This window comes from Talpa occidentalis, unplaced genomic scaffold (genome assembly GCF_014898055.3).
Source record: "Talpa occidentalis isolate TD23 unplaced genomic scaffold, MPIMG_talOcc4v2.1 talOcc4.7, whole genome shotgun sequence".
Taxonomy (NCBI): Eukaryota; Metazoa; Chordata; class Mammalia; order Eulipotyphla; family Talpidae; genus Talpa; species Talpa occidentalis.
In genome coordinates, this window is record NW_023605083.1 from 79,689,351 (window position 1) to 79,761,439 (window position 72,089).

Sequence of the window (72,089 nt, forward strand, 5' to 3'; positions counted from 1 at the left end):
ACACAGTCTGCTCCTCCTCAGTCCCTCCTGAGGTCTTCTGAGGACTCCATACCCGTCTGCATCAGAACATCCTGCCGGCTACGCCAATTGTAGGGGCAGGCTGGGCACTGAGTAGATTTTCTGTGATCTGACAGATGGGTAAAGGAGAGTCTTGGAGCCCTCGGTGGCTTTCTCAGGCTTTTATTGAGCTTTACATGTAGTGTGGCAAACAGGTACATGGCAGGAAGGGGTGCTACGGGGGAGGGGGCAGGAGGCTGGCAGGCCTCCAATCCCCCAGCAAGTCTTCTCTGGCTTCTTTCCGCCCTTCTCTCTCCTGCTTCTTCTGCTTCTTCTCTTGGTGACTATCTCAATACTCCTCCCATGGCCCACAGAAGTAAACAAGCCAGTTTGCAACAATGTAGCAACTGCAGGTACCCCATCAGTCAGGGCAATCCTAATGTTAAGAGGGCAGAAAAGCCTGAAAAAAACATTTACCCTACACCATGGTACAGTTATGAATACAATTTATATAAATGTAATAATGATAAAAATATAACTATAGATTTAGCCAAAAGTTATCATTGTTTTGGAGGTTAACAGCATGAAGAAGAGAAGTACATGCACATGAATGCATGACTTTGTATATGAATGTGTTTAGGAGTTATAACAGTTTTAAACAATCACAAAGTCACAGACAATATATGAAAAAAATATATGTATCCTGGCTAGAAATATGCAGAAATTTTCTGGAAGTAACGGTTATAAGATTTAAAATATTTTCCAGTGGGGAGCAAAACTTAGAGTTTGGAGCAGTGAAGTGGAAGATTAACATTTTCCATTTTAAGCCTTGAATATTACTTTAATTTTTTGTGATTGTTCTAGAAAATTCTGGGGGGCTTAAAATAATAGAAATTTATTCTCCCTCAGTTCATTCTGGAGGTCAGAATCTGAAATGGTTTTCTGGGCAAAATCAAAGTGTCAGTAAGGCCGTTGCTCTTTCCAGAGGCTTTAGGGGAAAACTGGTTCCTTCTCTTTTCCAGCTTCTGGGAGCTGCTGGCATTCCTCCACTTGTAGCCACATCACTCCAGTCTCCAAAGTTAGCATCTTATCTCTGCTGTGCCTTCACATAACCTTCTCTCTGTTTGTAACATCTCCCTCTTAAAAGGCACTGCATGTAGGTACTGTATGCATAGGGCAGCTATGTGTAAAGCTTACCTGGATAATCTAAGTTAATCATGCCTACTTTTATTTTAGGCCATTATTTAACCTATTACTAATGCTAAAAATAGTTCTGTATATTTATGTATGATGAATAAATAAATAAATACATAAACAAAGTAAATGCATACATCAAATAATATGTACCAACTTTTTGTGGTTATCAATGGAATGTTATGGCAGACTTTGAATTTACAACATGTATCTCTAAAGTGTTCTTGAATAAAGAATATATTTTATTCATATAAAGTATCAATATGTGAGAAATATAAGAGGCAGGGAGAAAGAGTTCATGCTTTAGCTGATGTATATTTGAGATCAACTTGTTCCAAGTCCTTCATTTCAGATTCAAATACAGGCAAGTCTCCAATTAAGTTACACCCATATTCTTGTTGCTCCTGGAAGACATATGTGTGTTGCAAACATGTAACCCACCAGAAGCCAAGAGCTCAGAGAGTTTTTGTGGGGTTTCAAAGCAACAAAGAATGGTTTTGCCCTAAACTAGAGAACCATTTTCTCTCAAATACACAGCATATCTGCTCCTTCCCTTCTGTCTTTTGCCATTTTTCTCAGACTCAAAAAAAGGCCATATGAGGGCCTCCCTGGTGGTGCAAGGAGTTAAGCACAGTACTATGAAGCTATCCACAGCTTCTGCAGCACGAGTTCCATCCCCGGCCAGCCAGGGAGATACCCATATGATGCGGCAGAGCTCTCCTGTCTTGCTCGCTGCTCCTCTCAGTAGTGTTTTCTGTCAATCTGCTTGTTCTGCTCCCCACTCTGTCTCTGGTGAATCCTCTCACCCTCCCACAACTCTGGCCTGCAGCCCAGTTCTTGTATGTGATGGAGGACAAGAATAAAAAGACTGAAAATGAGGTGCCCCAAGGCCAGAACCTGACTTACAAGGAGGTGGAGGTTGAGGGGGATAACATCACCATTAACCCAGCTGTAGAGGTCAGGACCCTCAGGCACCAGTGCCTTATCACAGGTGTAAGACCCAAGTAGGATCAGACTGCTATAGAGAGTGAAGCACAGACCTGAGGGTAAAGATATGGAGATTGGGCCCACCCTGAAATCTCTGGCCCCTTCCTGGTTTTGCCTAGTTATCCAAAATCAACAACAAACAAGCCACTCCACTGAGGAGTGAGCCCCTCCCAAACAGAAGAGGACTATATCAGTACAGTCTCTACACAGGCTCAGGGCAGCAATCCTTCTGCCCACCTGTGACTCTGCAGGTGCCTCTTTTTACCAACTCTCTCCCTCTGCAGGGCAGCAGTTTTCTGGCTGCCAATGACCTGTATCATGCCGAGACTTCTCTTTACTGACCTCCCTCAGCAGGGCAGTTCTCCTCAAGGCTGCCCGCCTGCAACCATGCAGGCCTCTCTCAGCAAACCTGTCCCTTTCGGGGTAGCTCTTCCTGCCAGCTTATGTCTATGCAAGTATCTTTTGCTTTTCTGTCCCTTTCCTTAATAAACCTGCTCTTTAAATATAGGTAACATCTCTGCCTCATGGAGAAACGTGCCTGGGAAACTTGCTGTGTGTCACTGAAAGGGGAGCTCTGGTGAAACCGTTCCCAGAGTAAACCCAGAACCCCACACTAACTCCAAAAACCTCATCATATGCATAAATAAATAATGCTTTTTTGAAAAAAGAATAGGCCATACATATGAGGCCATTTTACTGAAAGCAATTTACAGATTCAGTACAATCCTGATAAAAAATCTCAGTGACATTCTTCAAAGAAATATAACAAATATGGATGAAATTCATATGGAGCCACAAAAAAAACCTCAATATCCAAAGCTCTTCTGACTAAACAAAAGGAGAATGGAGATACCACACTCCTAGACTTCAAACTATACTACAAAGCCATTACAATTAAAACAGCATGTTACTGGAACAAAAACAGACAGACCAATGAAGTTAAATGGAAAATTAAATGGAAAAGAAATAAACTCACACATATAAGGCCAACTAATCTTTGACAAAGGAGCAAAGAATATGCAGTGTTTTCAATAAATGGTGCTGGGAAAACTGGACCACCACATGCAAAAGAATGAAACTAGACTACTACCTCACACCATGCACAAAAATCAACTCAAGGGGATTAAAGAATTGAACATAAGACCTGAAACCATGATATACATAGAAGAAAATATAGGTAAAACACTATATGCCACATATCACAGTAATATCTTTAAAGACTCATCCCCCAAAGCAAGGACTGAAGGGAAAGATAAACAGCTGGGATTACATCAAACTAAAAAGATTCTGTACAGCAAAAGAGATATTAACCTAAACAAAGAGACCCCCTACTGATGGGGAGAAAATTTTTGCACTCCATACAACTGCTAAGGGACTGAACACAAAGATCTACAAAGAACTCACACAAGGGCCTCCCCTGGTGGCGCAGTAGTTGAGCACTGGGCTGTGAAGCTGCCCGCAGTCTCTGCAGCATGGATTCGATCCCTGTCCCCCAGCAAGGGTCCCACATGGCTCACAGACTTCTCCTGCCACGCTCCTCTCAGCAGTGTATTTCGTTGATCTGCCTGCTCTCTTCCCCACTGTGGCTTTGGTGAACTCTCTCACCCTCTCACTCTTCTGACTGTACCCAGCGCTTGTGTAAATAAATAAATCTTTAAAAAAAAAAAAAAAAACTCACTTGACTCAACAAAAACAAAGTAAACTGTCCAATACGGACAGAAGAGCTAAAAAGACATTCTTCAAAGAAGAAATGTAAATGAACAACAGTATATGAAAAAATATTCAACATCCCTTAGAATCGGGAAATGCAAATCAAAATCACAATGAGATACCACCTTGCCAGAGAGAATGGCACATATTGAAAAAACAGGAAGCAAAAATGTTGGTGAGGATGTGAAAAAAAGGAACTCTCCTGCACTTCTGGTGGGAATGCAAACTGGTCCAACTACTAAGGAAAGCAGTGTGGAAGTTCCTCAAACTACTAAAAATGGAGCTACCATATGACCCAGCAATCCCACTCCTAGGGATCTACCTAAAGGACACAGCAACCTTAATTCAAAAGGATACCTGCATCCCATGTTTATTGCAGCACTATTTACAAATGCCCCAAAATAGATGACTGGATCAAGAAGATGTGGTATATATATACACAATGGAATATGATTCAACAATCAAAAATGATAAACTTATGCCATTCACCAAAACATGTATGGAGCTAGAAGGGATCATGCTCAGTGAAATGTCAGAAGGAAAAAGAAAAATAGATGGTTTCACTTATAGGAAGAATATAGATGAACCAAATAAGGGATCAGGGAAAAAATAATAACAATAATAAAAAAATTAACAGGCAGCTATAAATCAGAGTTGTTCTGCAGGGGAGGGGGAGGGAGAGGGATCAAAATAGGGGAGGGAAGAGCACAAGGAACTGTACAATTGCGCATGGGTGAATTGTACAAAAATGAACCATGATGTAAGTTACACATAAATAAATAAATAAATAATGTATATAGATATACATATATAATGAATAGGCCATATGGCTATACCCCAATAAGATCATCACTGTTGAAAGGGACCTTAAAGACCATTGAGTCCAACCCCAACATGGTAGAGCATGGGGAACCCAGGGAGGACCTGAGAGAAATCATGATTCCCAGCAGCCATGGTAGGACTTGACTTTGTGACCCCTGATGTTTAGAGCACTCCACGTTATTGTTTAGTCCACCAACCTCTCCCTCACTGCTTTGTGATTGTGGAATTTCTGTCACTATCAACATTCAGAAAGCTGGGAGAGTAGAATGACTTAGGCTCAGGGGGAAAAAAATAAAATGAATCAAAGAGTTGGTAGTAGTAAAACTTAGGTCTGAATGAGACTTCCGCTTTCTTATCAAAGCAGAAGTCTAAGGTCAGATGTACAGACAGAGTTATGTATTAAAGGTTATGGCATAGGAGTATTGATCTGGCCCTCCTAACTGAAGAGAGGACAAGAAGAGGACAGTCTCACTAGCAGCTATACCCAAGGGCATGCAGAACGTGGGAATTCACAGCAGTGTCAACAGGCCCAGGGTCAACATCCTAATTTCTCTCCCCCAATTGTGCTTTATGAAAGTCTCCCAAAGAGCTCCATGAAAATCTAGCATTTAGTACTCAAATGAGTTCTAACCGCAACTCTTTTTTTTTTTTTTTTTTGCCTGCTTGTTTTTTTGATCTTTTTTTATTTTTTTTATTTTTTTTTTTTAATAAATTTTATTGTTATATTCCCCATACAATTGCAGCCCCCCCATTCTGACCCCAATCCCTCCCCTCCCACCCCCGCCCCCCTAAAAGTGTCTCTGGTTCATAGTTTTTTGTTGATTTTGATTTTCACTTTCTTATAGTTATTCATTTTCCTGGTCCCTTATTTAAGTTTTCTAGATTCCTGCTATGAGTGAGACCATCCGGTATTTTTCTTTTTCTTTTTGGCTTATTTCGCTGAGCATGATCCCTTCCAGCGCCATCCATGTTGCTGCAAATTGCATGTGTTTATCTTTTTTGAATGCTGAGTAATATTCCATGGTATATATGTACCACATCTTCTTGATCCAGTCATCTACTTTTGGGCATTTGGGTTGTTTCCAAAGCTTAGCTATTGTAAACAGTGCTGCTATAAACATAGGGGTGCAGGTGTTCTTTGGAATTGATGTTTCTGTGTCCTTTGGGTAAATACCTAGGAGTGGAATTGCTGGATCATATGGAAGCTCTATGTTTAGTAGGTCCAGAAATCTCCATACAGCTTTCCACAGTGGTTGGACCAGTTTGCACTCCCACCAACAGTGCAGAAGAGTTCCTTTTTCTCCACACCCTCGCCAACATTTGTTGTTACTAGTTTTTTTAATATGTGCCATTCTCACTGGTGTAAGATGGTATCTCATGGTAGTTTTGATTTGCATTTCCCTGATGACAAGTGATGTTGAACATTTTTTCATATGCCTGTTGGCCATTTGCATTTCCTCTTCAGAGAAGTTTCTTTTAAGCTCTTCTGCCCATTTTTTGACTGGATTATTTTCTTTGTTGTTGTTGAGTCTCATCAGCTCTTACCGCAACTCTTAATAGTTACCCTTTTGTTCACTCTGTTCTAGACATACAACTGATATGTTGTATGTCTGATATGTCTTGCCCTGGCATTCTTTCCATCCCTCAAATGTGCTAAGATCATTCCTGCCTCAGGGACTTTGCATTTATAAATCCTTCTCCCTGGAATATTCTTTTTTTTTTTTTCAGATCTTTTTTCATTCCTGGATCCTTTATATCTCTCTGAGTAATTAACTCAGAGAGGTGGTCTAAAGATAACTGGGTCAGGGGAAAAAATAAAATGAATTATCCTGAACATAATCTATCACATTGCTAATTTTGTTCATGGCACATACTGCTACCTGTTACTATTTGTTTAGTCTCTCTATCTTACTAGAATGTAAAAAACAAGAGAGTAGGGACCTAGAATCCTCCAATTTCCTAGAACACTGCCTGGCTTGTAGAATGTGCTCAGTAAGTATTTGTTAAGTAAATGAATCACTGAGTCGACTAGACTAATTTCCAGGGCAGGAATCATATGACACTTTTTCAGCAAGCCTGAGTCACTAGGCTGCTGAATTGACATGGTTGTGGTGATGCTGCTCTAACAAGCAGATCATAGTCACCAAGAAATTATGTGTGTATTTCCCAGCTACCCAATTCCAGCTACCCCTCCCCCACTACTTCCACAATCTTTGGTATTCCTGTCATATAGGTCACATGTTACAAGATCTCCCTAACTCCCTCCTCGGGATGAGGACCTTTCCTTTTGGACACATGTTACAGAGGATTGGTGTAGTTTCTTACCGAAACTCAAGTGTCCCCTCTGACTGCACTCCCTTGATGGGATCTGAATCCAGATTTCAAGTACCAGTGGACTAGCCAGGTTGGGAATTAAGAAATGCAGATTTTTATGCTTTCTTCTTTCACAAGAAGTCTTCTCCAGCCTCGGAGCCCTAGATCTCTCATTTTCAGGGTTCAATCAGTGCCCTTCCCTCCCTTTACTTCCCGAAGGTGAAAGGAGACAGCTTTGACATAGTGCGTTATATCCCAGTGCTTTACCAAAACTAAATTACTTAATTATCACTATGTAAGAGGGATGTCACCATTTTACAGACAAGGACATTGAGGTGGCTGTCCAAGGTACTGAATCTAGTCTCTTTCAGAGCCAAGACATAAACTCAATTTCCTGAGCCTGAAACCAGCATAAGTGCCATGATGCCAGGTTGGAGTGGAGTGAAAGGGGAGAGCTCCTGTTTTCAGAATGGCCCTATTATCCACCCACCAATGGGAGGGAAACACCCTGCCCAGCTGGCCCTGCTGAGCTCAACCCCTCTTAGCTTCCAGTGTCTGCTGATCTCCAGCTGTCACTTAGACCAACTGGGCACTGAGTCAGGAGTATTGGCAGTGATATGCATGCATCTTATGATGATCCTTAGACTAACGCAGATTGATGTGGGGTGGCAGCCTTGGCTATTCCTGGTGAGGGAACATTGATGGTAGATAGCTGATTGCATTTTTAATCCAAAGGCTTTCTTGCCAATTAAGTGACTTGCAAATACCTCACTCTGTCCATCCTGATAATCAAGTTGGTTAAAATGTATTAACCAGGGTAGCACTGCAAAGAGTATATCAATATAGAAGGAGAGCTGATCCTGACCAGCAGGGAGTCTATCCTTTGTCAAGGTGCTTGAATTCCATATTGAAATCATTTCTAACCAGGACAGAACCTGGAACAAACACCCTGCAGAGTTCAAGTTCAGCCTATTGCTTAGGAGATGGACCCAGACCTATTTCTCATGCAGAAATGAATTGGACTCAGTACTGTGACAAAAAAATGATTTTCTTTTTCATCTTCTCCTCCTGTGGAAGATGATTATTTTCTTCCTTATTTAGTTAGCTATTTAGTTGTTTATTTATTGACTGCAGTCAGGTGAAACTGCAAATAGTGTGATACAAGTCTTGACCAATCAGATACTTTGTGCAAAATTTAAATATTGAACAGAGGTACAAGAGACAGTGTGGAGTTCCACTCCACTCCAGGTTGGGGAGTCCTTACACTCCATTTCTCAGGGCACCTCTGACTGTCCATCTGCCTCAAGTGTCTCCTCTAAAGACCCCCAGGTCCTTGACTGTCTATGATGTCATCATATCAAAAAGAATGTGTTCTGAAATCAGAGCAGATTGACCTCTTGGGGAACTAGACATCTAAATAATGTCCACACTCTCTCATTCTGGCAACTCTTTTTTTTTAATTACTACTGTGGAGTTATTCATTTTAAAGCAAATCTTAGAATGTTTCCCCAAACACTTCTTTACCTTGAATCTGTTCTGGAGGGGACTGATGTCCACATGGTCACTTGAGAGTATGAAGGGAAGCCAGGATGTGACTAGAGAGACTTGATCACTACCTCCCTCAGATCTCCTGTCTCTCCAGATCTGGTCCTGGGCTTACAGTCTGCAAAGGGCTGTGTCTGGAGGAGACCACTGATCCACAGAGGGGTTGTATTGAGAATTTATTTTCCCTTCCTCTTTGAATCTAAAAATGAAACCCTAATGCTATTGTAACAACTGACATTAATGAATTGCTTATTCCAAACCAATTGCTGAGCTAGCACTCTATACTGACATCCTTTTCTTGTAGGTTTTTAACATATCTTATTTCTTCATCTCATAACTTATTACCTGAAGCACCAGGGATTCTTATCTTGCTGGTGGTGCTATCTGCTGACTCCCACTCATGGTGTTTTGCCTCCTTATATATGGGGCTTATTCATGTTTGGCAGGACTTTTTAGGAGACTCATACAGACTGGGTTGAGTCAGCCTAGCTGTTTCATTGACAGGTGGCTGACAAACTCCTATTTGCTTTCCTAGAGGATCCATCCAATCCCCTCCTCAAAGATCCCCAAACTCACCTTGTCCCTGATTGTCACTTAGACTCTGGTGCCTTTCATACAAATCCAAACTGGCAGCCTGTGATGGGCAGTGATGGGGAAGGAAGGTGTGAGGGGCTCTGCCTATAGGTCTATGGCTGTGTCTATGGTTAGGTGCATACTGTGCATACTGTGCAGACTGTGTCTATGGTTAGGTGCAGCCAGAGGACCAGGGCTGAAGGTGAGATGCCTGATCCTGGGCATATCACTAACCTCCTGGTTTCCACTGTTGATCTGCTGGACAGAATTGTCCCCTGCATATCTGTGGAGGTCCAATGATGTGAGGAGAGAAACAGTGTTACAGGCTCCGAGCTTGTCCTTGGAGGTGGTTTCAGGGCCTCTCAGCCTACTCCCTCCCTGTCAAGAATAGATTTATGAGTTTGGCTACTGAACAAATCCCTTTGGAAAGCTCTGTTCTCCTACCAGTGGCACAGGGAGCCAATGTAGACTCCAAGTGAGAAGAAAGCATTTTGTGTAAAAATATGGACAATGGTAAATAATGTGAGATACTCAAAGAACAGAAGGTGGAGGGTGGAGGGGGTGCTGCAGTTTCCGCACCACCTGCCGGGGCTCCACACTGAATCAACACTGTTGTCTTCCCATGTGACCAGGAAAGGAGGTTCTGGATGCCACTTACCCCCATTCTGCCCATGCTATGACTCTAGAACATCCACACTTCCCATACATTGCCCTTCCCAGAAGAACAACTTGGCCATCCCATTGTTCATCAGTTTCCAAGGACTTTGCATATCAGTTTATTGGAAGCCCATGGACACCTCATGAGGTAGGCTGGCAATGATTTATTAATCTCATTTTAGTTGCCAGTAATTTTGCTATAGAAACCCAAACCTAAGTACCACACCTTCTGTCCTGTGTCCTTACTGATATATTTTTTAAATTCCAGTGTGGGTCCTTACTGCCAGTGATGGAGGGTGAAACTGACTCTTAAGCCTTAGTTTCCATATTGGTAAAAATTGAGGCAAGGTTAACTTGACTACATTTATAACTTACCTACTCTTAAGTCTTAGTTTTCCACTTTGGCAAAAATTGAGGCGAGGTTAATATGCCTACATTTATATAGACAGTAAGAAGTAGAACTGGGATTGAAAGTGGCAAGATTTGCAACTGGGTCCACACCCAGCTCTAACACTATTGGGATTGTCAGTCACAATCTTAACTGCATGTATAATATAACTATTTCTAGTGTTCCCATGTTATAGCTCCCTCTGAAAAATATGTCAAACAATGTATATGAAAGTCCTGTGAAAACATAATTATATGAATGTAATGTAGTTGTAATTCTGTCATTAGGAAAATACACTTTCTTGTTTAACTGCATTAAATAGGCATGAATTAAACATTTAATAAGCTGGATAGGCTCTGAGCTTGGCCTTGTAGTATTAGTTGAACACCTACTCTATGCCAATTCCTGCAAAGCACAGCACACCCCAAAGAATCAAGTCTCCTCAAGGCACATGCTGCAAAAATTCTATTCAATAATATACCCTGATACTCAGACTCTCGGCTCCAATAGGCAAGGGTTCTTTCCACAGTGTCTCCATATCATATGAAGAGAACACTTTCTTTCTTGTTGCAGCAGTCTGTGGTCATCTTTCAGTAATCTGGGCAGCAAGGATGAAGATGGTGAGTATCATGTCTTCTCCTGACAGTCACAATGCTGGGCTGGAAAATCTCACCTGGGCTATGGGTTATCATGAATGACTAGTGCCTGCCATGGGCATTTGATAGGAAAGTAGAATTTTCATTATCAGCCAAACAGGGGTTAATTTATGAGACTCTCTGGAAGCAGGTCTGCAGCTTTAGAAATCTGAATGGGGAAAGAACATTCATTTGGTGACTCAGTACTGCTGCAACTGGTAATTCTGGCTCTGGGGTGTACTTGACTGCACTTGTTTCATCTACTATCACATGAACTGAGCATCTACTCTTAGTCTTTGATAAACTATCAAGAAGAACTTGTTAGAAAGTTCTGGTGTTAAATTAGGATGTCCAGCTTTACTCCACCATCTTGAAGCAGTTGCCCATCTAGCTGAGTTGCTATGAATATTCATTTAAATAATTAATTTATCAGTTCTGCATGATAGTAAATAATCAAAACAATTCAACTCACTTTCCTGTTCCGTTCTTCTTCACAGTATGTGGTGGCAGTGGCAGCAATAATAAGCTCTTCCACAAACACAGTAACTAAGACTTCATTTACTTTATTCCTTAGATCAGAGTTGTCCAATAGAACTTTCTGTGATGGTGGGAATATCTTATACTTGTGCTGTCCTATCCAAACTGTCTTGAGTCCCTGTGAATGTGATTAGTGTGACTGTGCAATGCATTTTTAATTGTATTTAAAGTTATTTAAACTTGACTAGTGAGTGCTCAGCAGTGCTGGACTCTTCACCTCTATTCTGGGACAGAAGTAGTGGAAGTGCATTTAATTCTTCTCTCTCACATCATGAAGTTCACGCCAAACTCTGAAATTCCAGAAAGAGCTATAAAAGCATAAAATTGAAAAGTATGGCCATCAATCCAGAAAAAGCAGCTGGAAGATTTGAAAGAGGTGGCTGTAGGGGAGAGAGAAAATGTAGAGGGGGCTCGTGTGTTTATTATAAGCCTTTAAGTCACTCTTTAATTTGTTTAAATTTGTGCATGTATTACTTTGAAAAGATTACTTTTTTAAAAAAGTCATGAAATCATGTAAGGAATGGACATATTTTTAGGAAGCTTTAGTTCTTAATGAGCTGAGTTCTCCAAAGTCTGGCATGCTGAACAATTCAGAAGGACCCGTGCCTGAGGCTTACTGGAGATAATATTTTCACTGGGCAATTAAGCAGATAAAAAGTTTTTTCTTGTTTTTGCTTTAGATATATTTTACACAAGTGCAATCCCATCCAAACACACTCACACGCACATACAAAATATATGCTTACAGATAATATTAAAGACTTATATCCCCCCATTTCAATCCTATAAACTTCATCCTCAAAAGCAATTGGGATCATATGTCATTCCTTTCAGTGTATGTTTTTTCCATATTTTTACTATGTATCCATGCATATCTGCAAAAGCATATTCATTTACTTTTCATATTTTGAAAATTCCCCTTAAATGATATCATAATGCATGCATTAGCCAGCCTCATGCTTTATTCAATCAGCATGTTGAGATCCGTCGTGTTGATCTATGGAGCAGTTCACCCATTTTATTCTAGTATATAAATACACCAGAATTTATTTCCTTCCACCTTTTTCACTCTTAGAAACAATTTGTCAGTGAACATCCTTACACAGGCTTCCTGCTACACCTGAACAAGAGTGTCTTCAGGGCATGTGCCCAGAAACAGAATTGCTGGAGTGCATTTTCCAGGCTGCTAGGTCACTGGATCAATTTCGTTTTAAAGCACAATTCAATAGTGCTTATAGGGTGACTCTGTGGTGACTGGTGTGTAGAGACTGGACCCAGCTGTGGGACTTGGAGGGGGGCACATCTTCACTACCATCTGTGATTGTCCCAGCAGTGCTGGATTCTCTCCTTAGAGGCACACTTTAGGGCCAGGGCAACAGACATTTATTTGTATTCTTTCTAACAAGCTGTCAGGCTGACATGTAAAGGGTTGTTGGGGGATTTCTCTTGTATACATACAGGGGAAAAGTACTTATCAGTGTACTGCTAAGAAGATGGAGGGAAGCTGAACAAGACAAGGAAGAGTCCCATGGGTAGGACAGAAGAGGATGCATTCTCCCATTCATTCAGTAGGTCCATGTTTATTTACAATGTACAGATGCAGAACTAGAGACTGGAGTGGAAAATATCATATAAAAAGTATAGCTCCCTCTTGACCGGGCATGTAAATATGATTTGATAAGCCTGCTCCCTGTATATTCCTTTCCAAAGAAGCTCCCCCTGACCTTGAGCAGCCAGCCTTGTTCCGAAACATTTCCTTCCCTCACCTCTCATCCTTGATAACTGTCTCAGCAGGCTGGACTTGGGAGAGTCTCTTTACCTGAACTGCTAATGGCAAGCCACCCAATAACCTGTATGATTCCCACTCATCAAGAGAGAGAAGCAGCATAGAGGAAAAACAGAGATGGCCAGAGATAAAGGAATCCTACTGATCTGAGAGGTGGAGAGAGCAGCATTGACCCCTGCACCCCCAGGTCCCAGTTGGCATCTTCCCTTGCCCAGGCATACCTCATTACCTGTGCTCTCTTTGCTTGTACTCAGTCCTGTATGTACAGCTTGAGCACATCTCTGCTCCTTGAAATCCTAAAATCTCAAATAGAACAGGGGGTAGATGTCAAAGAGGAAGTAAAATCTAAGTTTACATTTAAGTATGGGTTGGACTTGATAAAGGGATGAGGAAGAATAATCCAGGTGATGAGAAAACTGTGGGTAAACAGAGAAAGGCAAGAGGAAACTGGCATACATAGCAAAGCACAGGGGGTTCAGCTTGTCTAGAACACAGAATACCTGATGGGGAGGATGGGCATACAGTTGAAAGGGATGATGGTGCTAGATCAGGATGACGCTTTAAATCCAGACCAAGATATTGCTGCTTTCTTCCATTGATAGTGATCAGACATTGATGGAAACATGTTTTTGTATGAGTGGGTCTGGACTTTATTAAAGATGCAAATACCAGGCCAAAGTTCTATCTCAAGTTTCCAATCACTGTAGTAACAGAAAAGAAATTCTTTTTCAGGCACCTGCACTCACAGCTCTTTGACTCAGGGAGAGCTCTCCTTTTCCTATGTCAGCTCTACAAGGGCTCCTCATGGCACCTGAAAGCAGGCATCAGATTCTGACAGTTTCATCTTCTCTCATTCTCATGTCTATCCATATTCTGTTGTCTTCCATAGACTTTGATTACAAATTGTCTAACTAAAAATTTCTGGCACCCTTGAAAATATCGTGGTTTGGCCCCTGACTACACACCAACTATTTAACCGCTGGCTTCCACTGAGTTCCTAAGACACTAAGAAGACAAGGCCAGCTTGCACACAGAAACCTCCCATAGGAGGAAAGATACAAAGAGGCTTCCAATTTTATGAGTTAATTTCGGTAATCAAGATCAGGCCCAGGAAAGGACAGGAAGAAAATTCAAATATCATGGGCATGCCCCCTAAACTAATCTAGAAATTTAATGTGATCCCAAATACAATTAACAACAGATTTTTTCAGAAAAAACTTGAGCTGAACATTAGACTATGGTATCAATACAGTACGAATGGACAGAGCAATGGGACAGAACGGCAAGTCCAGAAATCAAGCCAAATACATAAGAGAATTTAGTATATGAAAAAAGATGACATTTAAAATTAATAGGTAAAAAGTAGACAATGTAGTAAATGGCATTGAGACAATTGAGCAATTGTCTAGAAAAAAATAAAGTTGGCTCTCTACCGCACAACATACACACAAATGAATTCAAGATAAAACAAAGCATTTAATGTAAAAAAAATCCAAAGTTACTACATATGGATATATGTATGCATACATACATATCTACACACACACACAGTCCTTTAATGTAGAAAACTTAGTATGGTGATATTTAGAAGTCTTGGGAGAAGAGAGAAATTAGATCATATAGAATCCTGCATGGGATTTCTGAATGGAAAAAAAGAAAAAAAGAAACCAGCATCATAAACAAAGTCACATTTGCAAATCAGAAGAAAAATCTCAAATTTACATTATGCACAAAGGCTAAATTAGCTTAGTAGATAAGTAGTTCCTAAAAGTCAACAAGAAAAGGACCAGCATTCCTAAAAAATAAACAAAGGGACTAATCACAGTTAATAGAAAATATAGCTGGCTCTTTGAAATGTGCAAACATAATTGATCTCACTCAGATTTTTTCAGTTAAAAATATAACTGAATCCAATTTTCCACCTATCAGATTGGCAAAGATAAAAGTGTTTAATGTCCAGGATGCCTAGGATCTAGGTAAGTAGTTTGGTACAACCTCTATGGGGGTCAATTAGACAATCAGTGTCCATCAAAGTGGCACACGCTCATGCAGTTTTGCCCAGCAGTTCTACTGCTAGGTAGTCAGCCTATGGATACTCTTACAGTATTGTGAAATGATGTGTGCATAAAATACACTCTTGTAGCATGCAAACAAAAGTTTAAAATTAGTATGAATATTCACAGGTGTATGATTTATTAAATGAATGGGGGGAGAACTTTGTCTAAAGTGAATTTTAACTATATGTCCATAGTGAGTCTTAGAGAAAAAGGTGTAATCTGTATACACTTGTGCTAGACTTTTACTATGACAGCCCCCAATGAATATGTCTCCCAATTTTCACACCCATGTGTAGTTCCCTCTCACAATGTTTCTGACCTCAAGCATGTGACTTGTTCTAGGCATCGAAAACATGATACAAATAGAAGCTTGATAAGAGTTTGTGTGTTGAGATTTACACTCTTTTTTAAAAGGTTTATTTATTTATTTATGTATACAAGAACTGGGATACAGGCCAGAGGTGTGGGGGTGAGAGGATTCACCAGAGACAGAGTGTGGAACAGAACAGGTGGATTGACTGAAATACACTGCTGAGGGGAGCAGTGGGCGAGTAAGGAGAGGTCTGCTGTGCCATGTGGGTTGCTCTCTGGCCGGCCGGGGGTCGAACTCTTGCTGCAGAGGCTGTGGACACTTTCACAGGTTGAGTCCTAACCCCTTGCGCCACCAGGGAGGCCCAAGACTTGCACTCTTGAAACACTTCTTGCAACCTATAAGACCTTAGACCTTTAATGCTATGAAGAAGCTCAAGCTGCCAAATGGGGAAGCCACATGGAGAGCAAGAGAGGCCAGTGGTTCTCAGCTATCCCAGTTATCCCAGCTGAGACACAAGACATGTCCGTGAATAGTCAGTCATGGGTAGTCCAGCTTCAACAGATGCCATAGAAACAGATGAGCCAGACCTGCTGAGCCCTGCCTGATATGTAGAACCTTGAACTAATAAATGATTATTGTTGTTTTAAATCACTAACTTTTGGGATGACTGGTTATACAGACTTAGAAGTAGTATTAGAAAGGAAAGATTTCTAGAATAACATGTTAAAAGAGTAAGGTGCAGAGGAAGGCATATTATCATTATATGTTTGTGGGGAAAAGATATGTTCATATATTCAGAGTGTGTTAGTTTCCTAGGGTCACTGTTACAAATTACCATAAAATTAGTGACTTTAAAATACTTTATTCTCTCACGGTTCCAGAGTTCAGAAATATGAACTCAAGGTGTCACTGAGTTCTACTCTCTCTGAAGCCTCTAGGGGAGAATTCTTCCTTGCCATTTCTTGCTACAGGTGGCTGTCACATTACTTCGCCTTCTTAGCTTGTGGGCACATTGTTCCAAACCTTCCCTCTATTCTATATGCCCTTATCCTCTGTGTGTCTGTCTACTATTCTATCTTGTATGAGGACATATGTCATTGGATTTGGGGCCATCATGGGAATTCAGGGTGATGTCATCTTACGACCTATAATTATATCTGCAAAGTCACTTTTTTCCAAATAAGACAACCTTGACTAGTTCCAGGGATTTGGATGTGAACGTGGCTTTTTGGGGCTACCACTCAGCCTACTATTTCTGGTAAGAAATACACAAGAAACCAGAACAGATTGGTCCTCTCCAAGGCAGAGGAGGAGTGGGAAATGAATGGCTAGGGGACAGAAGAAAGAGGAAGGTATATTTCTTTAAGTACATGTCTCTGAAACATTTTTGATTGTCAAAACTGTAAGAGTGCTACTGGCAATCCGTGGCAGTAGACCACAAGGTCAGAGATGCTGTTAAACTTCCTATAATGCACCTTCTGGAAGGATCCTGGATACCCTATGCCCCTCCACAAAAAAATTATCAGGCTCAAAATACCTATAATGCTAAGATAAGGAAATCTTGCTCTATGGCCTCTGGAAAGCATGCTTACCTCTCTAAACTTTTGTTTATGTATTTTAATGAAATAAAGATCCTACTTCAGGTGCTTGAAATTGCAGGTAGTAGAATGAAGCCTCAAATTTGCTCAAATGATTAAAAAATGTATTCTTGTGACAGTCAGTCCTGTGGCCCAGCATGTTCTGGGCTGCATTGTGTTCCCCTCATTCATGGCATCAACTCTATCCTGACCACCTCTCCTTGTGGTCAGGAGGATACTGGTTGGAATAGCAAATGGGGAGGGGTCTGGTCTACATCATGTGGCAACCACCAAGGGATATATGGTGGGCCTGATTGGGCCCTCTTAAGTCATGTGCTCACTCCTAATCAACACCATTGGCTGAGAGAATGCCATGCACTGATTGGGTAAGCCTGGATTCTGAACCCATTAGTAGAAAAGAGATGGGATCACCATATTGGCTTATACAAGGGACAGTGCACTCCTGGAGCTGGATATCAGTTAATTCTCCCCTGCCAAGTGACACAAAAACCATTAGGGAGAAGTGGGTCTCTTATGGAGAGAGAACAGAAGGAAGGATACCAGGTCGGAAACTAACACAATCTTCTTTGAGAATAACCATATTTTAGAGTTGTTGGAAATTTGTAAAGTACCAGACTTGTTTCATTCTATAGATCTTAGTCCTTCTTCCACTTCTACACCCAGCTGTCACAGTTAGCAATCTAGGGAAAACATCAACAAGCAAATGGAAGTGCAGATTTTACATTCTTCTGGGTTCTCTTTAAGCAGAAGGTCTCAGCCCACTTCCTTCCTAGGTACCAAGGAGAAACAATGTCTCTGTGCACTCTGAGCTTGCTCTCTCCACAACAGTTTTGTTGCATGCATGTTCAAACCTCTCCTGGTGACTAGTGAGGCAGGCAGACATTTCAGACTCCATGTCACCTCTGCACATGTGTGCACATCAAGTGCCAGTGGCCACAGCTTCCTCAGCTCCATCAGGTCAGTAGCTGCCCTTCAACTGCCATGGCTGCCCATGTGCTCCCTGCAGAAACACCCAGGAAAGTACAGGCCATTAAAAGGGCCTTCCAGGGCCCCCCTGATGGCACAAGGGATTAAGCACAGCACTATGAAGCTATCTGCAGCCTCTGCAGCATGATTTCGATCCCCTGCCTGCCAGGGAGCTACCCACATGGTACAGCAGACCTCTCTTGTCTCGCCCCTTGCTCCCCTCACAGTGTATTCCAGTCTATCTGCCTGTTCTGTTCCCCACTCTGTCTTTGGTGATTGCTCTCACCCCCCTGCACCTCTGGCCTGTACCCCAGTTCTTGTATGCATAAATAAACAAATCTTTTAAAAAAAAAAAAAGGCCTTCTAGAACCCAGTTTCTCTAATTAAGTACCGAAGATGGTGATCCTGATGGCAGAAGGGGCGATGATTCACATATCAGAATGTGAATATATATGTATTTGGAATACTTTTGCATCAACATACTCAGATTTGAGCAAAACAGTCTTTGGCATTGGGGTGGTGTAGGGTCAGGAATGGCCACTGAACAGTTTTTCTAGGATCCCATGCAGACTGGGTAAAGGAGGGGTCAGAGTCCTCAGTGGTTTTTGCAGGTTTTTTATTGGGATTACCAGGTACATAGCAGGCAGGGGCGCTGAGGAGCTGCGAGGCTGGCAGGCCTCCCAGCCCCCAGCAAGTCTTCACTCTGGGCTCTCCAACCTTCTCTCACATTCCCTCTGCTCTTCTTATGGCTCTGCTTCTCTCTCAGCTTCTGCTGGTGTCCCCGTGACGCCGCCCCTAAAAGCCCAGTCTTAGCCCGGGTGAATCCCATCTACCCATACCCACACCCTACTCCAGGTGCCCACCATCAGGCATGCATTCAGGACCGCAAGGATCCATCATCTATCCTGATGGTGGGAGGGCAGAAAAGCCTGTCATTTTTCCTAACCCTACAGGTGGGAAGATGAAGGAAGCAAGATATCCATTTAAAGTTATCTAGCCCCCTGTGGTGTTAGGAAGGCACAGAGCAGGATCTCTATGATCCGGGCAGACAGGTAAAGGAAAGCCCTGGAGCCCTTGGTGGCTTTTTTCAGGCTTTCATTGAGCTTTTACCATGTACTCAGCAGGCTGGCAGGCCTCCCAGCCCCCAGCGAATCTTCACTCTTTCTGGGCTCTCCAGAGTTCTCTCTGCTCTCTCATTCTGCTACTCTTTCACTTTCCGTTGCTCTTTCTTCTCTTCTGTTTCTGCTGGTGTCCCCGTGACACTGCTCTTATAAGCCCGGTGTCTCAGCCCAGGTGTGCTCACCTATGCCGGCCCATACCCCACTCCAGGTGTCCGCCATCAGGCATGCATGTAGGACCTCAAGGATCCATCATTAATGCCAATGGCAGGAGAGTGGAAAAGCCTGATAATTTTTTCACTTACACTACACCCCCAAACATTTTGTGATCATGTAACTATAAACAATGTGACCAGAGCTCTTCCCTGCTGGGGGCTGCAGTGTGATGAGCCAGGAGGTGGCTTCTTTTCATCTCCAGGTCCAGGCTCTCCCACTGAGTCTGGTGCCTCGCAGGTAAGTGGGTGTAACAGTAGTATTAGGATGACTTCCATTCTGCTGGAATGTGTTTTCTAAGTAAATTGTTTGTGAACCTCTGTATTTTTACTGTTAGTCAAAGCTGACCCACAAAATACCACACAATTGATTCCAGCACAATAGTGGGTCACAGCAGCTTCCTCATTTCATTAGGATCTTTAAGCTAAAGACACAAACACACCAAACCAAGGACACATCCTAGAGCCAGAATGCATCTCAGCTGGATGAGATGAAGCTATTTGAACTAATAGGTCAGCAGGCTGCCTCGCCTTTGATAGAGGTGGTTTGCAGAATTTTCCAATTAACCCTCCTGCCTCCACCAGTACACATACAGTCCCCTCTCCCTGCACCTGCAAGGGGCTGCGTGGGCTATAAATTGAACCCAAATGGAAAGGAAGTGAGTTTGATGGAGCACTGAGAAAAATGCTACGATTAGCCTCCTCTGGGCCATCCAGGTTGCTGTAATGGGTTTGGTCCTCAAATTCTAGTGACTCCTTTCCTGAAGTGGCAGAATTAAAGGTAATTGCTTTTGGGAAGAGCAAAATAGCGGATGGCTTCTCCTCCGACCAGATTTATTTTAATTCTCAATAAACAGGATAATGGCATCCTTTGCTCTGTTCTCCAGGTCATTAGAGAGGCTCGAGCCGTGGCCATGCCTGAGCTCAGGACTTGCAACCAAATATAGTAAACTACATTCAATGGATAATTATCTTCTGTTATTGTTCGGGTGCAGAGGAAATGGACCATAAACTGCCTGGATTCTTCTTTTGGCACCTGCCACCCAGAGCCATGTTAGAGGGAACACAAAGTGGAAAGAAAGCTGAGTGGGCAAGGAGAGGTTTCTCGAAGAGCCCCTGTCTTCTCCCCCTCCTCAATACTTGAGATGGCTGTCCATAGTGGCTGGGGGGAGTGGAAGGGGACCAGCCTTCCCAGGTATCAAAGTGGTAAAACAGGATTTGGCTATTGGAAGACTGTCCTGATGTGTGGGGAACATCATTCCTGGTAGCTATCACCCCATGGTTGTCCCTGTTCTCATTTTGATTCTCCCTATAGCTAAACCCCTCTCATTGGGCATGACCCAGCTCCCATGCCAACATTTCTCCCCAGACTCCACCGTCCTCAGCCTCCATTACAATTCTGGCATTGGCTGTCATCTACTGTGGAATCTGGAGAAGGGGAAGAAAGAACTCTAGTTAGGCCTTGTATAGTACCAAGTGTCTTAAATGTTATTCCATTAAACCTTCAAGACAATCTTAGGAAGAAGGTGCTCCTCTTATCTTTGCTGTTATGAGAAAACTGAGGCCTGAAGAGGTTGGGCAATTCAACCTAGACACACACTAAGAGTACCAATGTTTAAACCTGGGTTTGTATGATGCCAGGGCCTGCACATGTTCCCCTGGGTTATTCTTGCAAGTCTCAGCTACACCACATTTCAGTTTCTTTTCCTGGGCCCTGTCCTTCCCTGATCAAGCTCTGCTAACATGACCCCAGTCCTGCTTCACTGTCCAATTATGGTCTGAGACTTTGTCTAATCCATAGTTGTGAACTGACCTATTCAAATCCTCTTTCTAGAAATCAGGAAGGAAATGCAGAGAGAGAATCTCCTACACTCTAGAGAGTGGGGTAGGGCAGGGTGGATCGGGGAGCTGATTGGCAGGTGATCCCACCCTCTACCAGTATCCAGGTGTTCTTTGGGGCCAGAGCTGGGCTTGTATTACACCAAGACATTCCCTACAGAGAACCCCCAAAGAGCTCTCCTCTTCTTCCTTCAGGAAATCAATGGAAGAAGAGAAGTGAGGATTGAAGATTTGTCCACCAATCTCAACCAGCTAGCAGAAGTGGGGATGACTGGGAATATAGGCGTGAGGATCCTGGTATGGAAGACCCCCCAGAATGGAGGCATCTCTGTCTGCTGGGTTCATATCAGGATACACAGAGTATGAGAGGGTGAAAGAGTGGGTTGAATAGTGTCTCCCAAAATTCATGTTGCTCCAGAAGCTCAGAATGTGACCTTATTTGGAAATAGGATCTTTGTAGATATAATTAAGGATATCTGAAAACAATCATCCTGGATGTAGGATGGACCCTAAAACCTATAACTGGTGTCCTTAGAAGAGGAGAGGACACAGAACTGAGGACGATGTGAAGATGCAGGCAGAGGAGGGATTGAAGCTGCCATGAGCCAAGGAATACTGGTGTTCCCATAGGCTGCAGGATACAAGGGAGGATTATCCCCCAGAATTCTAAGTGTAATTTCACATTTATTGTATTTATTTTAGCTAAACATATCAATGTTTTATGGTATTCTGCAAAAAGGAACATCTTGATTTGTGACTTGAGGCCTCCAGAGCTATAAGAGAAAAAATTAATGTTTTAAGTTTTTGTTCCTGCTTTTCGTGGAAGGTTTCTCAGCCTCATGTCCTTAGTTCGTAAGATGTAAAAATGTTTCCTCCATCGTTCACTTGTACTTGGAGAACTCCCTCCATCTCTGTCTTAGGCAATCTAATTTATTTTCTCTTGCTGCCTAACACATTGCCACAAACATAGTGACTGAAAATACAGATTTATGATCTAGGTTCTGTGAGTCAGGAGTCTCAGCCTGCTTGGCTGGGTTCTCTGCTCAGGATTTCACAAGGCTGCAGTCAAGGAGTTGGGAAGGCTGTGTTCTCATCTGGTGGCTAGATGAGAGAAGAATCCACTTTCAAACTCACTTGGTTGTTGGCAGACTTCATCTTTTGACAGAGGACTGGATTTCTGTTTTCTTCCTGTTGCTAGACAGGATCACTCCCCTTAGCTCCTTAAATTTCCTGCCTGTAACCCTCTGTGCTCTAATTCTTCAAGGGCAGTGATGGGACATCTCTGACCTCAGGAGAGGCCCACACCTGCTTCTAAAGGAATTGCAACTGATTAAGTCAGACCCAATATAAACTTCCTTTTGATTAACTTGGTGAACTGATTTGGGACCTGAATTACATCTATAAAACCCCTTCACCTTTGCCATATACCACAACCTAATCAACAAAATAACCTGGGTGGAGGCAGTTCATGGGGACCACATTGTTGGCCCTTTGAGAAACATTTGGTACCTAAAGATTGGGGTAAAACCCCTGTTGGCATAGGAACTCCATCTTGGGCATGCTTTATGAAACATTTATTTCTATGCCTCTGCCTCCTACACTGGAAAAGGAACTCATCAAAGACAAGATAAGTTTTTGTTTTATTTTGTTATTTCTGTATTTCAGAGAGTAACTTCTGTGTTTGACACATATGGAAGCTCCACAAACCATTGTTCAACTGAATTGGATGGAAACCTTACGTGTAAGCCTCTCTTCTTGACTACAGATGGTTAACACCTGATGTGCTGGCCCCTCCCTCATATGATGCCCATGTCAGACATCACTAGTTCATCACAGGACTCCTAATCCCCACCCTGCCTCAGGCTGCCCTGAGAGTTCTCAGAACAGAGGAACAGGCAGCACCATCACATCCTAAACCAGTGTGAGAGATAAAACCACCATCCTTATTATACCAGACACAGGCCACCACCACAGATATAGACCTTTTTTATATTGTGTTCACTTCTTTGATGTCTAAACTTTGTCTTAGTGACATCCTAGCTCAAATTTTGTCACCTTCTTACTGTCCAGGCATAGGGACCTTTTCTCTCCTGCTTGACTTCACCTTTGCCTACTCCCCTAGCCCCAGGGTGGTGGTGGGAGGCATTGTAGGATGCTCTACTGTAGCCACAAAACCTCAGAAACCCCCTCCTGCCTTATCCACCCAAAGCCAGCTCTCTGAACAGAGATCAGGTTTGGACCTCCTCTGTTAGGTGGGAATCAGGCTGACAAGGCAGTCATGAGCAACCTGGCCCCATGCAGGAGACCAGCCACCAAAGCATCACACGTGCGAGGAGGTCCTGTGGCCCCAGTGTTTTAGCCACCCTGACAGAAACCAGTGGTCATTTAGCTGAGGACAGACAGGGTGACACAACCTCCTAGTTGCCTGGTCCTTATCTGACTTAGGGCATCATGTCAGACACTGTGGCCCTTTCACACTAGAGAATCTTGCGTGAGTGCTGTATCTGGGCCTCACGCTACTCACCTGAAAGATGGGTCTGTCTGGGCATATCTGCTATCCTGTCCCTGAACTCTGCTATCCTGCAAGCCAAAAAGGATTAGCTAAGGAGCAAATGACAAGAAAGGGCTCAGTGAAAAGCCAGGGATTGATCAGCTCTCTTCAAGTGAGTAAAATTATCAACTGTGCCAGCTCCCTTCTCTTAGAGTTCAAGCAATGCCCATCAGCCTGAATAGGCTTCTTCCTTATTTTCCAAAAGACAGCCAGTACTTTGGGGTCCTGGATTTTGCATTTCACAGCTAGTCAATTCCTGATCAGAACCATGATTCTCGGTCATGCCTTATCAAGGATGAACTGGCAGGGTAATTTGGAAGTCAGGCAGGAGAATCATCTGGAAGGAGTAGCAGCAGCATGCAGCTGGGAAGGCTGGTGATGGATGAGGGGCTGGAGGTGGGCTGGGGGAGCCATTCATATTCATGCCTGGTGTGGGAGGGAGTCATGGTGTTATAGAAAGATTCCAACAATGGTAGATCGGAAGCTTGCTTGGGACCAAGCCAGGAGTGAATGATTGGTTTTTGTCTACCTAGACAATAGCAGATGTCATCGGGAGAGGGAGAGAGCCCAACCTCCCTATATGCATGCACCAAGCCTCACCCCTCAGAGGAAAACTACGACCCTTCTGGAGGAAGCAGAGGTGAAAACACATCCAAGGTCATGGAGCTAGTAGGTTTCTTGCCTCAAGGGCTCGCCTTGGTGCTGGGCACCATTCCTGCTTCATTATGACACCTCTACCTGTAGTTGACATCCACAGAATATCTGGTTTCACAGCAGGATCCACTGTTACATTTTTTCCAACTTGCGACAGTACGCAGCGGTATTCCCACCAGATGCTAGTGTTTCCGATTAGACCAATTTGTTCTTCCTCTAAAATCTGATCATGGACATCTTTTCAACAATTAAAAAAAAAGCATGAATATAATTTCCTCAATTTTAAGATTTTTTTCCCCTGCAACCATTGTGGCCTGCTGCTTCCTGTCAAAACCAGAATCTAGAAAAGATAATGACCAATTTAGCAGGTAATTATACATTTATTATATTCATTTTACCTTAACATATCAATATTTCATGGTGTTGTGCAAAAAGGAACTGTCATTTCTGGTTGCTCTGCTACCTGAACACATTTGAAAAAGTCATTCACTGCTTGAGAAGCCAATGCTAACGTGAGCTGCTGTGAGAGGAGGTCCCTGGCGGTGGATGGAGGAGGAGAGCTGGACCGAAAATCCAGGGCAGCCACCAACTTGGCAGCTTTTCTGAAATTCAGGGCCTCATTTCACTTTTGAAGATACCAAGGTGTACACTTTATAGAATAGGTTAATCTAGCCTAGAGCCTTTTATAGTAGACCCTTAAAAGGATAAAAGTAGAAAGAGTATCAAAGGTGATTAACAGAAACATCCTTAAAATAATTAACTAGGCTCACAGAAAGAACTAGAAGTAAACTCTAAAATGCAAATCACTGAACATACAGATTTTTTTCCATCAAGGTGAATTTTATAGCTTGAAATATACCTCACTACTATCCAGATCCATTCATTAAAATCCTGATTCACCAGGATCTCAGAAGGTAGCCTTATTTGTAAATGGGGTTCTGACTCATGTAACTACTTAGGACGAGATCATATGAAAGTAGGGTGGGTCCTAGTCCAGTCTGACTCCTTTTCATTTGAAAAGGGGAAATTGGGACACAGGTACATGGGGAATAGATCATATGAAGTTACCCTTCCTGGAGTCAAAGAACTACTAGGAGTTAAGTGAGAGTCCTGGAATAGATGCCTCTAATGAAAACATGGCCCTACCAACACCTTGATCTCTGACTTCCAACATCTGCAACTATGAGACAATTAATTTCTCTTGTTTGAGGCATTCAGTTTGTGATACTTTGTTACCGCAGCTCTAGCAAACTCATACAGCACAAGGGATGGTAGCTCTGGAGAGATGCTATTGTGCTTTAGCCTACATGGTTCACACCATTCTCTCTCTCTTTTTAAGATTTAGTTATTTATGCATACAATAACTGGGTGTAAGCCAGAGGTACAGGGGTGAGAGGATTCACCAGACAGAGTAGGGAGCAGAACAGGCAGATCCACTGAAATACACTGCTGAGGGGAGCAGCGGGCCAGGCAGGAGAGGTCTGCTGCGACATGTGGGTTGCTCCCCAGCTGGCCGGGGATCGAACTCATTCTGCAGTGGCTGGCAATAGCTTGATAGTGCTGTCTTTAACCCCTGCACCACCAGGGAGGCCCTCACACCATTCTCCTATACATCATTAAAATGAAGACTTCATCACCTTAGTGCTACGAAGTATTAGTCTCCAAATTTATATCAACTGAGAATAAGCTTGGCTTGCTAGAGATTCTGGAAGTTGGATGTAATTGTGAGACTTAGGGGAATTTCTTACTTTATTTTTTGTTTTAATATCCCAGGCAAGGCATACTTAACTCCTAATTCCACTTCTTGATTAAACATTTAAGGTTTGCACTGGCTCAGCAGAACATGGAGTTATCTTTTAACTTGCAATCATGCTAAATTCATAAATCTAATTTGGCTCTGGCATTAAGCCAGGAGCAAATGCAAGAGATTAACTTTTTCAAACTATCAGGACTGAAAATGAAAATTCTGTTATTGTTTTTTTAATTGATCAATTTAATGTGAATTCTAGAGGCCACACACAGAACTCTTGAATATGGAGAGACTAGAAAATGCGATTGAAAAGATCATCCCCTATTAGCTACTCCCTTATAAAAATCAGTCATGAAAGATGTCACCAAAATATCACATTGGCCTGATATTCTGTTGGCCTGACTTCTGGTTCATGGAATCACAGAGTTCTACAAAGATCACTTTCTATAAGTTCTACCTTTTACGGATGAGAGTGTGTGGGTCAGAAAGTTAGTACAGGTCAGAATCTTTCACTGAATCTCTGCTTTTTTCCAGCCACAGAGGTAGCACTAAGGGTATCAGCATGAATCATATCCCTGTCTCTTAAGGATCTTACGGTAATGGGGAACAGAAGACAGTGGAGAGATACAGAAGAGAGGTTTTCAGGTTTTTAGAAAGTTGATCAAGTGTGGTTTTCTGAGGGGGCAGACACTTCAGCTGAACCTGGAAGGATAATGAGAGCTGACCAGGTGAAAGAAGAGGAAGGACAAGTGTTTTTCAGGAGTGGCACCAGCATGCATAACAACCTGCAGCTGAGACAGATCTCTAGCCATGTAGGGCCACATCTGTTGTTCCAAGGAGCTCAGGCATCATTGGCACATGATGGAACTCCTTGAAATGCTTAGGGGAGGACTTGGCTACTATGTGTTTGTGTTTAGATATCTCTGTATAGGGGAAAGGGGAAGGCTGGGTCGAAATAGGGGGTGATCTGAGGGAGATAGTTCCAACAATTAAGTTGAGAGATGATGAAGATGAACAGATCAATAACCACAGTGAGGAAGGCAAGAGAATGGGCTCAAGAAACACTGAGATGTGGTTGTACTTGGAAATCAACATTGTGTCATGAAGGAGATGAAAGTGACCAGAAGGGCTATGAGCTTCCTCCTCTGGAGTCAAGATGGATGGTTATAAGTGATAGAAGCCCAGCTGAAACTACCTACTCTCTGAAACATCCATTTTTCCCCCACAGAATTTGGGAAATACACAGGATGCTTCTCCATTCTTATTCTCATCATCTCTGTTGGCCTGGAAGGGGATGGTCTGTAGGCAGTGGGGGAGAGAGGGGTGCATGCAGCAGGGTAGGATAGCTCCTGGACATCCTTCCAACACAGAGACCCTAGAGCAAAGAGACTTCTCTGAGCTGGTGTCTGTGCATATGTTCTCAGTTCTCAGGCAGGCCCTTGATTTGCTGGTCTGAGTTAATGTCCACCCCTTGGCCAACCACTTGGCTGGAGGCTGGGGTTTTATGATAGGCAGCTCACTAGAATCACATGGGTGAGAGGGACAAGAAGGAAGAGTGGTTTCTCAAAGGAGGAAAGTGAATGCTAACATGACAAGCATAAGGAAGGGCTTCTTAGCAGCAAGACCAGTAGACCCTCTCCCTCATGGTGCCATTAACTGACAGAGAGAAGAAGAAAGGAAAGCCTTGTCCTGGGCTTGAGAGAGTGGTCTGAAAGGCTGAGTTTGTGAGCAGTGGAATATCCATAGGTCTGACGATCTGGGGAGAGATACCAACTAGAACTGGAGCAACCACCAGACCAAAAACAGGCCCTGGGACCAGACCACATGGATGTAACACCTGACTCTTCAGTTTACCAGCTGTGTGACCTTGAGTAAGTTTCTTGATCTCTCTGTCCTTGGTTTCCTCCTCAGAAAAATGGGGTTCATAGTTGCAGTCACTTTAAAGGGTCATCATGGTGATCAAACAATTTAATTCATGGTGCACAATTAAAATGAAGCCACACATCAGATCAATGCTATGTTGATCCATAGTCACCTGGAGCTCAACCTAGGTGAAACCGTCTAGAGAAGTAGACTCTGTAAGCAGAGGGAAGCATCAAAAGACCAGACGCAGTAGAGCCTGAAAGAAGCCCTCTTTAAAAAAATAAAAAATTAGAAAACCTCTTGTATAATCAGAAGGGGAAAACAAATTTTACCTTTAGAGTAAACTACAAGGGACTGCTGAGGAAGGGGCAGTGCCCCAGGCAAGGCCTCCCTGACTCTGCAAAGAGCCCCCTGAACCAGTGGGAATGAGACCTGCGTTGGGCTCGTGGGGAAACAATGACTTTCCCACCATTGTCCCCGCAGGAGATTCAATCAGGACACGTGTCAGTGCTGGCCTTGGCAGCGTGGCCCTCATTCTTCATGTGAGAGGGGAAGTCCTCTGACTGCTTCCCCTAGAAGAGGCAGATGCTGGGGTGCCAGGAGCAAGCTCGAGGGGCTGAAAGGATTTTGAACCTATGGACTACCTGAGTCACAGTCCCCTGTGTCTGCTGGGGGAGAAGGAGGTTGGGTGGGGCAATGCTTCTCTGGCCCAAGTGCACTTATGAAACCTGAACAGTGTCAGAAAGGGTCTCATCAGCTTGCCGATGAGCCCCCGTCCCAGAACCAGGACCTATAGGAGCCGCATGCCTTTAGCTACAGCAGCTGGAGAGCCTGAAGAATTTAGGCACTATCCCGTGACCCACCAACCATGCCCTGGTGGCTCCATGATGGGGAACCTCTCCCCTGGGCCTCTTCTATTGGCTCCAAGAGTGGCAGGAGATCCAGAAACGGGGTTCCCAATATGTAAGCCTCTAGCATGCTCCTGGCCTCGCCTGCCCTTCAAGTGAAGTCGAGGGCTACTCCACTGTCTGCCTTCACCCATACCTCCACTTTCACCATGGGGGGAGGTACCACATCAAAGAGCAGCCCACCCAAATCCATAGTATATGCTGTTTTCTGTTTCTTTAACTGGAGAAATAGTAATACAGACTTCACCAGGTTATTATAAAAGCTAAAATGCAGGCTCTTTTCTATAGGCCACAAAGCCCCTTCCTGCCTCTCCCTTTTCAACTCTTGTCCCCTCTCCAGGTGTCCTGTTCCTTCAATGGGACGTTCATCCTTTTTCTCAACTGCGCAAGTCAGACCTACCCCAGGGCCGTTGCACCTGCTGTTCCCTCGAACTGGAAAACTGCTGCCTCTACCCCTTTTACCCACTGGCCCTCCTCAACCCTCATGGCTCATGTAAAGGATCCTCTCAGGGGCCCACCAGGGTCTCCATTTCTTTAGGTCCCTGCCACCCCTCCCCCACTGTTCTTCCTCTGGAATCCTGTTGGCTCCCCTCTATTTGTTTTTGTCTCTGTTATCTCCCTCTCTAGCTTGAAGATGATCTCTGTGAGGGCAGGACTGCAGAGACTGGTATAAAGAGGCCCTCCAGAACTCTATGCTGAAGGAGAGCACAATTTCATTCATTCATTCATCAATGAATGAAAGGATGAGCTAATAGAGTCCAAAGTGTTGGGATGCCAGAGCTAGTTAGTAAATTACACTTCCTTTGCTTCCTTTACTTTCAGAAGTGATTTGCTTGCCTGTTGGGAAAGAAAAGGTTCAGGGACAGTCAGAGGAAACACTGGGATCAGAGCCAGGGGGTTTTGAATGAGAGACCCAAAACCCCTGCATGGAGTGGGTTTCCTGCCCCAACTGTATATAGCAGGTAATTCAAGTTCATGTACCTGAAGTGCATCTGATTTGTTTTTGCACTTCTTTATTCTAGCTATTTCAGAAAAACCTGATTACAAAGATACTATTTAACAGGGGTAACATATGCCTGTCCCTTGAACATAATTTTTGCTGAAACATGAACACATTAAACACAGAGCCAGATTGGATTTAGACAAAACATGTGGAGCTGTGGGCCCGGCTAGCCCTGCCTGTCTAGCTGTGAGACTCTAAGAAGTTACCTGATCACTCAAGCCTCAGTTTCCTTTTCTGTTAAATGGAGAGATGTTCATTTGCCCCAGCCTTCTCCCAAGATGGATGTGAACTATAACAGGGTGGGGGTTATGAAGCTAAGAATAGTCCCTGGGGGTGCCCACTAGCCCCATGCCTCATTGGATGTGGGTGCTGTCAATTGTTGCCAGCTCTGTGGGACCCCCTGGATGCAGATGCCTCTGGACAAGGCAAGTCCCTCACACACTATCCATGGAACATATCCTTTGGGATAGGACAATCCCGATTAAAAGTTGTTCTCTCTTTGCAAAGGAGAGGCAGATGGGCTCAGAGAGTATGATATAGTGTCTGCTGTGAATGGGGTGACAGGAGCTACAGTAAAATCTGATGGACCCTCTCTCCAACTTTGGACCGATTCCAACCCCTTCTGGGTCTCCACCTCATTAGGTCCCTGCCACTCCTCACCTCTACTGTGTGTGTGTGTGTGTGTGTGTGTGTGTGTGTGTACCTGTCTGTGTATGTGTATTTAGGGATTAAACTAAGCTGCATGGTTCATAACTTAGAGATCTGAATGAAACCTCTTCCTTGTCCCTGGAGAAGAGATAAAAACCTAAACTAGCAAAACTGTGATGCCCTGAAATTCATCCATGGACCCTAGTAAAGAACCTGAGATATGAAGGTATTTAAAGGACTTTCAGTCTCTCAGCTCATGGTTCCTTAGAACACATTCAAGTGATGCTAACCACAGGAGCCACCACCGAGCCCAAGGGATAGCCTTGGAAACTCCATGGTCCAGGGCATGCTGGCACCTCTCATAAGCACACAGCTCCTTACAGTCCACCCCGAGCCTAAGATGACCCGCAGACAGACGTTCTGGCCAAGATGAAGATCCTGGGTAGAAAGAGTAAGACCAATCGGATGGAATGGTGATGAAGACATAAGTGGGACTGGGATCCTTCCAAAAAAACTAGACATACTTCTGTGCTCTTTCTGCTGTACTGTATATGACCAGCAGGGGGCAGAAGAGAGCAACATTGCTCTTTCTCTGGGTCCACCAGGGGCAGCGCTGAGTCCCTCGCTCCACAGGACAGGGGACTTCCTCTAACCATTTGCCAGGTTTGTTTCTTAAACTTCAGTTCCTTCCTTCCTCCCTCCCTTCCTCCCCTCCTTCCCTACTCCCTCCTTTCTTTTCTCCTTCCTTCCCTCCCTCTCATTTATAACCTGTAAGTTGCATTTGGACAAATTATTTCATTTCTCCGAGCCTTCACACCTATACCTTGAACAATTTAGAGAACAGTTTTTGCCTTATAGGGATGCAAGGTTTAAATAGCCTAACACAGACAAAATGTTCATCAGTTTGTGGCACAGAGCAGGTACTAAAAATAGCCACTACTATTGTCATAATTCACAGTAATTCATTCATTCATTCAGGACAGGGAGAGAAAACATGGCAAAGTAACTGCAGTGGGCTGTAGGGCAGATGAGGGTGTGCCCACAGTAGGGGGAAATGCAAGGCAATTGGAAGGCTGAACCTTGAAGAACCTCTGGACAAGACAGATGCACGAGCCTCAGCCCAGACCCATGGAATCCCCTGGGTCTCTGATGTTGGGGCTGACTTGTCTGCATTTTCCAAAGCTTCACACGTGGTGATTTTGCTAAAAAACTAGGTTTGGGGAACCACTTAGCTGGATAGTGAAGGAAGCATAGGACTTAATCTCTAAGATGAAGGCCCCAGTGCCTGACTCCCTCCCGGCAGGGCTTGTTGACACTGGGGCCAGGAGACTGGGTGAGATTGTAAAAGCCTGAGCTGGGAGGGACATGGGTGCATATCCTCCCCCTCCCCCAGAGACATGTGGTCCCAGAGACTTTGCTTGAACATCTCTCCTCCTATTTGAGCCTCAGCTTCCCCATCTTTAAAAAAGGGGTTACACTCAAAGAACTTTAAATACCTGTCAAGCCTGACATTATATGACTTTTCTGTGGACACTGGTACTCTGGAAGACAGCCTGTTAGACAAGACAGTGCTAATTTTAAGAGAAATCTACTCCGTACTCCTGCAGTGCCCTGCTAGCTACAGAGAAAGGCTGAGCCCTTCCCCCTGGAATGCAGGCTACCTTGGGTGCTCCCCTGCTTCCTCAGGAGGTCTTCCCCTTTATGTGTCAGTTAAAATGAATGACCTGCTCATCCTCCCAGCATCCTTCATGGCTTTGTCCTCTGGCATACCATTCTACCGCCCTGAAATCCTCTTCCTCCTTCCAACCTTTACCCTCCCCCACATCTGAATCGAAGCCAGGCAAACCCCAAGGACTCTGTTCAGATGCTGCCTCCTGTGTGAGTTAGTTCCCAACATTTCCCCAATCAAGTGGCCTCACTTTCCTGGGTCCCCATGCTAAGCTTTACGTCATTCCCATTGTTATCAGTATTAGCTGTCACTTACAGAACACCTAATGTATGCCAGGCATTAAAATATGGCGACTGCATTCTGACTCTTATGCAAACTGATCACATTGCTACTGCTGCCACGTTCACTTGATAGATGAAGAAGCTGAGATCCAGGGCAATTAAGTAACTTGACCAAGAATATTCTGCTGTATATTAAAATTGTTTCTCTAGTTATCTCCTTTCACTGCTAAACTAGAGAGTCCTCCTAGCTATCCTGATTGTCTCCAGTTGTTTTTCGCAGTCCCTCTAAGGAGAACATGAAAACTCATATTAAAGGGTGCAGCAATCTCGAGGAAGATGACATTAGCGGAGATGGGTGGGTGGAAAGTAAATGCTCTCTCTTGAGACACGTAAAGATTTGAAAAATCACTACAAAACAAAATAAAATTAGGGCCAATTCCACCTGACTCAAGTCAGTGAACTCTGACAGTGCCCAACAGGCTGAGAAAAATAATCCCATCAAAGACTATGCATCCTGATACAAACCTTGCACAGCACCCAGAAAATGTTAGCTACTGCAGTTTATTAAAGTGAGACTTCAGAAAAAAGCAGAGGGTGGAAAATAAAATAACAGTCACAAGACAAGTGAAATCCAATTTTTAATTTGGCTCTTGTACTTGGCAGGAAAGGTAGGCATGGTGTGTGTGTGTCGGGGGGGAGTAGAAGGCACCCCTTTTCCAAAGCGTGTGACAGAGAAGATGATGTCCCTTCCCTTCTTACACAGTTGTTTTTAAATTCAAGAAGTTGCTCAGATAGGGCCTCCCTGATGGCACACGGGTTAAAGTCTCAGCACTATCAAGCAATCAGCAGCCACTGCAACATGAGTTCGATCAATGGCCAAGGAGCTGACCCACATGGTGCAGCAGACCTCTCCTGTCCTGACCACTGCTCCCCTCAGCAGTGTATTTCAGTAGATCTGTCTGTTCTGCTCCCCACTCTGTCTCTGCTGAATCCTCTCACCCCCTGCACCTCTGACTTACACCCAAGATCTTCTATGCATAAATAAATAAATCTCAAAAAAAAAAAAAAAAGAAAAATGTCTCCGGATTAGATGATTTTCCAGCAAGTCCTACTCCCAGCATGACTGGTGGCCAGCTTAGTGATAGCCAATTTGTAAAGGAAATGGAGGTGTCAGGGTCCTTCATGATCCTCAGAAGTCTCTATGTGGTCCAGAGCATTTGTGGAAGACCCATTGGTTTGCAACCCATAATAATCATGGCTGATTTGTCCCCTGCCCGTGCAGCCAGTCTCTGCTTTGGTCACATTTGGATCCTGTCTTTGCCACGGTAATGCCATATCCAGCCTTATTTTGTGCATCCCCTAGAATTGCATGTGTCCCCAATTCTCATTGTCACTGAGGGGAGCACACTACGGGATAGCCCACCACCTCGTGGTGCAGGCGGTTGAGCGCAGCGCTGTGAAGCTGTCCACAGCCTCTGCAGCACCAGTTCAATCCCAGCCAGCCGGCAAGATACCCACATGGCACGGCAGACATCTCCTGTCTCACCTGCTGCTCCCCTCAGCAGTGTACTTCAGCCAGTCTTCCTGTTCTGTTCCTGGATCTGTCTCTGGTGAATCTTCTCACCATCCTGCACATCTGGCCTGTACCCCGGTTCTTGTATGCATGAATAAAAATAAATATTTTTTAAAAAACTCACTAATGTATCCTGCAACAGGAGCCTTTGTTTGCTGCCTACCCATCCCCCCCACCTCATACTGTCCCAGCCAAACATCTTTTAATGACACAAGTGTCTGTGTTCCTGTTTTACATGTTCTTCTTCGAATTGAATGCAGAGAGTTTTAACAAAAGCGGTCAGTGGCATAGCCAGTTAGACCAGGGAGATACAAAATAGGTTATAAATCGGTTGTGAAGAATAATGATGATGGTACTGAAAGCAAAGGGAGTAAGGGATCCCTCCCATGTCTGTTTGCCTGTCCGTCTATCTATCTATCTATCTATCTATCTATCTATCTATCTATCTATCTATCTATCTATCGCCCTCCCTCCCTCCCTCCCTCCCTCTCTTCCTCCCTGCCTTATCTGATAGGTACACACACTCATGTCACTCATATACATATTAGCACACTTATGGACACTTACTTTTGGAGTCTGCTGACTTGGGCTTTGTTTATGTGAAAGTGAGCACAGGTATGCACTGCTGTGATCTTACATTACTCCTTTCTCTTTTTTTTTAATTAATTTATTTTATTTTTAAAGATTTATTAATTTATACAAGAACTGGGGTACAGGCCAGATGCGTGGGAAGGTGACAGGATTCACCAGAGACAGAGCGGGGAACAGAACAGGAAGACGGATCGAAATACACTGCTGAGGGGAGCAGCGGGCGAGACAGGAGAGGTCTGCCACGCCATGTGGGATCCTCGCTGGCCGGCCAGAATCGAAACCCGTGCTGCAGAGTCTGCAGACAGCTTCACAGCGCGGCGCTCAACTGCCTGCGCCACGGGGGAGGTGCACATTACTCCTTTCAAGTAGCATCTTCTCACCTTGCAGGAAGATGTTGCTTTATGCCAATGTAGTAATATGAGGTGCCTGGGGAGATGTCTGGGGTGGCTAAAACTTGGGGCAGGCATCAAGTTTTCATGTTCATGGAGGTGAGATTTTGTCACTAACCCAGGAATGACTTTGTAGGGGATGGAACTCCACCAACCAAATGTAGGAGATGGATCAAAAAACCCAGATTCTGATATTGAAGTTCATCTTCAGAGTGAAGGGTGCTGGGTCCACTTTAGGCTCTTGCACAGCTGCCTTCTGGTGCTGTCTGTCCAGAGATGAGGGGGTTCAGAAGATTGCCTGTGAGCACAGATTCAAGGGAGGGAAATTGCTATTGCTGAGAGTCCACCCGCTAGACCAGCCAAATTGATCTTTGCAGCTTCTTCTCAGCAAGTTGCTGGCTCAGCAGTCTCAGTAGGGCTAATACTCACAGTCCCCCTGGGAGGTAGATGCTGTTGTTTTTTAAAAAAAGACTTATTTTTATTTATTTATGCATACAAGAACTGGGGTACAGGCCAAAGGTGAGGAGAAGGTGGTGAGAGGACTCAACCAGAGACAGAGTGGGGAGCAGAATAGGCAGATTGACTGAAATACATTCCTGAGGGGAGCAGCGGGCGAGACAGGAGAGTTCTGCTGTGCCATGTGGGTAGCTCCCTGGCTGGGGATTGAACTCATGCTTCAGTGGCTGGTGGTAGCTTGATAATGCTGAGTCTTTAACCCCTGCACCAAGGGAGGCCCCTGTAGGAGCTGTTCTTATTTCTACTTAATGGATAAGTAAGTGGAGGCTGTGGTGGGCAGAAAGATATCTCTCTCCCCCCAGAGGTCCATGGCCTAATCCTTTGAACCTGTGACTGTGTTACCCTATGTGACAAGGGGGACTTTGAAATGTGATTAAGATTAAGGATCTTGAGACATGATTTTCTGGGGTTACTTATGAATCTTTAAAGTTCCCAACTACAGAGATACAGAGAGGTAGCAGCAGAGCAGGAGAAATGTATTCCTACTTTGAAGAGGAAGGAAGTGGTCTCAATCCAAGGAATGGGGGCAGCTCTAAAATTTGGGAAAGACAAGGAAGTGAATTCTTCCCTAGAGCCTGCAGAAAGGAATGCCGCTCTGTTGCCATCTGGACTTCAGCCCAGTGACACCCATGCCAGACTTCCAACCCACAGAGCTAGAAGAGAAGAAATTTGTGTTGTTTTCAGCCTCTAAGGTGGTGGCAATTTATTACAGTAGCAGTAGAGGACTAATAGTGATTTTCAGAAAGGTTAACGGATGCAGGTAGTAAGTGAGAGAGCCAGAGTTAAAACCCACACAATCAGGTTCCAAGATTCATGCCTTCACTACTTTGTGATATAGTCAGTTTGACAGCATCCCCAAGTGAATAAGGAAAGAATAAAGGGTGGAAAGAGGAGTGGTAAGAGGGAGGACAGAAGGGAGATCAGAGGGAAGAGAAAGCATTATGAGGTTGCTACAGCCCTGTGTTCTATGAATCTTCATTCTACGAGCATTTCTGTTTACTTAATAATCCATGTTCTCCCTCCACTCTTGACTGCTAGGAATACCTGACATATACTTTCTAGAACCCATGTGAGCCACGCCTTTGTCTGACCATCCCTTTGGTCAGGCTAAGGTAGAAGCTCCAAGATGCCAGGATGCATATACCCTGCTTTGCATTCAGAGTGGTGGTTTCTGGCAGATTTAGCAAATGTTCTTATCGCATCCTGGCCCAAAGACACACCATCTCACCCACTTTTATGCTGATTTTACCTCCTGTCTAGGGCCTCAAGGCCATTTGCTGAGGCCATAGTCAGAGTTGCCAGATGTACAAAATAATAAGCAGGATACTCAGTTAAATCTGAATCTCAGATTAAAAAAGTCTTTTAGTAAAAACATTTCTCAAATATTGCATGTGATGTGCTTGTACTGAGAAATATTTTTTGTTTATATGAAATTCAAACTCAGCTAAGCATGCTGTATTTTATCTGGCAACTCTTCCCACCACAGCCCAGCAGGGAAACTATTCGGGGGCCAGAAACATTTTGTAGCTCTCTAGGTCCAGGCAGTGGGTGGGCTGGCAGCAAAGGGAGGAGGGTGAGGTGGGTGGAGGAGATGGGCAGGAACAGACCAGGAGTCCATGGCTTGCTCTCTCTCGTGACCCAGAGGATTCTGCTTATCTCATTCAGACTTCCAGATGACTCCTCTAGCGGTTCTAGAAATGGGATGGCTGCTCTGGGGAGGCAGGAGAGGTTGAGGGCAGTAGGAGTGACTCACATTTTGGGGATTTGGTGCCTCTTGGCTGTCACAGTGCTTTGCTTGGCATGTGAAGCCCCAGGCTATAGTACCTGAGTTTCGGTTGCTGCAGTATTACCCCTCGCCCAGTAATACCCTCTACCGCCTACACATACTCAGAATACCCCCCAACCTGCTCAATCCTTAATTTTGTCTCTTCTTTTTACTTTTCTGCCAGCCATTATATTGGTTGTTGGAAATTCAATCCTCTCTCTACTCATGCATCAATCAATAAACAAGATGCAGGTCCTAAGTCCCTACTATGAGAAAGCAGGGTTTTAATCCCAGGAGTGAAGACAATGTCTGTCCTACAGGAACTTATAGTCAAACCTCCCTCAAAAAAATATTTTATTGTATGGTAGGGAGGAGGAGAATGAAAAAATGACAAGGTGATTCTGTTATTCATAAAATATCCACTAGACATCCATCACCATCCATCCACATGGTAAAGAGGGCTGGGAGCTTACATTGGCCAAGGGGTTTCCAAAAATAAAGAGAGAAGATTTCCCTCACCCTGTCTGGGGCTAGCAGAAGGTTTGGCTCCAGTGGTAAGATCCAGTGGTAAGATCCAAAAGTGCTCCGGGAAGAGAAGTCTATCAAGTGAATGAAGGTCACTGGGTGATGGGAGATGAAATGGAAAGGAAGCTTTGAACAGAAGCTGTTGTTGTGAAAGCTGGAATGTCCTTGTGGTTGGAAGGGAGTGAGGGAGGATGGGGCCAGCTAGCTGCAGGGACCTACTCATGGATTCCTGTGAGATCTCCGCTAAGGGATGTGGTCAGGAAAGTTTCCTGCAGGTGGAAGGATTGTTCTCCTGCAGCTGAGTGTTCCTTGGGCTGAGGGGGCCTGCTGAAATGGTGTTTCTAGACAGACCCGCTGGGCTGGGCACGGTGCATGGCTGGACCTGCTGTGGATCATTGGAGGATCCAGCAGCTACTGATCTGTGATTAGTGACATCAGGAAAGCCTCATAGGGAGGTGAGTTTCTCTAAAGGAGGACAGAGTGTGATGATGTGAGTAGGGGGAGGGTGGAGCGAACATCTATCAAGTCAATCTCTGTCCTGGGAATGGCACACAAGGTTCTCATTTGGTATTTATAACAACCCAGCAAGTCACCATTATCTATGTGGTCTGTACCAGGGAATTTAGGTTCAGAAAGGTTAAACTTCTCCAAGGACACTTGGGAAGAACCGGGATTTGTAACGAGGTCTGTCTGAATTCAAAGCCAGGCAGATGCCCTCAGCCTTCAGTGTCCTTTGAGATCGTTGAGTGTCTCCTCCATTCAGTGTGTAATGAGATGGGGAAAAATGTATATGCTAGAATTCCTCCTACGGGGCAATCACTGAACTTATCTGGAAAACACCCTAAAATAAACTGTTTTGGCGTGGAGGGTAAGGAGAGATTCTGAGAGCATGCTCAAGCAACAGAGGTTGGTCTCCTAACTGCAGGGCTGAGTCAAGAGTGTTGAGGATGCTGGCTTTGCATTTGAACCTTAGTTTTCCTTAAAAGGCTGTTAATTGGTTCACCATCTGGCCTCAGTATCTCCTATAGCTTCAAATAGAAACACGGGCTCAGAAGAACCTAAACCCTGGCCCTCAGCACTTGGGCAGTGCCAGCCTGCCACTCACTCACTCCACATGGGCATGTCATTCATTCCCAGCTGGGCCCTTCCTGTCTGCCAAGTGTAAGTAAAGAGTTATGGTCTTTGGTCTCTGTGGCTTTATAGCATGGCGTGGTAATCTACAGAATTTGAATTGGACACCCCAGCAGCACATATTTTTGATCACATCTCCCCCATATGTGTACAAATATTTATTTATACTATAATATAAATTATATGAATGGACCACTAACTGTTTGTGTCCTCCCAAAACTCACGTGTAAGCCCTACTCCCCATTGTGACAGTATTAGGAGGAGGGACCTTTGAGAGGTAATTAGGTGATAAGGATGGAGCCCGATGATGGGATTAATGCAGTTCAAAAAAAAGGGTCCAGACAGATGGTCTCTCTCTTGGCCATGTGAAGACATCACGCAAAGGCAGCTGTCTGCAGACTAGGAAGCAGGCTCCCACCAGACACAGAGTCTGCTAGCACCTTGATCTTGAGCTTTCCAGCCTTCACAATGATGAGAAATAAATGTTTGATGTTTAAGCGACTCAAGTCCGTGGTATTTTGTATTAACAGCCCAAACAGACTCAGACAACCCCTGGTCCAATAGCTTGTGAAAATAACAAAACAGCCACAAAATAACAACTTTAAAATGAGGAGTAAATGAAATGAGCCCTATTCATGTAACACTTTTATTCACAATGATACTGGATGCACTTCCATATCTCAAGTAGTCATTTGGCAATTGCAACCTTTTTAGCTGTTTCTTCCCAGAGCTGATTAGATCGCAGTTGAGTTTAGCCTAGAAATCAGGCTGACGTGAGCTGGCACCGAGGGGACTATTTCACTCCCACTGTTAGCACCATTTTCGGTCTGTGGTTTCTTTGCAGGCATCTTCTGAAGCTGCTTGTGTGTTTTATAAGGGTTGCTTTAGTTAACACTCAACAATATGCTGTATTTGGGGGCATCCACAAACCACACTCATCACAGCATAGCTGCAAGTGCATGGGGAGGGCTCAGCTTTCAACCTTCCACTGGAGTCTACCTACCATTCCCTGGACCCTAGGGGGCCACATGTGACACATGACCACCTGACACTGGGCTAGATCAGGTGCTCGTGTTAATGTGTGTTTGAATATAAGGTGAGCTCATATTTTTAGATAAAATGACCATCAGTAGAAGTTCTCATTTTGTCTTTTCAGCACCCACCGGATCACCTTGCATACCCTACTGTGGAAACTAGCCATCTGTAGCTTAGGGCATATTGATATATGCCAAGAGTCACACAGATGAATATTTGATTATCTGTTGTGATGAGTGCAATGAAGGCTGATGGGAGAGAGGCTTTGGTTTTGTCTGGGTGATCAGGAACCTCTCCCTAGACAATGCTCCTTGAGCTGAGTTGTGCTGTTTCCCAGGTGAGGAGTTGGAGAAGAGATGTCCAGGTGAGAGAATCATTTGCAAAGGCCCTGAGGTCAGAAGATGCAGAATCCATGAGGGCTCTGTGCTGAGGCTGGTGTGGCAGGTGCACAGACAGCACGGGCATGGTGACATGAGATAAACCCTGGCTTCTCTTAACAGCGGATCCCCATAGGATGCATTTCAAAGAAAGTGCTGGGGAAATACCCTGGGTGAAGAGACACTGACAGGTCACTCACTCCCTTCTCAGGGAAGGGTTTGAGGTGGCAGGCAGTAGGTGGGGCCCCAGGGACTCTGAGGAGGGCTACTCTGAACCTATTGAGATTCAGCCAAGGACATCCTGGAGACGAGAGAGATTAATAATGACAGAGGGCAGTGAAGTGTGCAGGGAAGGGCCGGGGATCCATTGACAACAACCACAGATGTCGATAAAAACTCAAACATGCTGCCTATTGGCAAGTCTTTCCCTTTTTTTAAAATTATAGGCTGTGTACCCATGCCCCCACCACAGCATTAAATTATACATTAGTTCCCCTGCCACATGGTGCAGCTCAACTTGGCTCTGCCCAGAGCCTCCAGGCACAGAGAGGACTTACAAAATGAAATATAAATTGCCTTATAACACGCATTTAATTAATGTCACCTTACACTTAAGATCTACAAAGAAGTTTCTGCAAACACACTTTAGCACGCACACACATCCTGCAATGGCTGAAGGAAAGAGAAGCGATAAAAAAGCTACAGCATTAGCCTCGGTTACATTCAGGGAGCAAAACATACTTCTTTACTCTGAGTAAATATCTTAGGATCCACTGGAAGCCATTTACAAAGCTCATACTGAGAAACCAATATTTACCCTGAGAAATATTTGTGTTGTTGAGAGGCAGCGTTGTATAGGCAAGAGAGCAAGGATTTTGGAATCCGACAAACCCATAGCAGGAATCTGGGATCCCTGCATGTAAAGTTTGCTTGAACTCTCAAATGCACAAAATGGGGAAAACGTATTTACCTTGCAGGGTTATGATGATTGAATGAGATAGTGAACATAAGTGACTGATATCTTTGGTGTATGCTAGCTGCCCCATCTGTGTGCACACGTGTGTGTGCATGTGTGTACACATGTGTGTGCATGCACTCAAAGGAATATGTTAATCTATTCTTTGGTGTCATCTTTACCCATTGACATTCGCTACTAGCCCAGGGCAGATATTAACCCTTTGGAAATATTCAGAATATTTTTTAATTTCACATCTCTGTTGTTTTTGCAACTTATTTGCTGGTGTGTGACTTTAGCCAAGTAACTTAGAGTCTTAAATTCCAGGAAAAGGAAATTCCTCAAATTCTAGGAAAAAGAGAGAAAGGAAGGTAGGAAGATGCAAGGGAGGAGAGAGGGCAGGAGGGAAGGAGAGGGGAAAACCACAGTACTGAAATAGGAAGTTTGAATTTCTTTTTTTTTTTTCCCCCCAGAGGCATGTTTTATTTATTTATTTGTTTGTCTGTTTGTTTGTTTGTTTATACAAGCACTGGGTACAGTCAGAAGTGTGGGAGGGTGAGAGAATTCACCAGAGCCAGAGCGGGGAGCAGAGCAGGCAGAAGGACCGAAGGACACTGCTGAGGGGAGCAGCGGGCGGCAGGAGAGGTCTGCGCACCATGTGGGACCCTCCTCCAGTGGCCGGGGAGCAGCCGGGGATCGAACCGGCACCGCAGAGGCTGCGGGCAGCTTCGCAACCCAGCGCTCAACCGCTGCGCCACTGGGGAAGCCCGAAAGCTTGAATTTCTTAATGCATCTATTCACTTAATTGTCACTGCAATTGTCTGTTTTCCATTTATAGATGAGAAAATTAAGACTGGTGCTTACTTGCTGTGTGGCTTGAGGCAAGTTGCTTTCCATCTCTGAGCTCCATTTCTTCACCTTTAAGATAGTAATAATAACAATATCCATTTTGCTGAGTTTTTCTGGTGAGGATTACATGACATAACACACACGTGATCCTTGCTCTATCATACCTAATAGAAAATATTCTTTCCCAAGGAAGAAACTAGCAAGGATGGTCTCATTCTTCTCTCCTAGTAACCTTGAAGGGAAAAGGAATGCAGGGGTGAGTAGAGGGGAGAGCTCCAATGATGGAGTGTGCTTCTGGTCCTGAGGCATGTGGAAGGGAAGTCTAATCTCTGCAGGGTTCTTTGGGCCCCAGGGGATGAACAAGATCTCCAGGCCAGCAGTGCTCTTACTTCTGCCCGAACGACAGTCAACTTTCCTCCAGAGCCTTCTCAGTTCCCACAATTTTGATGGGACAGAAAAAGGAAGGTGACTTTTATCAGAACAATGCCAGGATTTGTTGCCACAATGAAAAATCAATCAAACAGCATGACTGGGCTACAAACAGATTTTAACTTGCCAATCCTCTATGTATTCCCCAAATTTTCTCCATGCTTAGTGCACAAAAAGCCAAGCTCAGATAGCAGTTCCCACGGCTCTCCAAGGAGCCTCTCACCTAAGCTTGAGGTCCTATAGGAAGACACTAGATTAGGAGCCAGATAAGGAAACTGAGGCCCAGAGACATTTGCTGTCTTGCCCAAGGCCATCCTGCTCAGCTTGCAGGGAAGGTGGATCCATTTCATTACACAACTTCCCAGAGCTCTGTTCATATTTATTATACAAAATCATCCTTGGACTTGTGCAATAGTGTGTCCTGAGTGAGGTGGGCAAGCTTAAGTTCAGCACTTTTAACTCTGAGTCTGGTGTTCCTTCTACCACCCTAAGGGCGCATCTCTTGAAGAGACTGCCTTGTGAAGGACTTAACACTGAGGCATGTAGGAACTATTTTCTGAGCTCTGGGTTCCTGAGATCAGGACAGTGGCTTGTTATATGAGGTCAAGTTAGCACGATGCTTACTCTTGGAGGCTGGTGCTGAGTGAGGTTTTGTACCAGCTGAGTGAGAGATTAAAAGAGAGGAAGGTGTGGTTGCCACAGAGCACAGCATGGGCCAAGGGACTGCACGGCAGCTTAACTTGAATCAGCTCCTGGAGTTAAGTCAAACAGGGTCAGAGTAGAGAGTCCAGTTGGAAGAGCCCAAGGAGACCAGGTACTCAAGGGCAGCCTAGTGAAGAAATCAGGCTGGATGCTAAGATCAAAGTTAAGAAACCAAAGGTACAGTTTAAGATGGGGCAGCCTTTGTGCATTAAGGGTTGACTGGTCAGCTTGGACCAACTATCAGCCCAACACAGCAGCTATCAGCCCAACACTGAAGTAGGAGGATGGTGTTCAAGAAGACTAAGAAAGGGCTGGGATCTGGTGGGGGGACTTGAGTGTCATTGTAGGGTAAATGAAGATTGGTCAGGCTTTTACACCGCTGGCCTCTGTGGCTGTCATCTGTGGCTTTGATTGTGCTAACGCAGAAGGCGCTTGGGAATGTGGGCATGGGGCATGCGTGACTGATAGTGGACACCTGGAGTATGGTGTGGGCATGCGTAAGTGGCATACCTAAGCCTGGAGGCTGAGGCTATAAGGGCAGTGTCAAACAGAAGAAGGCTGCGGTGGAGAATGCCTATGAGAGACTACAGAGAGGCAGGACCTCAGGAGGACACCAGAGAGAGCCCAGAGCAAGTGTGAAGATTCACTGGGGGCTGGAGGACTCGGTTGCCTTCTGAGCCTCCCCGCCCCTGCTTTGCCAGCCTGTCGGTTTGCCCCACAGCAATTATCACAGAAAGCATTAAAACCTGAAAAAGCCACTGAGGCCTCCAGGACACTCCTTTACCCATCTGCCTGAATCAATAAAGAACCTTCCCGGTGCCTGTTGGCACAAAAGTCATGCAGAGCAAATTTACTGTAAAGAAATGTACCAGGAGATGCAGAAAGTAAAAAGTGTGATACAAATGCACCAGCTGAGTGGCCAGCATTCTCTGGGGTCCACACTAGAATCCTCTGCTATTGTGCCTGCTCTCGCATCTAGAGCTCAGATTCCTTATGTGGAGTAGCAAAAAAATCAGTGTCTGATCGACCCCTTTAAACCATACCCCAGACCCCCATGAAAGAGGACTGCAGAAACTTGCCCCCTTGGCCAACAGTTATCTGGGTCCCTCAAAATCATCTGGCTTTCTAGCCTTTTGGTGAGTGTGTGTGTGTGTGTGTGTGTGTGCGCGCGCATGTGTGTGTTTTAAAAACAGGCTTTGTTACTGTGCACTAGGTTCACACCACTTCCAAAGAACAGCACACTGGATTGAGCCCAGATGGAGGCCTGGATTTTGAGCAGCATTTATGAGCAGGACTAGTGGGGTGAGGTGAGGGCCTCCTTGTCACAGTAGTTGTCACACCCTTGCTTCTCTGGACTGGCTTCTGCTAGGCACAGAGCAGGTCTCCCAAGGGGTATGAGCTAATTATATCCCCCAGGAGCGATGAGAAGACAGCCCAGCCCCATGCTTCCCCAGAGCTTTGATTAGCCCCAGCGCGCTCCCCAGATTCGGAGCCTGCCCTTTATTAGATCGCTGTTGGATTCCAACTAAGTTTAATTCAGCTCTCAGTTCTCTAAACATCCTGGAGATGACGATTATACAGCAGACGTTTCTAGAAATTGCTGAAGGTATCTGAGGCCACCAACTTAGGAGCTGTGAAAACCACATTGCTCGTTTAATATGAGCTTTCTGGGGAGCTAGCCCAGAGCCTTTTGCCAAAATCTTTGCAGATTGTGCCCTCTTCCACTCCCCAAGCTCCTCATTTAGTTAAGTGGGTTTGCCTCCTTTAGGTTTTTTGTAATTGGGGTGATTATTCATTCCCATCACAAGACAACTGGAAGAGCCTGGCTTAGGACCCCAAATACTCTCTCCTGCACCCTGCTGGATTTCAACCCTTCTCTTGCTCTAAGAGTTTGACATCTACTGAGATCTGAGGAGCCAGCACAGGGTTAGCCAACCCCAGCCTGGTGGTTACTGTTCAGAAGTAACAACTTCATTTTCTTAATGGGGTTAGGCTTGGGGTGAAAGGCAGTGGGGACTCTGCTTGCCAGCCAGCCAGGAAAATGTCCCAACCCACAGCTTAGCCAGCCTGTGCACTGCACCTTCCAGACAAAGCAACCCGGCTTGGGGTTTCTAGTCAGTCTCCCTTAGAGGCCAGCAGGGTTACCCATCACCTTGGTTCATAAGGAGATGACCCCAGATCTGACCTGGCATGTACATTATTTGTAGTGCTGAGGAAACAAGGAACCACGCTGGGATCCCTGCCATGTGGCACTCAAGGACCACACATCACCAAAGGGGCATCCCCTAAAAGAGTACTACAGTTTATTTTCTAGAAACAATAACTTATAACACCAAAATGTATTTTTTTCCCACATGGACCTATTCTCTGACACTAGCCAGGTGTCCTTCAATTCAATTTGATTTGATTCAATTTGAGTTGATTCAATTCAATTCGATTCAATTCAATTCAATTTTGACATGAGCTACCTGGAGTGGTGTCAGATCCCACAGGTTAAGGGATCAGTCCCATAACACTGCATCTACTTTAGCTGTTCATCATAAGTCTCAGATTCCCGTACTTCTGACCAATTGATTATAAATTGGAGGTCCCCATAATCTCCTCCTCGGGTTCGGTGATTTGCTAGAAGGACTCCCAGAACTTAGGATAGTGCTTTACTTACAACTACCCATTTCTTATAAAAGAAAAGCTCAAGAAATGCATAGGCCAAGTATAGGGGAAGGCGCACAGAGCTTACATGCTTTTTCTGGACATTTTACCTTCCCAGTACCTCTGTGTGTTCACCAACCTGGAAGTTTCTACACTTTATGGATTTTTATGATGGTTTCATCCTGACAGTATGATTGATTATTAACTTAATCTTCAGCCTCTCTCCCCTGCCAGAAGATGGAGGATGGGGCTAAAAGTTCAGAGTCTCTGATTATGGCTTGGTCTTTTTGGTGACCAGTCCTCATTCTGAAACTATCCAGGAATCCACCAAGAGCCACCACATTAGAAAAAAAATACACTCACCACCCAGAAAACTCCAAGGGAATTAGGAACTCTGAGTCAGGGACTGGATTGAAGAGCAAATATAAAACAAAAGATGCTCCTAATCTTTAAAGGTTAGAAGGTTCTAGGAGCTCCTCAGCTAGCATCTGGGGATAAAGACCACAGTACATATTTCTTATAATATCATGAAATCACACCCCCACCTCAACTCTTCATCCAAGACCTCCTTCCTTCTTACTTCTATGCCCTTCCCCACTATATCACATTTCTGCCTCAGTCATCTTGCTCTGAGTGCTTGCTTTAGGCTTCCAATCCACATTTGCATTTCTGGACAACCCTGTCTTCTATCAATACATTCACATGACCCCTACCTCTGCAAACTTCTGACTCTAGAAATACTCAGGGTTACTGGTAAGAAAGCCTGTCTATGGGCTTTAGTCCCATGGAAAAAAAGTTTGTTAGAGAGATAAGTAAACAGTTATAACTCCTGATAAGATGCATGTAAGCAGCACTATTTACAATAAGTAAGATATGGAAACAACCCAAATGCCCAAAAATAGATGACTGGATCAAGAAGATGTGGTACATACACACAATGGAATACTATTCAGCAATCAAAAAAGATAAACTCCTGTCATTCGCAGCAGCGTGGATGGAGCTGAAAGGGATTATGCTCAGTGAAATAACCTAGAAGGAAAAAGAAAAATATCGAATGGTTTCACGTATAAGAGGAATATAGGGGAACCAAATAAAGGGCCAGGAAAAAATAATTATAATAAATTAAAAAAAACAAAATTAATATGCAACTATTAATTAGAGACACTGCAGGGGAGGGGGAGGGGGTGAGGGACCAAAACAGGGGAGGGAATGTGTTCTTATACAAGGGACTGTGGTGATGGTGCACGGGTGAATTGGTGGTAAGTATTTTATGGGAACTACACCTGAGAGGAGAAAGCATGCATTATACAAAAAGAAAGAATGATGTAAAATATATATAAAATAAAATTAAATTTAAAAAATATTCTTAAAAGATGCATATAAGAGAACATGAGAAACACTGAGGAGGAACACAGAAGCTAGGCTTGGAGGAAGAGACTTCTAAAGTGAAACCGAAGAATGAGCAGGAAGAATAGTCCAGCCACATACAGGTAAGCAGCATATGAAAAGACTCACACCAGGGTTAAAGACATGGTTAAACAGACAGGGTTAAAGATATGCAAGATGCAGTGACATAGACCAGCCTTGCCTGGGAAGACCCATGGGGACATGATTTGAGTTGTGTTCCAAAGTGGGAATGGATTGGTCCTAAGCCATTCAGAATCTTGGGAGCAAGGCATACCTGGAGAAAATGGAAAACCAAGACGCTAATGATTTAATGTGGGAACTGAGCTTGTGATTTTATCTTTATTCATTTATTTATTTGTTTTTATTTTTTTATTTTTTTAAATAATTATTTATTTATGCATACAAGAGCTGGGGTATAGGCCAGAGATGTGGGGGGTGAGAGGATTCACCAGAGAGAGCGGGGAATAGAACAGGAAGATTGGCTGAAATACACTGCTGAGGGGAGCAGCGGGTGAGACAGGAGGGGTCTGCTGTGCCATGTGGGCAGCTCCCTGGCCGGGGATTGAATTTGTGCTGCAGTGGCTGCGGACAGCTTCATAGGTTGTGTCTTAACCCCTTGTGCCACCAGGGAGGCCCTGTTTGTTTGTTTTTAATACTCCATTTTAGAGATATAAAAAGATGAGGCTCAAAGAGACTGCTGAATACAAGGCTTTAATATGAGAGAAAACTGGGCCTCCCTGGTGGCGCAGCGGTTGAGCTCTGGGCTGCGCAGCACTGGTTTGATTCCCGGCCGGCAGGCGAGGGTCTCTCTTGTCACACCCGCTGCTCTCCTCAGCAGTGTGTTTCGTCAGTCTGCCTGTTCTGCTCCCCGCTCTGGCTCTGGTGAATTCTCTCACCCTCCCGCACTTCTGACTATACCCAGTGCTTTTTAAATAAATAAATAAATCTTTAAAAAAATATATGAGAAAAAACTGATGTCAGCCTGGTCTTCATTGTTTTTTAAAGATTACATGTCCTTTAGGGCCTCCCCGGTGGCGCAGCGGTTGAGCGCTGGGTTGCGAAGCTGCGCGCGGCCTCTGCGGCGCCGGTTCGATCCCCGGCTGCTCCCCGGCCACCAGAGGAGGGTCCCACATGGCGCGCAGACCTCTCCTGCCGCCCGCTGCTCCCCTCAGCAGTGTACTTTGGTCCTTCTGCCTGCTCTGCTCCCCGCTCTGGCTCTGGTGAATTCTCTCGCCCTCCCGCGCTTCTGACTGTACCCAGTGCATGTATAAACAAAACAAGCAAACAAACCAGCAAACAAATAAATAAAGCATGCCTCTATAAAAAAAAAAAAAAAAAAAAAAGATTACATGTCCTTTATTTAAACTTTATCTCATTGTTAAGGATTTAGGTCATTTCTATTTTCTTTTGCTGCACTCCGTAATATTATATTACATTGAGCATCTCTGAACATAAAGTCCTTTTTTCTCCTTCCCCTGTCACTTTCAGGTTTAGTTTCTCAGAAAGAAACTCATGACTGGAATTACTGGGGACAAATAGCACAAATATCCTAAGGGCCCTTTCTTTCGCCACTATACCATGCTGTTTCTAAATACAAACAATAAAGAAGTAGAAATTAAAATGCTCTCTTATGAATGAAACCCAAAATACTAACACAGTTTGAACTAAGAGTCATTGTCACTCAGTTCAATATCCACTACAACTGGAGAAATTAAAAAAAGAAAATTTATCTCTTTTCATTATAGAATTAAAGAATGTGCTGAGATTTCTTTTTCTACATCAGGATTGAATAGACCATTCAATATCCAATTCATCACAGGATGATTAATTATTGCCCTATTTTATTAGGCAAGAAAAATAGAACCAACCATCATAGCAGTAATTAGACACAAAATAGAGGTGCAATCTTGTAGTGCCACAGCCAGATTTGGACAGGATGGGCCAAAGAGAAGGAAGGGGCTGGGCCTCCTGGAAGTTATGCAACTGAGCAAAAGCTGGATATCTATTCAAGAGTGCTCTGGGGGAATTATCAACTCAAGGTAGATAAGTAGGAACATGAAACCCTAGAGTGAATTAGAGTTGAGGTGTAGGTATATGGAGTCGGGGTGGCAAAGATAGGCATGGGTTATTTGCATGGCAGTTAGGAGGAATCCAGCGAACAGACCATCCTCCAATGTCTTACAAGGCAGATGAATCTGAATCAGGAGTAATCCAGAAACTTGTGGACTTTCTGACATTATCAACTGGGAGAATGGAGCACAAATTGGAAGGGAAATAGAAACTGACCATATGCCAGACATTATGCCAAGTGCTTTATAGATACCTAACTCTCCCAGTAATGCTCCAATATAGACAGAATTATTCCAGTTTTTCGAGTAGAACCAATTGAAGTTTGTGGAACAGAAGAGTCTTCCCTATAGGTGCTAGGTCTGTCTGCTGCTTTGCTCAATACTGTGCTGCAGGTGGAATCAGTATGAGGCTAGAAAACTATTCAAAAGGGCTAGAAGTTATCCCAGTGTGTGGGATGCAGCTGACTCAGTGGAGTGAGTGAGGGGAGTTGCAGGTCAAGACAGTACCCTAGGCTGCTTTTCCAAGACTTAGAAAAACTCATCCTGTGGATGGCTTGTGTTTTGGAGACTTTTCAGCTGCCTGTTTACCACTTCTTTTTATTTTCCTTAGGGTTGTTTTATCTACTATGAATATTCCTTCTGTTAATTTGGGAGCAATTTCAGCTCAAGGGCTCTAGATACCAAGCCAAAGCCAACTGATTGTACCAAGCATTTTGACTTTAGGATTCCTAAAAACGCAGACATTATGAACTATGGCTTCTATAAATAAACTCTTTTCTTACCTTCCAGTTGTTATAATAGATTGTGGGGCCACAGAGACCCCAAGTGAGAAAAGTGAGAGTGTGTTCGTCCCTATACTTTCACTTCTTTGGTGTCAGGAGCACATTATCAACTGAGGTTCAGAGCCAGCAACCCAAAGATATAGCCACAAATGCCTCCTGGTTAGTCCTTTCATTTAAACGAACGTGCTCAGGGGGAAAATGGCTACTGGAAGTTTGCAGAAGTGGAAGCAAAGTTGGATTTCAGGTCCCCTTTTGTCTAGGTCTCCTCTTGACGTCTGCACTGCACCCAGAATTCACAGCATGCTCTTTCATGCTCCCGATGAACATTTGAACAAGTGGGGAAGGAAAGAGATTGTACAAATCAAACCCTAGTAAGTGCCCTGCACTTCCCAGAGTGTGCCTTTTCCCAACCTTGCAGTAACTCCATAAGACAAATATGAATAGCTCCATTTTATTTATTTATGTACTTATATATTTTTAATAGCACCATTTTAGAGATGTAAAAATGAGGCCCAAGGAGACTGTCAAATAGAGTGAAAAGAGCAGTGTTTACAAATTTTTGGTGAATCTGAGAGCCAATTCCAACTCTTTCACTCTCTACACTTCAATAGAGAAGTTTAATGTTTACCCGCAGTAATGTTTACCTTTCTGGGTTGTTATAAGGAACCAATTAAATGAGGTAGGCCAACTGTACTATACAATGCCTACAAGTGTTGAAACCCCTCATCCACAGTTATTACTTCTGCTAATAACGGTGTTTATAGATAAGTAAGTGGTAGAGGTGGATCCCGACCTCATCTCTGGATGCTTCTAGAATCCACGTTCCTTCTATACCAGGTGTTCTGAAATTAAGCATATCACTTCTAATTAAAAGATTGGGAAGGTGGCCAAAGCAATCCATGACCTCCTTAAACTTCTGGGAAACTTGAATTCTAGAAACTAATAAAAGAGCAATACCAAATACCTGAGATAGGGAGATTGTTGGCAGGCCTGGAGCCAGGCAGCCCAGGTGTAATTGACCCAGCTTCTGTTCTGTGAAGCCGAGGTCAAAATACTCATTCCAGAAGACTGCGCCACTGTAGCATTTTTATAATTACTTGGAGGAAGTGTTCCCTTTTCTCCAGGAAATAGCATGTGCTGAGCTCTGAATATTTCTAGGCATATTTTACATTATTTTATGTAACCATCTCAAAGCATCCATAAGTCAAATGGGGAGAGGTATCTGGGTGGGATGATGCTGTTTTAAATATCATGGTAGGGAAAACTCCTGATGAGATGGCATTGGAGTGGAGATCCAGAGGTAGCCCTGTACTGATGAACAGGGCAGAGTGGACACCCAGCAAGCTCTCCTCTATCTGACCCAATGGCAGTGTTCCATCTATTTGAATACAGCTTAAGGTCTAAGCCTTTGGTTATCCATTGCTTTATCCTCACAGCATCCTCAAGTGTCAGACAGAGGTATCATCCCTTTTGCATGAAGGATTGCATTCAAGCCTAAAAGAAGGCAAAAGTCTGCCAAGACCATATTGTTTGAAAGTGGCTGAATTGGTGATTCATATTCTCTTGATACCAACTTCTGTCCCCTTTCAATTTTATTGGACTGTGCCTGCCATGTGACACCTAGCTCCTGGACTTTGGCCCTTCATGTCTCTCGTGCCCTGAACCAGTATTTCCAATCAGTCCCCAGCATCACTGTTGACATGCAATGCAGAATTTGCAAAGTAGATGAGAATAGGCTTATATATGAATGTGTGTTCCTGTCACTGCCAACGAGGCAGCTGGCCTGAGATGGGGAGAAGCTTGATTCTTCACCAATTATTATCGCAACTTGAACCAGCAGTGGACTTGGGGAGTGTCTGGCCCTGGCTTCCTCAGGATTTGTCATCAGCAAGGCAAATGCAGAGGAAATCTAAAATTGAGGTTAAAAGCTTAAGTTCTGAAGTTGGAGACTCCAGCCTCAGCTCTACCACTAGTGGCCCAATATTTGTCCTTTCTGCACTCAGTTTCCTCACCTGTAAAATAGAGGTTATGATCAGACCTACCACTTGGGGTTGTTATGAAGATCAAACAGGGCCATGTGCATAAAGTGCTCAGAAACTGCTGACACAGCACCCTCCCCCCCCATGCCTGTTAATGCCTGCTGCATACAGGTCTGAGGAGGGTCAGGTAACATTAAAGTGTCCTGTTATTTAGCCATATTCTCAGAGGCCTGCACCTGAATCTCTCCTGTCTTGGATTAGGTGCCTGCCCACCTGAGACTCCCTGGAAAGGCTGGGAACTGCCCCTGCTCCACCTCACAATGCTGAGTTCTGAGCCTTTTGTCTCAAGACTAAATATCAACCCCCCATATCCAATTTTCCAATTCTTTCTGGATGCCGGTCAGGACCTAAGGAAGCAGTAAATCTGGCAGCCTCCCCATTTCACAGAAACCCCTTCTGTTACACCACCTCTGGGATGCCTGCCATGCCACACCCAGATAATGTCAGCCTCCCCACAGCAATTTGTCCAGGAGTGGGGCAACTGTATTTTCTCCTGCAACCTCTTGTCACACCCTCTTCATTTCTTTGATGTCTGATTGTCTGAAGAGTCTGAAACTAGGAGTTGAGTGAAGTTAACTGCTTATGAGGACTGACTATAGCTAGAGTATGTGTCTTGTCCCCCTCCCTTGGTAGCAGACTATAGGCTCCTTGAGGGCTAGGCCCTGCCTTACTCATCCTAGCAAATGATCTAGCACAGCAAGCGTGGGGTCCACAGGAGGTCGACCTAGACCTCAGCTGTCCTGAAGCATGATCTGAGATGAGTGATTAAAGCTCTCTCGGAGGCTGCAGAAAGGAAGTATTATCCCAGCTCTCCCCACCTCTGAGAGTCCTGATTGGTGGAATTTGCAGCCAGTAGCCCTGGCAGGATTGTTTATGGATGCATATCCTTAAGAGTGATTACTGCTCTTAACAGGACTTGTAAGTATTGGAATTTTATTTTATTTTCAGTACTTGTTAAAAAAAACTTTTCTTCTTTTTTTTGTTCTTAGTACATTAAAAAAAAACTATTTTATTTCAAAATAATTATAGATTCACAAGAAGTTACAAAAATAATAGAGAAACCTTATACCTATCACTCATCTGGCTTCTCCCAACATTTTACATAACACACTACTTTATCAAAAGCAGGACACTGACATTGGCACAATGTTTACCTAGATTATAGACTTATTCAGATCTTACCAGTTTTGTATGCACTCATTGTGTGAGTGTGTGTGTGTGTTTCTGTGATGTTTAATTGTTGAGGGGAGAGGATGTCCTGAAAGAACTCCACAAACTCAGGTTGTATGGACTCCACCCCCAGCCCAGACCAAAGAGATCCAAGATACCAAGGACTGCAAATCCCATAATGTCATCATCACCGAAGGGAGCACTGCTGGGAACTAAGGGTGGAGTTAAGCAGCCAGGCTTGGTATCTAATCAGACATGTGAGCCTTGGGGGGTTGTGGTTTTTCAGCATGCTATTGAGGTCCTGGCTCAGCCAGACTGGTAGGACGTATTCACCAATTTATCTCTCTCTCTTTCTCTCTGGGTTATTCCTCTCTTCATTTCCCCTTTTTGTAAATAAACTTTTTATTAACCTTTTTGTGTGTGCCTGCAGTTGAGTCTCATTATAAGTCCCTGAGGGCCCATACTCAGGCCAATCCACTTCACTTTCGGGTTGCCCTGTAACATTACCACATTCATCATTTTTGTGCCCCTTAATTTTTTTCTAATTTCAAAACCCAGGGGTTCACATGTAGTTGTAAGAAATTATACAGACAGAGTCTGCCTATTAGTAACAACTTATGAGATGATAAAACAATAGCACAGCAGGGTACTCCCTTGGTAGAGTCAAGATACAGGGCATTTCCTTCCCCACAAGATCTCCTCAGTTTGCCTCCTTATAGCCATACCCACTTCCCTTCCTTCCCAATCCCTCAGACTACAGGGAAGCATGATCTGTTGCCCATTCTTCTGTCATTTCATAAAGGTTGCATAAGTGGAGTCATACATCCTATAACCCTTTGGTATTGGCTTTTTTTTCACTCAGCATAATTTTCCAGCAATTCATCCAGGTTGTTTGTATATCAATAGTTTGTTATTTTTTTTTATTACCAACTAGTATTCTTTGATATGCAGGGACCACCTTCTAGCTGTTGACCCATCCAAGAACCTAGAGTTGCTTCCAGTTTTTGCTATTATGAATCAAGCTGCCATATATATTTGTATACAATGTTTTTATGTCAGCATAAGTCTTCATTGCTGTTGGATAAATGACCAGGAGTACAATTATTGGGTTGTATGGGTCTTGCATGTTTAGTTTTTTAAGAAACTAGGGCCTCTCTGGTGGTGTAAGGAGGTAAATCTCAGTACTATGAAGCTAGCAGCAGCTGCTGCAGCATGAATTCAATCCCCAGACAGGGAAATGACACACATGGTGCAGTGGACCTCTCCTGCTTTCCTGTCTTGCCCACTGCTCCCCTCAGCAGTGTGTTTCAGTAGAGCTGCCTGTTCTGCTCCCCACTCTGTCTCTGGTGAATCCTCTCAAAGCCCCCACCCCACCCCCGCCCCACACCTCTAACCTGTATCCCAGCTCTTATATGCATAAGTAAATAAAATAAATTTAAAAAAGAAAAGAAAGAAACTGCCAGCTTTTCAGAGCATCTGTGCCATTTTACATCCTCACCAGCAGGGTGTGACTGAGTCAATATCTTCCATCCATTGTGCTTGGAGTTTTTCACTCTGATAATTTTATTCATTCTGATGGTTGTATAGTGATATCTCATTGTGGTTTTAATTTGCATTTTCCTAATAACTAATGATGTTGAACATCTTTTCATGTGCTTATTTGCCATTTGTATATCTTCTTTAGTGAAGTATCTTCTATGATTTTTGTCCATTTTCTAAATGGGTTGTTTGATTTTTCTAGTTTGCTCAAAATGATTGAGTTTTTAGAGTTCTGTATATATTCTTTATATACTCTAGTCCTTCATTTAATATGTAATTTGGAAATATTTTCTCCCACTCTGTAGTTTATATTTTCGCCATCTTAACAGAATCCTTCAAAGAGCAATTTTCAAATCCACTTTATGGATTTTTTTTTCTTCTATAGATCATGCTTATGGTGTCAAGTCTAAAAGCTCTTTGCCTAGTCCTAAATCCTAAAAAAATTCTCTAATGTTTTTTCTAATAATTTCATAGTTTTACCTTTAAGTCTATAGCCCATTTTGAGTTAATTTTTGCATAAGATAGGACGGTTTAAGTTCAGGTTCATCTTTGTGCCTACAGATGTCCACCTGTTCCAACACCATTTCTTAAAATGTCTGTCTCCCCGCCATTGTAGTGCTTTTCCAATTTTATTAAAAATCCACTGTGTGTATTTGTATGGGTCTATATCTTGGCTTTCCGTTCAGTTCCATCAATCTATGTGTCTGTATTTCTACTAATACCACAGTTATGATTAATGTTTCTGTATAATATAAAATCTTGAAATTGAATAGACTGAGCCTGAATACTCTTATTTCCAAAACTGGCTTAGATATTGTAATTCCTTTGCCTTTGCATGTATATATGTATATATATATATATATAGAGAGAGAGAGAGATAGATATATACACACATATATATATATATATTAGGGTAATGTTATTTATACCTACAAAAATCTCACTAAATTTTGATAAGAATTGCATTAAACCTATATATCAGGTTGAAGAGAATTGCTATGTTGAATCTTCCAATCCATGAGCATGCTATGTCTCAATTTATTTAGATCATTGATTTCTTTCATTGGGATGTATAGCTTTTCACTTATAAATTCTATACGAATTTTGGTTGTAGTATCTCTATTTTTAAGCAATTGCAAGTGCTATTTTATTTTTAATTTCAGTTTGTATGGATTTATTGCTAGTATATGGGAATACAATTGATTTTTGTATAGTGATCTCATATCTAGCAACTTTGCTGAGCTCATTAGTTCTAACAGATCTTGATTTTAAAGAATCCTCATGACTTCAAATGTAAACAATCATGTCATCTGCAAGTAGGAATAATTATATTTCTTCCTTTCTGGCCTGTATTTCTTCTATTTCCTTGCCTTGCCTTGTTGCATTGGCTAGGACGCTTAGTGCAGTGTCGAATAAGAGTGGCGAGAGTAGGTGAGGTATACTTGTTTTCCTCTAAATCATAGGAGGAAAACACTTAGCTTTTACCATTAAGTATAATGTTAGGGTAGTTTTTTGCTTATGCTCTTTAACAAGTTGAGTAAGCTCCCTTGTATTCTAATTTTTCTGAGAGATTTTGCTGTGAATCGGTTTTCAGAATATTGTTAAGATATAGTTGCATAGTATCTAAAGATGAAATTCCTTCAAAAATATAATTGTATTGAACAGTTTACCCAAACCACAGATATGTAAGTGACTCAAGAACATGCTCACATGCAAAGCTTGAAAGCTCTGCCTTCTGTCAGATCTGTCTGTGCAACTTCAGAGGCACGCTTCCTATAGTATTTGCATGAATGAGACTCCTGGAGTTGTCAATGCAGAATGCCCCACATAGAAGAGAGATCACTTTGGCCCCACTGGCAACCTTGGCTAAAAAAGTCCCTTCTACACCTCAGGCTTTTGCAGATTTAAGATCCCAGGAAGTCACCTGGATTGCCTTTCACTTTATTCAACCTGTAGTTACTGAGTAATTCTACATATACCAGGCACCGTTGGAGGTGGTGAGGATACCACAGTGAACAGCAAAGTCCCCATCTTCTAATAAACCAGCCAGGGAATGATGACGGCTCTGGCCAGGATGATGTGGTGTAGTAGACCAGAATGGCTAGCTCTTCTCATAGTGCTGTAGGTCTGGTTCCAAGTCCCATCCCTTAGAACTACAGGTACCTGCCACTAGAAGGAGCCTCCCTCTCTGGCTCTTCCAGATAACACCAATAACACCACATTCCCTCATGGACGAAAGGGAAGGTAAGGGAGTTAGGAAATATAGCACCTAGTGATATATGATGATGGGTGTTCTTACATACTCAGCTCAGAGGTGACACTGAAAGGCTAACGATGACAACTACTGGCTCAATGGCCATGGGGTGAGTGTTTGGAAGTGACTTCTCCCCTCCCCCACCCCATGCCTGGAATCTAGGACCCTCCTCCCAAGGAAGCAAGTGGCAACTGGGGGGAGTTGAGTCAGGAGGGATGCATGGCAGCAAGCCTCACCATCACAGGGTACCTTGATAAAAGCAGAGCATCACTCTGCCCTGCAGCTCAGCAGTCAACCATGCACACTGCTCTAATTGGGCATTTTCAAGCCATTAAGTACATCGATCACCGACAATTATCTTTGGCTTTAATTGTGCCCCTCCTCTGCCTGTCATTCTCCAGCCTGTAGAGTTACTGAGAAGGCTATGCATTGAGACACATGAGCATAAGTGCGTGTGCACACTCACACACACAAACACACACACACACGGCCCATCCTGAGTGTGCACTAATGCACACACTGTGGAGCAGAGAGCATTGGAATGAGTGGCCTGGGGCCCCAACCCACCAACTTTTGATGGTGTGTCCCTTGAATTCAGGTCCCAAACCAATTCATGTGGCGCTATGGTGCGATGAAGAGAAGCTGAGCCCCACGTACACAGTGCTCCATGGTCTTCTGCCAGGCCCTCAGGGCTGGGATGAGGCAATCCAGTGTGTCTGAGAGGGACCCTAAGGTCCCTTGATGCCCCCTGCATGTACGTGAAAGGCGTCTAAGGGGCCTGTTCCTGCCATGTGTGAGCAGGGGAAGTGACCGTCTGTTTTGTGCCCAGCAGTAGGCTTGGTCTTTGACATACACGATTTCTTTTATTACTCCCAACATTATTATAAAGCAGGAGTTATGCCCTCATTTTGCAGACTAGGAAACAGAGGGAGCAAGAGGTTGTGGCCCCACGCAGGCAGTTTTATGTCATTTCCACCTCATAGTCACCTGCTATTCCAAATGGCCCTCCACACTGGCCAAAACAGTGGCTCAGGGGTTGTGGGCGCTCAGTCCTCAGTCTTCAGTGCCATTTCCAGGCAGGAGTCCCCATCCCTCTCCTGTCTGTGTGTGCCACTGACCCCATCTTCAAGGATATAAACATGTCCATGAGGAGCCTTCTCTGACACCGCCACCCCCCTCCCCACACTACTGCCACCACCCACGACTCCATTCATCATCAGCTCTCAGCTGGCTTTCAATTGCTGTCCTTCCAACCCTGCTCCATCACTGCTGTTTCCATGGCTGGTGGCTGATAATAAGCACTTTAGGGGGAAAAGCACACAGAGTCTTTCTCCAACCCTCCTGCCTCCTACTGAGGCTGCTCTGTGCCCACAAGTTGTTATTGCAGGGCTGCCTCTACCCAGAGTTCCACCTCAGCTAGACAAGTCATTTAACTTGCAGTAGGGCCAAATTTATGGAAGATACCTGTTTTTGCTACTTCTGTATCCGATACCTGGAACCCAAGAGAACCAGGCTGTGGACAAAAGCTTCCCTGCGTGAAACCCAGAATCACAAGGGGGCATCTTGTCTCCAAGGCCGTCTTCTTCTGATGGTATCTCTGCTTCTGTGGCCCCCAGGAACAGCACCCTTCTCCCCTCCACACCTCCAGTTCCTTCCACACTCTCACATCAGCTGGGTGCAGGAGGAGGGCTGGGGGATCTGGCCAATGGGTGGACAGTCTCCTCCTTACCTGGCACAACATCATTTCTCAGTACAATGCAGGGTTTTTTTTGATTTTGCATATATTAAACTTTATTTTTTTAATTTTATTTTTATATTCCCCATACAATTGCAACCCCCTGATTTTGACCTCAATCCCTCCTTTCCCCACCCCCATCCCCCATACTGTGTCTCTGGTTCATAGCTGTTTGTTGATTTTGATTTTCACTTTCTTATAGTTATTCATTTTCCTGGTCCCTTATTTAAGTTTTCTAGATTCCTGCTATGAGTGAGACCATCAGGTATTTTTCTTGTTCTCTCTGGCTTATTTCACTGAGCATGATCCCTTCCAGCTCCATCCATGTTGCTGCAAATTGCATGTGTTTATCTTTTTTGAATGCTGAGTAATATTCCATGGTGTATATGTACCACATCTTCTTGATCCAGTCATCTATTTCTGGGCATTTGGGTTGTTTCCAAAGCTTAGCTATTGTAAATAGTGCTGCTATAAACATAGGGGTGCAGGTGCTCTTTGGAATTAATGTTTCTGTGTCCTTAGGGAGTGGAATTGCTGGATCATATGGAAGCTCTATCTTTAGTAGGTTGAGGAATCTCCACACAGCTTTCTATAGTGGTTGGATCAGTTTGTACTCCCACCAGCAGTGCAGGAGAGTTCCTATTTCTCCACATTCTCGCCAACATTTGTTGTTGCTAATTTTTTAATATGTGCCATTCTCACTGGTGTGAGATGGTATCTCAAGTACAATGCAATCTTTTCCTTATCCAAGTCTTTCACCCAAAATCTGCAATATGCACACCTCTTATCTTCTCTCTCTGCCTGATCTGTATCAAGCTTCAGAGAACTCTGCAACATGGCTGCTAAAATTTCTCATGATGCTTGGGATCTTCGTTCATGGTCCAGAAGAACTGACTTGGAAGGTAGTGTTCTTTAAAATTTGGGGTTCAAATCCCTGGTCAGGTAGTGGTCTGAAACAAAGCACTTGGATACCAAATAAAAGAGAGAAAATAGATGCCAATGGTCTGATACAGTGCAAATAAAGTGGGCATCAGGCAGACATAGGTGTGAACCGAGGCACTAGCTATTCACCATTGATGCATTTGCTTAGTCTTCCTGAGCTTCACTTTTCTTATCTATGAAGTGGGAATAAAGCAACCTCACAGGGTTGTTGTAGGAATTACAATTACAGAGGAGGAAGTACTAGCAGATACCAGACACAAAATAAAATCTGCCCAATTAATTCAACAAGGCAGCCCTGTTCCTCTGAGGACTAAACTGCCTTTAGACATTCAGGGAGTAGGATAAGGAAAACCCAATGCCCAGTGGAGGGTGGCCACAGGGTGATGACTAGCAAAAAGTTCTCGTGGGTTGGCCTCATCAGAATTCTCCAGGACTGGCCCATTGGCTATAGAATGCAATGTCAGGTGGCTGATACCTGGGTAAGTACCCTGCATAGGCAGGAGGACATATCAGTGCTAGCTCAGTATTCCCACCCACAAGAAGGGCAGGACTGAGGCTCCAGAAGAACTGGTTGTGTAAACTGACAAGTAAGAACTTTTGCTTTCAAGTTTTGCTTAGGCCTGAGACATTGGGCAACTAGTACCTACAACTGCTTTGTTTTAATGTTGCTGCCTGAGATCCCCAAAGGGGCTTGGGCCAAGGACTGTGATTCCTTCTAGAGTATTTTATTTCCTAAATAGAACTGAAGCCCCACACAAAAGGGCTGGGGAGAATAGTACCATCGTCATTGCTTCTAGCTCCCTCTCCCTGACCCCTTCCTGCCTGGGTAGGTGGAAGGAGCACTGAATTAGGAGCCCAAGCGTAGAGTTTCAGATCTTCCACTTATTCATGGCATTACACTAGATCTCGTCCCTTCTTTCTAAGATTCCATTTCCACCTAGTTCAGATGGGAATATTATTTAAAGATTTATTTATTTATATATATACAAGAACTGGGGTACAGGCCAGAGGTGTGGGAGGTGGTGGTGGTGAGAGTATTCACCAGAGCCAGAGTGGGGAACAGAACAGGCAGACTGATGAAATACACTACTGAGGGGAGCAGTGGGCAAGCCAGGAGAGGTCTGCTGCGCCATGTGGGTCACCTCCCTGGCTGGGGATAGAACACATGCTGCAGTGGCTGCAGATAGCTTCATAGTGCTGTGTCTTAACCTTGCACCACTAGAGAGGCTCCTCAAATGGGAATATTTACTCTGCCTCTATTGGTGAGTAATTAGGACATGAGGAGGGTGAATGCTATAACAAGATCAACTGAAACACATTAAAATTTTCAAGACTTATTTGAGCATATATCGATTTGAATCAGTCAATGCCAGATGGAAAGTGATTGGAAACCTTGACCTGACAGGAGCTAGGGAAGGTCTTTTATAGAGAAGACAAGGAAGCAAAGCAAGGACATTACCAGATTGACTACGACTTATGTGGTTGCTTATTTAGAAAAGCCTTGCCGGCCTTTTGTGTTTGATTGTCCTTGAGTTTCATTTTCTTAAATTCAAGTGACTGCATTGACTGGCTTAGGTTTGGATTTGCTTATGTAGGCTACCAAGCATTGGAGCTACCTCAGTTAATGTCTTTTTGTTTAATTACTTTAATAATGCTTTTTGAAAGCTATAAGACCTGTAACATATGCAATGGATAATAATATTTCACATAGAAAAATCTGGTGTTCCAGTCAAAGCCAAACAAAATAATGATGACTATCCTTATTATTTATCTTTGAATGTTTTCCTTTGTCTTCTTACCTTCCTCCCTTTATATGTACCCACCTTTGTATACCTTTGTATCTTCCTACTTTCCCTCCCTCCCTCTCTCCCTCCCTCCCTTCTTCTTTCCCCTCCCTCTCTCCCTATCCTAGTGCTTATTTCCACCCAACTAATTAACTACCTTCTTTCCTACCAAAATAATACCCGCCTACCTACCTACATATGTACCTTCTTTTTTACAAAAAAATATTTAGTTATTTATGCATACAAGAGCTGGGGTGCAGGCCAGAGGTGTGTGGGGGGGTGGGTGGCAAGAGGATTTACCAGAGACAGAGTAGGGAGTAGAATAGGAAAATATACTGAAATACACTGCTGAGGGGAGCATCTGGCAACACAGATGCTGTGCCATGTGGTCTGCTGTGCCATGTGGGTAGCTCCCTGACTGGGAATAGAACTCATGCAGTGGTGACTGCAGATAACTTCATAGTGCTGACACTTAAACTCCTTAGGCCACTAGGGAGGCCCATGTACCTTCGTACCTGTCTAGCTAAAAGCATCCAAGTATGTTTTACATATTAACCGAATCCAATGAAATCACAAGCACCCAATATTCTCAAGAAAACCATATTTGCTAATTTATAAATGTTGACACTGGTAGGTGACAAGAAGTATCTGTTTATTAGAATTGTATGCATCTGTGAATAGTTATTCAATATTTTTAAATTAAGCTTAGAATTTCTTCAGTATATAATATTAACATGCCATACCCATTTTGAACTTAACACAGTGCATTAAAGAATTCTTGATAATTGAATGTCTTTCCAAGGGTTAATTTATGTAATCAAAAAAGGTTATGCTTCTGTGAGCAATCCATTCAGTTATTCAAAGGTTTAAAAGTTTTCAGAAGTGTATAATGACCAAATCATAGGAAATAATCCTGAGAAGCAATAGAAGAAATGCTAATGAAACATCAGAAGAAAGATCAAATAGACGATGAAACCAAAATGAATATCTAGGTGACAAAAATGGACAGAGAACACTGATAAAAGAGAAGAACGGTTGGAGATGAAAAGTAGTAAAGCTGTATAAGGATGATCAAGTGAAAGTACAGGGCTCAAATTGTCAACAGGCTGGAAGAATTGGTGAGGAAGGACATGATGGAGGGAAAGTGCATCATTGCATCATCATGTGAGGTAGTAGTCTATTGGAGGCACATTTTTTTTTTAAGATTTATTTACTTATGCATACAAGAACTGGGGTGTAAGCCAGAAGTGTAGGAGATGAGAGGATTCACCAGAGACAGAGAGGGGAGCAGAACAGGCAGATGTACTGAAATACACAGATGTGCTGAAATACACCGCTGAGGGGAGCAGCGGGCAAGACAGTAGAGATCCGCTGTGCCATGTGGGTTGCTCCCTGGATGGCTGGGAATCGAACTCATGCTGTAGAGGCTGGTGGTAGCTTGATAGCGCTGTCTTTAACCCCTGAGCCATAGGGAGGCTATTGAAGGCACATGCTAACACATAAAACAAGATTAACATGGTCATGTTGAATTTATATTGTTGCCACTGAGCCAATGGTTTGGGGCATCTATACTGTGATGAGAGGTACAAGCAAAAACTAGAAAACCTGCCCAAGAGGACAACTCAGCTATGGTGCTTCCATCAGGGGGACCGACATGTGGCTCTTGTATACGTGCCATCAGTGGCCTCACCAAGTATTGACTCAGACAAAAATCAGGGTGTTCATTGCAGTGTCAGGAAATACATAATGAAATAAATAGGTTATACTGTGATAGTAATTGTCAATGTGACATTGAGTACAACTCTTTTTGCTGCTTTTAATAACTACAGCTGCTATTTATTGAGTTACTTTCTTTTCCATTATTCACATCATCATCATTACCAATGACCTGGTTGCTACCATTTACTGGCACTACTGCATGCTGACCCTGGGTCAGGGCTTTGAATTCCGATTTCTTGTGATTATGGTAACTCTGATTGAGAGGAGCTCTGATCTGTGCTTTATAGGTGCTATAAAAGAAACACTAATAACTTAAATAAGTTATTTACATTTTCATGGCCAGTGTATAAGTGAACTGGTGTAGGGACTCAGGTTTGTCTGGTTCAAAGTACTTTGTCATCTTTCTGTCCCACCCCCCCAGGAGGTCTCACCTCCTAATGTTGTCCCTTTGGGGGGTAGGCTCTCAAATAGGAATTTGGGGGGGTATGCAAACCAATGGTCCACAACAGACCACCAGCAGTGTGCTGAAAGACAGAACAAGACCCTTTAGAACACTTTAAATTTGACTAAATGGGTGATAGTGACCTGAATTAAAAGGAAATGGCGAGAAATAAAATAGCGTCTAAAAAGTATAGGACATCATGTAGTAAAGATATATTTTTTGCACTTTTTCAGTTACACATATGCCATATTTTAATGAATCAAAGTCATAATATATTGGAAGACAAATTCTATATACCACTCAGACAAAAAAAAAAAATACCGCTAAGATGTCACAGTTTATAAGATTTGTCCAAATTTCCAAGATGTTAAAATGTGGGGAAAAATGTGTCTGAGAATGATGGAATACAGTATATGCCTTTACTCCCTGAGTTACTCTGTGAAATGTATTTCCTATTGTGGTCATGTGCATTAGAGTTTGAAAGCCTCTGTCCTTTGTGGTGGGAGAGGTGACTGGGACATCCACACCGTAGCTGGAGCCCCCCAGAGCTCCCGGCATGGCCATCCAATTAATGTGCTCGGCTATGGGGGCTGGGCTGAGTTCTGGCAGCTGGTGCCCTGTGACCTGGCCCTTGGACAGCCACGCTCTGACAAGGCCGGAGGGTCTCCACCCCATGCCAGGGCCAAGCATTAATGAAGGTGTTTGGCATTTCAAGTATGTGACCCAGAGGCTTTCCTTTCTCAGGTTCTTATTATACAGAGATAAGGTCCTGGCCAGACAGCATCCCGTAATTAATTGAGGTGTTAGGGAGAAAATCAAATGGGCATTGATATTTTCCAGGGAATATTCACAAGACACATAGCTGGAGACTGTAGAAGATAACTGAAAGGCCAGCCCAGGGATTTGCAAAGGCGATTCTGACTACTGCCAGAAAGGTCTGATGGATGGCAAGTGAGGGGCAAAAGCTTTAAAACTTTGGGTTCAAATTTAACCTTGGACTGTATTATTGATTGATTGATTCATTCTTTCAGAGAATATTTACAGAACCCCCAAGGTCAGGTATCATGCTAAGACTACTGGAGATCACCAGGAGCATGTCAGATGGGAACAGACCGTCTTGCTGGTGTTGAGTCCATACCCTGTAGACCCAGTTCCGCCTGCTCCATAGTTACACGATGTCTTCTGCTGCCCTGGACTTAGGTTTAGGCCAACTCCCAAGCCACTCCTGACCCAGGCTAGGGGTATCAGAATGTCCATTGCCCCTGCCTGGAGATATCTTCTCCCTAGTTTTACTGTATAGAGACCAGATGGGCAACATCACCACTGGGGTCCTTCCTGTTGCTCCAAGAGCCAAAGTTCTAGCACTTTCTGCTGCTCTCTTGAAAGAGTATACAGGTCATAAGTGTGGCTTGTGCTGTGAGCCCGAATCACCTAAGTCTCAAGTGACTAATAAAATAGCCACACCTAAATGTATTGGCTCTGTGCTAAGAGATGTCTGCTCTAAGAGATCGCTTCATCCCTTCCACAATCTTATGTGATAGGGTCTGTTATACACCCATCTTACAGATGAAGAGACTGGGGCCTGTTCTATCTCTGGCCAGTCTCTTCTGCCATACCATTTATTTGGTGCTAATGTCATCTCTGCCCAACTTTTGAACTATCGCCAGGACTCCCTCTCTATTTTGTTCCATGGGCCCAAGCAGGAGGGGGCAGGTTTTGCAACTTCAAGAGGGTGGGATGGGGTATGAGCTAGGTAGTCCTCCTATATCCTTGAATGATTCCATTCATTTGCAAAAGGAGGAGCCGTGGGATGGGTAAATGGAGGCTTAGCCTGTACTCCTCTGCATGCGCATGTGCGATCTAAGTAGGAAGAACAGTGGACAGAGAAGCTGGAACACCAGCTCAAGTTCTGAGGCAGCCACAGCTGGATGTGTAGCCTTGGGTGATTCCCTGAACTTCTCTGGATTCAGTTTCCTTCCCGGTCAAATCTCGAAGGCCCTTCCAGCACCAATATTCTAAGCCCATGAAGGCAGAAGGTATTACTGTGTCATTGTGCAGGGGTTTGGGGACAAGACAGAGTGTTGTGTGCTGGGCCCTGGGCATGGAGCATCAAGCTGGAGGCTGATGTTCTATGAAACAGCGGAGAGAGTTTGGATTTATTTTCTTTTTTTGGATCAGCCCAGATTTCCCCTTTGCCAGAGGCAGGAAAGACCTGTGAAGACTTCACGAAGTTACTCTTTTCTCCCAAGGGAAGAGCTGTCTCCATGGAGAGGATCCCCCTCTCCTGTGGGGAAATAGCAGGCATAATCTCAGTCACAAAGCCATTTACTTCATGGCCTAATGAGGCTACGAGAACCTCTTCCATGAGAACCATGTTGCTGCTGTTCCTTCAGCCAGGCACAGAGATCTTATTTTTCTCAAGTAGAGACTCAAGTGCAAGTGTCATAGGGAGCAAAGCCTGAATGACTCATGCCTACTGAATGCCACGTTCTGCAAGGGGTTTGCCTTGGTGGGGCTGCCCGCTTTCATGAGCTGAAGCCCAACTCACAGACAGGTGAAGGCAACCGTCTGTCCACACAGGAAGAGCCGCTGGGCTCTGTGGGTCACCAAAGCATCCATGGGGGGTGACTGGTTCTGCACTCAGGGCTGGGACCTGCAAGCAGTGTGTTCTGTGATGACCACGGGTCTTCCCTGATACAGCAAACCCTCATCACTGCTCAGACTGACACTGGGAGTCTTTTGCTGTTTCTTTTTGCTAAGTATTTGGTGAAAACTTGTAAAAGTACTGCCACTGGTTCAAAAGTTGAGCAGTAATGCCATTAGCACCAGTGTGCTCTGGGTTCTATTTCTAGGCTCTGTGGATCCTCCAGTGCTTGTTACACCCTCTCAGCCCCTGCTCTCCATGTAGGATTGCGTGTTTAATCCAGGTAGATGGTGGTATGCCTGGTGGTTTCAGTTTCAAAGAAGCAGAGTCTGGCAACCAAAAAATAATTAAACATAGTTCAGTTCTTGACTTGTCTTTTGATGACATGCAAAAGGTGGGTGTGCATACTTAATTCAGGAGAAGTTGCTTTAAAATATCATCCCTTGTTGTTATATAAATAAGCTCTCCATAGATTTCATGCACCCCCAAAAATCTCTCAACCTTCATGGCAACTTGAGGGTCTCTCTCTCCCCTTCTGTAGATCCTTACTAATTAGATAAATAAAAAACTTCTCTGACTTTTCTTAGCATTCTCTCCATTGCAACTTCTACCTGAAAGCTCTACAAGAAAAAGAGGGCAGGATCTGACTCAGCAAGCCAAAATCCTCCACTTGTAGACATGGGACAGCAGGGAGGGGGAGCAGGGGGCAGTTCAGAAGTACACATACATTGATAATCTTTGTCCCTATTACAGACACTTTCTTCTCTCAGACCTCTCTTACTATTTACAGACTATTCTCCATCTCAGCTAATGCAATTGCTCAAAGAACACTTTAAGTATAATCATTATCCATTGATTTTTTTCGGAGGTTTTTATTTCCTCCAATAAGCTCTGCCAAGTGCTGACTGCTGGCTCTATTTGTTAAGAAAGGAGAGCTTTGTTCTGTTTGGCTTCTCTCTTAACCTGTGCACCCTCAGCACAGGGCAGAGGGGAGATTTCCTGCCACCTCTGTTGGCGAGAACAGTCACTTCCTGATTAGGATTTGAGCTGAAAATGGGTGTCCCATTGGGAGGAAACATGGACTCTGGCACTTCCTGTGTTGCACTTAGCCAGCCCCTGACCCTCTGAGAAGGCAGCTGCTCAGGGCAATTCCTCGTTGGGAATTTCACAGCCAGTAAAGAGTTATCTTCTTGAGGGGAACTTACATCTGAGACTCGGGCAGATTGTAAAAGAAGTGAGGGAGCAAATGGTCCACAAGGTGATGGACCACACAGTTCTGGAAAGGGACTCGAAGGGGAAGCAGTGACTTTGAAGATAAACTGCCTGATTTCACAATTTTATTAAGTTCAGACCCCAGAGAGGGGATGAAGCCAGCTTTGCTCATGTTACTAAGCAATGATTTTTTTTTTTTATATGGCTTGCCAGTTTCCCGTGTTCCTTCAGATGTATTACCTCTTCCCTGTCTCTTAGGCAGACGAACCCTTCAAGATACACAATGCAGGGAGTGAATCAAGCCTCGTGTGCACATCTTGCACTTTCCTGTCACTGCTCAGCCCCATATCCTTTCCTCTGGTCTCTCCTCAACACCCACAGTCTGGGGTGGGTCTCCCACGATGCATCTCAGGCACCTTTTCCTCTCCTGCATATCACTCAATAGACTCTGGTGACACCTCCTCATTCTCTTGGTATGGAGACAGGAGGCAGAGAAGGAAAGGAAGCAGCAAACATCTTAGTGCAAGGATGGGACAGCAGGGGCTGAGCTGCTTGCTGAGAACGGGCACTTCAGGTGTCCACCTGTTGCTTTGGGGCAGACAGACAGATGGAGGGTAGGAAAAACAATCAAGGCAAAACCTGCTCCCTGCTACCCCGCGCAGCTTCTAATTGGTGGTGGAGCTTCTGCTTTATTTGTGCAACATTTAGCCTCTAGCGCTAAGAAGAAAAGGGAGATTGAAAAAAAAAGAACTTGGGCAGGGACAGCACCAAAACTGAAGGGCGAGGAGCGGGAGGACAAGCAGGAGGAGGGAGAAGAGGGAGGGGGAGGCGGGGGAGGGAGGGGGAAGAAGTGGAGGAGGAGGGGACGAAGCAGCTTTGCGTGTTCAGAAGTTTCTATCGTCAGCCTGATGGAGGGGTTAGAGCTGCACCTGGCTCTCTTTCAAAGCTGGAGAGAATTGCACAGGTGTGCGGTGTGTAGGTGTGTGCCTGCACGTGCCCTGTGTTATTGCCACGTGTCTATAGCTCATGGGTTTGTGTGTCTGAATGTGAGGTTTGAGCAGTTGTTGGTGATTTGTCTCGGTCACTTAGTGCCTTGGTGTGGGCATGTGTGAGTTTGTTGTGCGCATGTGGTGTGTGCCTAGGCTGGGTGCCTATATGCATAAGCCCAAGACCTGCCTGCTCCCTGGAAAGGATAAGAGTAAACAAGAGATTTCTTCAGTTAAAGTCTTCTCAGCTGCAAAGATGGGCCCCACAAATCTGGCTCTGAGAAAGAAATCAGGGCAGCCTTAGGGAGATGAAAAAAGGAGGCGCAGGCATCTTCCCAAGCCAGCCAGGTGGGCCCTGGTAGCTTTCTAGGACAAGGAGGTAGCTTAATACTGAGTTTTGGGGCCAGATGGCCTGGCACACGGCAGGGTAATGAGAGGGGATGGAGGCAGCTCTCTCCCCCAGGCTTCCTGTGGTAGCTGAGGTGTGGGGGCTGGCGGGGAGTAAGGCAGTTTAATATTCTGTTTCATTTTAATGGCCATTTCCTTTTCAAATCAAGGATGTCCCCACAAACGTTAGAGCATTTCAGGAATGCACAACTGAAAGCATGAAATTCTCCCACACCCTATAGCATTTTCACTTTGTTCCTGCCACATGCTTTCTTTGCGTGTACTAGCATTTAGGGTCTACAACAATATGCACATATGCCTATGATGCTGCATATATATCCTGACTTTTTATAAAAATGATGCGATACAATATCATTCTGCAATATCACTTGCTTCTGTCAATAACATTTATGGCTCTCAGTCCATGTCAATTGAAACAAAGTCACATCAGTCTTTGAAATGGCTCTATACTATCCCTTTGTGTGGGTCGGGTACAATCCATCTATCCAGTCCCCTAATGAGGGACATTTCCTCAGTTTTCTAAGTTTTGCGGCTGCAGTGAGCACCCTGGTGGGTGCTCTTGTATGATTTTCCCCCCTTAAGATCATGGACATGAAGTTCTGCTCTATTGGTCACCAGCCAGAAAGTCCCCAGCAGGGCTGAGAGCCATGAGCTTACAGTCCCTGTTTTCAGTTTTTAGCCACCCCCTCCCTTCATAGGCAGGGTAATTTCTTGTTCTCTGCTTCTAGTGCCTTCTCTAACAGAGGAATGCTAAATATAAATTCACCTGCCTTCTTGTCACTGTGTTTATTAAACTGCCTTACTTAAGGATTCTCAGCAAATCCATGGGGGTTTAAAAATACATCCTCCAACAATTTGCGTGCAGAGCAAAAGATTAATGGCTGCCTCCCACTTTAGTGTTTCACTGGCATTGCTATGATGTGCTAACATCCCCTAATGCAGGCATTAGTTCTAAGGGAAATAGACCTGCCAGGCTGAGAGCAAAATGACCCGGTTAGAGTCCCAGCTTGTAGGCCTCTTTGCCAGGAAAGAGTGGTCAAGTGATTTGTTCCAACCTAAATTCTATTTTCTGGAAATGGAAATAAGGAGATCAACACCTAGAGAGTTCCATGAAACAGTGTATTTAAAGCAGGTAGCATGGCATTAGAGATGTTGCAGTTGCTAAATCAACTAAATCATAGCTATGTTATTATCATCATTGCAACTGAAGATAGTTCAACCTCCCTCTACCCCAGCCTTCCTCTTCCTTAAGTGGAATCATCATATACCCAGTTATTTGACTTATACACAGTAACTTGGAGATGGATTCCAAGACTTGGATGACAAGTGCTCTTTTGTTTGTTTATAATATTTACTTCTTCCACTGCTTACTTCATGCTTGTAATATTTCCAATGTTACAGAAACGTGTGACTTGGAATCTGTGAAATCCCCCATCATTCTCTGTCCAAGGTAATCACTCTTGCCAAAGTCTGTTTCCTTGTTTCCTTGCTTGCCATTTTATTGACTGTCTACCTTCTCTACTAAACCAAACTCCAGTCACGCAAAGATGACAACAACTTTCCTCCTTCTGAATAGCTGGTATCAGGCATCATAGCCGGCATGTGGCAGGAATGAGGCAAACATGTTTTTGAATGAATATGTGATGATTACTTAAAATATCATCATTATTAACAACTTAGGTGAAGGCTGTGGTAAGCCTGGGGACACAGCCAGAGAGGGCCAAGTTCATTGCAGCTAGACAGGGCAGGCCAGGGTGGGGGGTAGGGTGGGGATGGGACCAAGAACTAGTCAGCCCAAAAGGGAAGGGGTTGATCTTGCCATGGAGCCTGCAGGACATACAACTGGAGACAGTTTCATGATGCCGCGGCATGTGGGCCACCTATTCGGGTCACTGGAAGCTGTGATGGGCATGTGGGACCCAGCAGGGGGAAAGCCAAGGAGCAGGTCCTCTTCTGAGATTCAAGTGGACTGGAAGTCAGATTTTATTTATCTATATATTTTTTTATTTTCTTAAATCATTTTTCATTTTTGTACAATATTTGATCTTTCCCCTCAGGTGGAGTCCCCATAATTCTCCCACCGCCACAGCACCTGTGACCATCACTACAGTGCCTTGTGCTCTTCCCTTCTGTTTTTGACCCCTCCCTCTCCCCCTCCATTGCTCTTTGCCTCTGATCCATGCTTTGCCTGTAAGTTTTGTCTTTTTCCTAATCCTTTGTTTGGCTTTCTTATATTCCCCCTATAAGTGAGACCATATTTTTTTTTTCCTTCTGGCAAGTCAGACTTCACAGGCATGTTGCAGTGGTCCAGCAGCGTGTCCTGTGGCCTGGGGAGGAACCAGTAGGAGTTCAGAGAAACTGGGGCACGGGCAGGATGCTGGGACACAGACAAAGGCACAGGAATAAGGTGGGAATTAACTCAGGAAACACCCATTTCTGGGGGTTTCCCAAAGAAGGTGGGCTTAGGAGACACATTGGAGGCAGAGTCTCAGGGTCACTAGATTAGTGACCAAGTGACTGGGCTGTGACCTCAAACTGCAAGGATAGGCTGGAACTGCTCCCATCCCTCTCAGCCTCAGGATTGGCTGAGAAGCGAGTAAATGGGGGTGATGGGAAGCTTGCTAAAGAGGGAGAGCTCGGGGCATGATCCTAAGGGCAGGATATACAGAGGAGGGAGGGAATGCAGCCCTTGCTGGCCTTACCATCCGGTGGACATGGCAGGGCTTGAGTGAATGCAAGGTGAGGTGCAACGATAGAGGCCTTGGGGAAGTCACTCCAATAGTCCTTCTAATAAACACAAGTGGGCTCTCTGACCCAGCGTCTGGAATGACAAGCCATCAGTGTGGGAAGATGATGTGTTGTTTATTACCTAACCAGTCTTCCTCCCTGTCCCTGAC